This window comes from Athalia rosae, chromosome 4, assembly GCF_917208135.1.
Source record: "Athalia rosae chromosome 4, iyAthRosa1.1, whole genome shotgun sequence".
Classification (NCBI taxonomy): Eukaryota; Metazoa; Arthropoda; class Insecta; order Hymenoptera; family Athaliidae; genus Athalia; species Athalia rosae.
The window spans coordinates 12,121,392-12,193,480 of NC_064029.1; the positions used below are offsets into that span (position 1 = coordinate 12,121,392).

Below are 72,089 nucleotides of genomic sequence, written 5' to 3' on the forward strand. Positions count from 1 at the left end.
GATTTTCTATTGTTTTCGGCATCCTTATAAATTTTACGATTTTCATCGTTCGCACCGATCTCATCGAATCCATCATTGTCTTGGTAACCACATCTTCGTCTAATTGACCTTCTCAATCGTGCTCTCATTTTCGTCAATTTCACAATTGTCGTCAATTTCAGAATTTTGGTCAATTCCAACATTTTAATAATCGACATCATTCTTATTGTAAATCTGATGAGTTTCATTTATTGAACGATGTTCGTCAATTTCGCGATTTCCATCGTTTTCGTCATTTTCGTCGATTTCACGATTTTCATATTTCTCACCATTCCAATCATTTGCATCATTTCCATTGTCAATATCACGATTTTTATTCATTCGACGATATTCGTCAATTTTGGGATTTCTATCGTTTTCGTCATCTCTGTCAATCTTCCAATTTTTGTTGATTTCACATTTTCCGTCAATTACACGATCTTTCATCGTTTCAGTCATTCTCGTCAATTTCACGATTTTCGTCAATTCCACGATTCTGGTCAATTTTTCCACGATCCTTCATCGTTTTTGTCAATTACGTCGATTCCGTTATTTCTATCGTTTTCTTCATTTTCATCAATTTCGCAATTCCCATGATTCCCACTTTTTTCATCGGTTCCATCATTTTCATTGTTAATTTCACGATTTCTATTCATGTGACAAAACCCAGTCTTTTCATCATATTTCTCGATTCCGTGATTTTCATCGTTTTCGACATTTTCGTTAGTTTCTCCATCTTTATTGATTTCGAGATTTTTGTCTTCCCTACCATTCTCATCGTTCTGATTATTTTTATAGCCATTTCCGCGATTTCTATTCATTTCAAAATATTCGACAATTTCGCGATTCTCATCGTATTCGTTTTTTCCGTCAATTCTACAAGTTTTGTTGATTAGTCAATTTCGGTTGATTTCACGATCTTTTTTCGTTTCTGTCATCTCCATGAATCCGACGATTTCCATCATTTGCACAGATCTTATCGTATCCATCATCCTCGTCGTTTCCACAATTGTTATCGTTTTCACCATTTTCGTCTAATTGACCATTGCAAATGTTTCATCATCTATGTTAATTTCACCATTTTCATCGTTCAGATCATTTTAGTCAATCGCGCGATTCTCATGATTCCCACTTTTTTCATCGGTTTCATCATTTTCATTGTGAATATCACGATTTCTATTCATATGACGATACTCAGTCATTTTATTATTTTTGTCGATTTTGTAATTTCCGTCAATTTCACGATCATCATCAATTTTACAATTTCAGTCGAATCTACGATCTTCCATCGTTTCCGTCAATTTCGACAATTTTTCCGTTCTTGTCAAACTGGCGATCTCCATTGTGCCTATCATTTCTGTTAATTTTTTGATATCCGTCAATTCCGCGATTTCCGACATTCATACCACCCTCACTGTTCTGATCATTTTTATTGCTGATTTTACCATTTCCATTTCGTCTACGATATTCGTCGATTTCACGATTTCTACATACCCACCCTTTCCATCGTTTTAATCATCTTTATTATCAATTTTACGATTTTCATTTATCACACGATAATCGTCAATTACTAGATTTCTATCGTTTTTGTCATTTGCGTCAATTTCGCGATTTCCGTTAATTCAACAATATTCGTCAATTCCACGATCTTTCATCATTTTCGTCATTTTCGTAAATTTTACTTCTTCCGTCGAAGCCAGGATTTTCGACGTTTCCGTCATCCACGTCGATTTTGCGATTTTCGGTGATTCCTCTATTTTGATGGATTCCACGATCTTCTAACGTTTTCGTCATTTTCTTTGTATTCGTGATTCGCATTTTTCTTATCATTTTTATCGTTTTCATCATTTTCATTGTAATTTCACGAGTTTTATTAATTCAACGATATTCGTCAATCTCGCGATTTCCATCGTTCTTATCATTCTCATTGTCAATTTCACGAATTTCATCCATTTCATAATATTTGTCGAATCCGGGATTTCCATCGATTTTTTCATTCTCGCCCGTTTCATGATTTTCGTGAATTTCACAATTTCGCTCAAAGCCCAAATCTCTTATCGTTTTCGTCATCTTTATTGATTTCACGATTTTCATCGTCTGCACTGATTCCATCGTTTTCATCATCCTTTTCATTCTCACTATCGTTATCTGTTCCACTATTTTCGTCCAATTGACCATTCCAATCATTTTTTTATCCTCGTCAATTCCACGATTTTTGTCAATTTCACGATTTCAGTCGATTTCACTATGTTCATCGTTGACATTATTCTCATTGTCAATTCTACACTCTCAATTCATATGACAATATTTGTCAATTCCGCGATTTTCATCGCTATTGTCATTCTCGTCAATCTTCCGATTTTCGATAATTTCACAATTTCAGTCAATTTCAAAATTTTTCATTGTTTACGTCATTTTCGTCAATTTTACCATTCCTGTCGATTCTGGGATTTTCAACGTTCTCGTCATCTTCGTCAATTCAACTATTTCCGGCGATTTTGATGGTTCTCCTTGTTTTTATCGGCTCGTCAATTTCTTCATTCCCGTCGATTCCAAGATCCCCATCTTTCCCACCATTCTCATCGTTTTCTTCATTTCCATCGTCAATATCACGATTTCCATTCATATGACGATATTTGTCGATTCCACGATCCTCGTTGATTACACAATTCAGTCAATCCCACGATCTTCTATCGTTTTCGTCATCTTCACTAATTTTACGATTTTTATATTTTGTACCGATTTCATCGTATCCATCATCAGTATCGTTCTCGCCATTGTTATCGTTTCCACTATTTGCGTCCAATTGACCATTTTAATCGTTTTTTCATTTTCGTCAATTTCAGAATTTTCGTCATTTTCACGATTTCATTCGATTTCACCATGTACATCGTTGATATTATTCTCATTGTCAATCTCACACTTTTTATTCATATAACGATATTTGTCAATTCCGCGATCTTCATCGCTATTGTCATTCCCGTCAATTTCATGATTCTTCTTAATTTGACAATTCCAGTCAATTCCACGATCTTTCATCGTTTTCGTCGGTTTCGTCAATTTCCACCATTTTCGTCGATTCCAGAATTCTCATCGGTCCCGTCAGCTCCGTCAATTCCACGATTTTTATTGATCCCACATTTTCGGTCGAATCCACAACCTTTTATCATCTTCGTCATTTTCATTAATTTCATGATTTTCGTCAATTCCACAATTCCGGTCAATTCGACAATCTTTTATCTAACTCGACAGCTTCGTCGATTTCTCCATCCTCGTCGAATTTTGCGATTTTGAATAATTTCACGATATTTGTCAAATCCTTGATTTTCATCGTTTTCGTCATGTAACGAAAGTATGAAATGTATTCAAATAAGACGCGCGTTGTCACGTTGGTCAAATGTGAGCTATAGATTTAGATATGACTCTGGCGGTTTAAGGTAATCCTTGACCGGATAAGGACAAGTGAAGATACTCTGGGGAAGACAATCGATGAGTAAGGACGTAAGTGCGCTTGTTCTCCATTTTATTGAAATATCGTACAACACGAGGCAGTAAATCCAGTGTGATCCATCAAACGGCAGCTGAAATATAAGAGAACAATATAAAAATAACCATACGTGACGATCAGCTGTAAATAATCACATAATATTTTATAAATTAAACGCGGACTCACAACAATTTTCGGAAAGAAAACTTACCACATTGCCAGTACTGAGAACGAGCATCGGCGCCACAGCCTCCATCATGAATCACTCAACGTACCCGCGAATAATGGATGAGCCAATCGAATAAATGGAAATTCCGAGATATCACAATCGTACCTGCCAAGGACGTGGTTTTTCCTTATTTCACGGCTAACTTTAGTCTCACCTGCAAAGAAGAAATCATTGATAAGATGAGTGAAATTTCACCAGAGAAACGATTGACTGAAATTGATCCTACCATGTTAGTCCGATGAATTTCCCCAGAGAACAATTTTACTATAACCATTTTATTTATACAATCATACACCGATTTTCAGATCATTTATACATACATTTAACTTGTTTTATACTCACCTACAACGATTTTACATTATATATATACATGTGTGGATCAGGCGTGAAAGTTTGGGTTTGAATCAATATTGTAGCTTTCAAATCTATCGCAATAAATTGACGTCTTCTGCATCATGAAATCATCACCGGTGTTATGATGATTATTTATCAAAATAATGCCTTTCAAACAATTATTATAATTTTACAGTCATGTCCGTTCATTTCACGATTTTTGTTACTTTTACGATTTCGATCCTTTGCACGATCTCCACCAATCCCATCATTTCCGTCACATTCGCAGTTCTCGTTGTTTGTGTCGTTTTCGTAAATTTCATCATTTTCGTTGATTGAACGATTTTAATAGTTTCCGTTATCTCCGGCTAATTCACGATTTTTGTCAGATTTGCGATCCACATCGTCATCGGCATTTTGCTTGGTTTTCACAATTCTCATCAATCGGACGATTTCCGGTGAACGCACCATTTTTGTCGTACTCGTCATTCGTATCGATTTTATCATCTTTGTCAATGGCGAGAAATTATCAATTTCGCGATTTTCATGATCTACATATATCATTTCCGTTTATTTCATTTAACAATTTTCATCAATTTCACGATTTTTGGTAATCGCCTTATTTTCATCGTGTTCGTTATAATTGTCAATTTCATCATCTTTGTCGATGCCGAGAACTCATCGAATTCGCGATTCTCATGGTCCCCGTCATTTCTGATTCTCCACAATTTTCATCTTCTTTGTCGTTTCGGTTCATATGAACCATTTCCGTCAGTTCCGTGATCTTCACCAATTCGACTATTTCTGTCAAATTCGCATTTCTCATTGTTTCTGTCATTTTCGTCAATTCCATCATTTTTGTAGAATAGTCTATTTCTATGGTGTCCGTAATCTTCGGCTATTTTTCGATCTGTTTCAAATTCGTGATTTTCATCATCATCGTTATTATGCTACGTTGCACAATTTTCATGAGGTTCACGATTTTGAGGTATCTGCCTGATTTTCATCGTGTTGGTCATTCTTGTCGATTTCATCATCTTTGTCGATGCCGAAAATTCATGAATCCTGCGATTTCCATAGTCTCCGTCATTTTCGGTTATCACACTATTTACATTTTCCTTGTCATTCTTATTCGATTACTATTCATGTGAGTACCACGATCCCCACTAATTCCACTTCTCCCGTCAAGTTTGCAGTTTGCATTGTTTTTGTAATTTTTGTCGATTTCATTTTTTTTGTCGATTTTACGATTTTTCTATTTTCCGTGATTCTCGGCTATTCTACAATTTCCGTCGAATTTGCGATTCCCATCGTTATCGGAATTTCTCTCAGTTTCTCAATTTTCATCAATCTCACGAGTTTTGGTGATCGCCTCATGTTCACTGTATTCGTAATTCTGGTCGATTCTATTATCTTTGTCGATGCCTAGGAATTATCAATTCCGCGATTTTCTGGTTTTCGTCGTTTTTGGTAATTGCACTATTTTCATTTCTCTTGTCATTTTCATTCGTTTGACTCTTCACGTGAGTACCACAATCCTCACCAATTTCACTTTTTTCGTCAAGTTCGCAGTTCTCATTGTTTTTGTAATTTTCGTCGATTTTATTATTCTAGTCGATTTTACGATTTTTCTATTTTCCGTAATGCCCGGCTATTCTACAATTTTCGTCAATTTTGCGATTCCTATCGTTGTCAAAATTTCTCTCAGTTTCACAATTTTTATCAATCTCACGAGTTTTGGTGATTGCCTGATTTTTATCGTGTTCGTCATAGTTGTCGATTCTATCATTCTTGTCGTGGCCGAGGATTCATCAATTCCGCGATTTTCATAATTTTCGTCGTTTCCGGTCATTTCACTTTTTCTATTTATCTTGTCATTCGATTTATTGTACCATTTTCATCAGTTCAACGATCTTCACCAATTCGACGTTTTCCGTTGATTCGCAGTTCTCATTGTTTTTGTCATTTTTGTCTATTTCATCATTTTTGTCAATTACATGATATCCCTAGTTCCCATCGTTTCTGGCTATTTTTTAATTTCTGGTTATTTTGCAAACCTCTAACGTTATCGTAATTTTGCTCAGTTCCACAATTTGATTCAATCCCACGGTCTTTGGTAATTGCCTGATTTCCATCGTGTTCGTCATCATTGTCAATTTCATCATCTTTGTCGATGCCGACGAATCATCAATTTCGCAATACGAATGGTCTCCGTCATTTTCGGTTATTTTACTTCTTTCATTTATCTTGTCATTCTCATTCATTTCACCCCTTCCGTCAGTATGACGATCACCACCAATTTCACTCTTCCCGTCGAATTCGCAGTTCACATTGTTTTTTTAATTTTCGTCGATTCCATCATTTTTGTCAATTTCACGACTTTTCTAGTTTCCGTACTTTCAGGCTTTTCCACAATTTTCGTCGATTTCGTGGTCCCCATCGTTATCGTGATTTTGCTCAGATTCACAATTTTCATCCATCTCACGAGTTTTGGTGATCGCCTCATATTCACTGTGTTCGTTATTCTTGTCGATTCTAGCATCTTTGACGATGCCTAGAATTCATCAATTCCGTGATTTTCATAGTCTCCGTCAATTTCGGTTATTTCACTATGTTCATTTCTCTTGTCATCCTCATTCGTTGTACTATTTCTGTTCGTTTTAAGATTTCTACCAATTTTACTATTATCGTCAAATTCGCAGTTTTTATTAATTTTTAATATTTTTGTCAATGTCATCATTTCTATCATTTGTACGATTTTCATATTTCACGTCATTTCCGGCTATTATACAATTTTCGGTTATTTCGCGATCGCTCTCGTTATCAATATTGAGCTAAGTCTCACAATTTTCATTAATCCTAAGATTTCCTGTAATCGCAAAATTTTCATCGTTCTCGTCATTCTTGACGATTTTATCATCGTTGTCGATGCCACTGATTCATTAATTCCGCGATTTTCATGGTCGTCGTCGTTTTCGTTTATTTTACTCTTTCCATTCTATTCGTCATTTTTCAGCATATAGACCATTTTCGTCAGTTTCACGATCTTGACCAATTCTACTTTTTTTTTTGTCGAATTTGCAGTTTTTATTGTTTTTATGACTTCCGTCGATTCTATGATTCTCGTCAATTGGTCTATTTTTATGATTTCCGTAATCTCTGGCTATTCTACGATTTTCGTCTATTTTGCAATTTTATCGTTATTGGTATCGCGCTTAGTTTCACGATTTTCATCAATCTCCCGATTTTCGGTGATTGCGTGATTTATATCGTGTTCGTCATTTTTGTTAATTCTTTATCTTTGTCAATGCCACAAAATCATCAATTTCGCGATTCCAATGGTTTTCGTCATTTTCGTTCATTTTACTATTTCTATTTCCTTTGTTATTTTCATTTATTCAATCATTTCTGTGAGTTTCACGATCTCCACCAATCTGACGATCTTCGTCGAATTCGCAGTTCTCATCATTCTTGTCAATTGGATGATTTTCATCATTTCCAGGAATTCCGGCTATTTTACGATTTTCGTCAATTTTCTCGATTTTCATTGTTATTGATCTTTCGCTTAGTTTCACAATTTTCATCAATCTCACGACTTTTTGTCGTCACTTCATTTTCATCGGTCTTGTCGGTTTTGTTCATTTCTTTATCTTTGTCGATGGCACGAATTTATCAATTACGCGATTTTCATGGTCCCCGTCATTTCTGTTCCTCCACAATTCTAATTTTTTACGTGATTTTTCGACATATGAACTATTTTTGTGAGTTTCACGATCTTCACCAATTTTACTTTCTCCGGTCATTCGATGTTCCCATTGTTTTTCCAAATTTCGTCGATTTTATCATCTTTGTCGAATAGTCTATTCCTATGGTTTTCGTAATCTTCAGCTATTTTTTGATCTGTTTTCAATTCATGATTTTCATCATCATCGTTATTATGCTACGTTGCACAATTTTCATCAGTTTCACGATTTGATGGTATTTGCCTGATTTTTATCGTGTTCGTCATTCTTGTTGATTCTATCATCTTTGTCGATGCCAAGGATTCATCAATTCCGCGATTTTCATGGTCTCCGTCATTTCCGGTTATTTTACTTTCTCCATTCATCTTGTCGTTCCATTTATTGTACCATTTTCGTCAGTTTAACGATCTTCACCAATTCTACAATTTCCGTCGGATTCGCAGTTTTCATTGTTTTCGTAACTTTCGTCAATTTCATCATTTTTGTTAATTCTACGATTTTTGCAGGTCCTGTGATTTCCGGCTATTCTACGATTTCCGTCAGTTTCGCGATTCTTATCGTGATCGTAATTTTGCTCAGTTTCACAATTTTCATCAATCTCACAAGTTTTGGTCATTGCGCGATTTTCGCAGTGTTCGTAATTTTGGTTGATTTCATCATCTTCGTCGATGCCACGGATACATCGAATTTGCGATTTTCATGGTCCCCGTCATTCCTGTGTTTCGGCATTTCTCATCTTTTTCGTCATTTCAGTTCATATGGACCATTCTCGTCAGTTTCACAATCTTCACCAATTCGACTATCTCTGTCAAATCCGCAGTACTCATCGTTTTTGTAATTTTCGTCGATTTCATCATATCTGTCAATTTTATAATTTCTCCAGTTCCCGTCATTTCTGGCTATTTTCCAATTTTTGGTTATTTTGCGATCTCCAACGTTATCGTGATTATGCTCAGTTTCACAATTTTCATCAATCCCACGATTTTTGGTCATTGCCTGATTTTCATCGTGTTCGTCATTTTTGTCAATTTCATCATCTTTGTCGATGCCGACAATCCATCAATTCCGCGATTCTCATAGTCTTTGTCATTTTCGGTTATTTCACTTTTTCATTCATCTCGTCGTTTTCATTTATCAAACCATTTTTGTCAGTTTCACAATCTTCACCAATCCGACTATCTCTGTAGAATTCGCAGTTCTCATTGTTTTTGTGATTTTCGTTGATTTCATGATTTCTGTCAATTTTATAATTTCCCTAGTTCCCGTCATTTTCGGCTATTTTCCAATTATTGGTTGTTTTGCAATCCCTATCGTTATCGTAATTTCGCTTAGTTTGACAATTTTCATCGAACTCACGATTTTTGGTCATTGCCTGATTTTCATCGTGTTCGTCATTTTTGTCAATTTCGTCATCTTTGCGATGCTGAGAATTCATCAATTTCACGATTTTCATGGTCTCCGTCATTTCCGGTTTTTTCACTATTTTCTTTTCTCTTGTTCTTCTCATTCGTTTCACTATTCGCGTGAATACCACGATCCTCACCAATTCCACTTTTTTCGTCGAATCCGCAGTTCTCACTGTTCTTGTGATTTTCGTCGATTTCATTATTCTTGTCAATTTTACGATTCTTTTATTTCCCGTGATCCCTGGCTTTTCCACAATTTTCGTCAATTTCACGATCCCCATTGTTATCGTGAATTTGCTCGGTTCCACAATTCTCATCAATCTCACGATTTTTGGTAATCGCCTGATTTTCATCGTGTTCGTTATTGTTGTCGATTTCATCATCTTCGTCGATGCCACGGATACATCAATTTCGCGGTTTTCATGGTCTCCGTCATCCCTTTGTTCCCATATTTCTCATCTTTTTTGTCGTTTTAGTTCATATAGACCATTTCCGTCAGTTTCACAATCTTTACTTATTCGACTATCTCTGTCGAATTTGCAGATCTCATTGTCTTTGTGATTTTTGTCGATTTCATCATTTGTGTCGAATTCATCATTTCCCTAAATCCCGTCATTTTCGGCTATTTTTTGATAAGTGGTTATCTTGCGATCTCCATCGTTATCGTAATTTCGCTGAGTTTCGAAATTTCCATCAATCTTCCAATTTTCGGTGATTGCTTGATTTTTATCGTGTTCGTTATTCTTGTCAATTTCGTCATCTTTGTCGATGCTGAGAATTCATCAATTTCACGATTCTCATGGTCTCCGTCATTTCCGGTTATTTCACTTTTCTCATTTATCACGTCAGTGTATTCATTGTACTATTCCCGTCAGTCTCACGATCCCCACCAATTTCCCTTCATCCGTCAAATTCGCGGTTCTCATTGTTTTTGTAATTTCCGGCGATTTCATCATTTTCGTCAATTTCACGATTCTTCTAGTGTCCGTGATTTCCGGCTTTCTCACAATTTCCGTCAATTTCGCGATTTCTATCGTTATCGTAATTTCGCTTAGTTTCACAATTTTCATTAATCTCACGCGTCTCGGTTATTGCGCGATTTTCACCGCGTTCGTCATTTTTGTCGATTTCTTCATCTTTGTCGATGCCACGAATTCATCAATTTCGCGATTTTCATAGTCCCCGTCATTTCGGTTCCTCCACAATTTGCATCTTTTTTGTCATTTTAGTTCATATAGACCATTTTTGTCAGTTTCACAATCTCCACCGATTCGACTATCTCTGTCAGATCTGCAGTTCTCATTGTTTTTGTAATTGCCGTCGATTTCATCATTATTGTCAATTCCATAATTCTCCTAGTTCTCGTCATTTTCAGCTGTTTTTCAATTATTGGTTATTTTGCGATCTCCAACGTTATCGCAATTTTTCTTAGTTCCACAATCTTCATCAATCTGACGATTCTTGGTAATTGCCTGATTTTAATCGTGTTCGTTATTCTTGTCAATTTCGTCATCTGTGTCGATGCCAAGAATTTGTAAATTTCGCGATTCGAATGGTCTCCGTCATTTCCAGTTATTCCAGTTTTTTTATTCATCTTGTCATTCCATTCATTGTACCATTACCGTCAGTTTCACGATTCCCACCAATTTCACTTTTCCCGTTAAATTTGCAGTTCTCATTGTTCTTGTTATTTTCGTCGATTTTATTATTCTTGTCAATTCTACGATTTTCCTATTTTTCGTGATTTCCGACTATTCTACAATTTCTGTTAATCTTGCGATCCCCATCGTCATGGAAATTTCTCTCAGTTTCACAATTTTCATGAATTTCACGAGTGTTAGTGATTGCCTGATTTTCATCGTGTTCGTTGCTCTTGTCGATTTCATCATCTTTGTCGATGCTGAAAATTCATGAATCCTGCGATTTCCATAGTCTCCGTCATTTTCGGTTATTACACTATTTTCATTTTCCTTGTCTTTCTTTTCCGTTTCACTATTCACGTGAGTACCACAATCCTCACCAATTTCACTTTTCTCGTCAAGTTCGCAGTTCTCACTGTTCTTGTGATTCTCGTCGAATTTATTATTCTTGTCGATTTTACGATTTTTCTATTTTCCGTAATGCCCAGCTATTCTACAATTTTCGTCAATTTTGCGATTCCTATCGTTGTCAAAATTTCTCTCAGTTTCACAATTTCCATCAATCTCACGAGTTTCGGTGGTTGCCTGATTTTCATCGTGTTCGTCATAGTTGTCGATTCTATCATTCTCGTCGTGTCCGAGGATTCATCAATTCCGCGATTTTCATAATTTTCGTTGTTTCCGGTCATTTCACTTTTTCCATTTATCTCGTCATTCGATTCATTGTACCATTCACGTCAGTTCAACGATCTCCACAAATTCTACGTTTTTCGTTAATTCGCAGTTCTCATTGTTTTTGTCATTTTCGTCCATCTCATCATTTTTGTCAATTTCATGATATCCCTAGTTCCCATTGTTTCTGGCTATTTTCCAATTTCTGGTCATTTTGCGACCTCCAACGTCATTGTAATTTTGCTTAGTTCCACAATTTTCATCAATCCCACGATTTTTGGTAATTGCCTGATTTTCATCGTGTTCGTCATCATTGTCAATTTCATCATCTTTGTCGATGCTGACGAATCATCAATTTCGCGATTCGAATGGTCTCCGTCATTTCCGGTTATTTCACTTTTTCCATTTATCTTGTCATTCTCATTCATTCTACCCTTCTCGTCAGTATGACGATCGCCACCAATTTCACTCTTCCCGTCGAATTCACAGTTCTCATTGTTTTTGTAATTTTCGTCGATTTCATCATTTTCGTCAATTTCACGACTTTTCTAGTTTCCGTTATTCCAGGCTTTTCTACAATTTTCATCAATTTCGCGATTTCCATCGTTATCGTGATTTTGCTCAGTTTCACAATTTTCATCAATCTCACGAGTTTTGGTGATCGCCTCATATTCACTGTGTTCGTAATTCTTGTCGATTCTTGCATCTTTGTCGATGCCTAGAACTCATCAATTTCGTGATTCTCTGGTTTTCGCCGTTTCCGGTTATCTCACTTTTTTCATTCATCTTGTCGTTTCATTTATTGTACCATTTTCGTCAGTTTATTGATCTTCACCGATTTCACGTTTTCCGTCGGATTCGCAGTTCCTATTGTTTTCGTAATTTCCGTCAAATTCATCATTTTTGTCTATTCAACGATTTTGACAGGTCCCGTAATTTCCGGCTATTCTACAATTTCCGTCAATTTTTCGATTTTTGGTTATTGCGTGATTCTTATCGTGTTTGTCATTTTTGTCGATTTCATTATCTTTGTCAACAATACGAAATCATCAATTCCGCGATTCTAATGGTTTTCGTCATTTTCGTTCATTTCACTATTTCCATTTCCTTTGTCCCTTCCATTTATGAAACCATTTTCGTCAGTATCGCGATCTTTACCAATCTGACGTTGTTCTTCGAATTCGCAGTTCTGATCATTCTTGTCAATTAGACGAGTTCCTTCGTTTCCGTTAGTTTCGGCTAATTTACGATTTTTGTCAATCTTGCGATTCGCATCGTTATCGTTATTTTGCTTAGTTTCACAGTTCCACGATTTTTGGTAATCGCCTCATTTTCATCGTGTTCGTTATTATTGTCAATTTTATCATCTTTGTCGTTGCCGAGAACTCATCGAATTCGCGATTCTCATGGTCCCCGTCATTTCTGATTCTCCACAATTTTCATCTTCCTTGTCGTTTCAGTTCATATGGACCATTTTCGTCAGTTCCATGATCTTCACCAATTCGACTATCTCTGTCAAATTTGCATTTCTCATTGTTTTTGTCAGTTTTGTCAATTCCATCATTTTTGTCGAAAAGTCTATTTCTATGGTTTTGGTAATCTCGGGCTATTTTTCGATCTGTTTCCAATTCGTGATTTTCATCAGCATCGTTATTATGCTGCGTTGCACAATTTCCATTGGGTTCACGATTTTATGGTATCTGCCTGATTTTCATCGTGTTTGTCATTCTTGTCGATTTCATTATCTTTGTCGATGCCGAGAATTCATCAATTCCACGATTTTCATAGTCTCCGTCAATTTCGGTTATTTCACTATGTTCATTTCTCTTGTCATCCTCATTCGTTGTACTATTTCTGTTCGTTTTACGATTCCCACTACTCCTATTTTGTCGATTTTACAGTTGTAATTGTTTTTGTAATTTTTGTCGATTTTATCATCTTTGTTCATGCCAAAAACCTATCAAATTCAGCGATTATCAAGGTCTCCGTCATTTTCGTTTATTCCACTATTTCCATCCTTCCTGTCTTTTTCAATTATATGAACCATTTCCGTTAGTTTCACGATCCCCAACAAGTTTACTTTTTCCGTCAAATTCGCAGTTCTTATTGTTCCCGTAATTTCCGTCAACTTTACCATTTTTGTCAATTTTGTCATTCGCTTGGTTTTCGTCATTTTGCGATCCCCATCGTTATTGTCACTTTGTTAGTGTCACGATTTTCATCAATCTCACGATTTTTGATAATTGCGTGATTTTAACCGTGTTCGTCATTCTTGTCGATTTTATCATCTTTGTCGATGCTGAGAATTCATCAATTTCGCGACTTTCATGGTCTCCGTCATTGTCGGTTATTTCACTACTTTCATTCTTTTCGACATTCTCATTCATCGAATCGTTTTCTCCAGTTTTACGATCCCCATCAATTTTACTTTTATCGTAAAATTCACAGTTTTCATTTTATTACAATTATTTCATCGATTTTTCATCGCTGTCATTCAAACGATTTCTATATTTTCCGTAATTTCCGGCCTTTCCACATTTTCCGTGAATTTTGCGATCCCTATCGTTATCAAAATTAAGCTAAGTTTCACTATTCTTTAACAACATCGTTCTTGTTATCCTTGTCGATTTTATTATCTTTGTTAATGCCAAGAATCTATCGAATTTCGCGATTATCAAGGTTTCCGTCATTTTCGCTCATTCCATTCTTTCATCTTATTTGTCATTTCGTTGCAGTGAACCATTTCCGTAAGTTCTACGATGTTCACCAATTTGACTATTTCCGTCAAATTTGCAGTTTCCATTGTCTTCGTCATTTCAGTCGATTTCATCATTTGTGTCGAATGGTCTATTCCTATGGTTTCCGTAATCTCCGGCCATTTTCCCATTTTTGTCAAACTTCCGTTTTCTATCATTATCTTCGGGTCTCCAAACTCCTGAGGGGCGAAGAGCGGGGGCTCGCCAAGCTCCAAAAGGGGCAAGGGGACTCTGAGCCCTGAGCTCCGCAGGGAGGGCGGGGACGCGGTTGAGCACCAACCCAGTACGTCTCCGGGTGGCGGATAGGAGAACGGCCAGGCCGAAACTAGGGATGCGTGGTCTGGGGAACCTGGGTGTCGGAAGGCAACTGGAACGCGGGACAGCAGAACTGTGGATGACCTGGTCAGTCGGTGGCTATAGGAAACCCGGCTGGAGTAGAAACCAGCCAATGGGGGACCAAGGCCCCGGCCGCGGACCAACTCCCCAAGCCAAGGTGGGAGCTATCGTGCCGAGGGCCGAATGGCACTGGGGCACAGTGTCGCAAACGATGCCCTTGAGGTACCAGGCGCCCCTCTATCGTATCTAGCCTCACCCCTACAACGCAGGCTCCGCAGGGGTCGTCCACCCCTTCCTGCTTACTCGTGGGATCAGGTATGGAACCATCAAGTATAACTAAAACTAATAGCTCCAGCAGCGATAGTCTGTTCGCAGATTAGGTTTCGGAGCTACCAAGGACCGAAGAGGCTGCCACACAGGGAGACTCGAGGACCTTGGAGAAAAAAACCGCTGGCGTGGTGGGGGAAATCGAGGCTTGTAAGGGGGTTGGAATTGAGGAACGGAGCAATTTTGTGCAGAATAGGAGGAATCAGGAAAATCCTGACGCTGGGATACAGGGGCAAGCACATCTACATCTGCAGTGAAAGCAGAGCAGCGCTTAGATCGATCGACGCATGCATGGTGAGATCTAAGCTCGTGCAGGAATGCCCAGCTCTGCTGAGGCAACTAGCGCAATCAAACCGCGTGAAACTGCTTTGGGTGCCGGCGCGCAAAAGCATCAAGGGTAACATCATAGCAGACCGACTAGCTAAGAGGGGAGCTTTACGATATGGCCCAGACAGGGGCTGCCAAATCGGGGTCCCTACGGAACATGTCAAAAAACTAGCAAAGAGGATTGCTAGGGATAGGTTCGCAGAGCTTTGGGGCGATGCACCGGGCATGCTACACACGAGGGGCCTGTTTGGAGGACCCTCGAGCGGGCTCGGTGAGAAGCTGATCAAACTAACAATAAGCAGAACCGAACTGAGAAGCGTAACAAGGCTTATCACGGGCCACTGGTACACAGGCAAACACCTCGTCCACCTTGGACTCAGGAAAGAGGCGAGCTGTCCCAGGTGTGGCGAAGAAGCGGAAACACCACAGCACCTCTCAGTGCGGTGTAGGGGTCTAGTGGGCCCCCGTACGGAGGCCTTTGGACCTAACTTCACCGGCGGAGTAAGTATAGAGGGAATGGGAGTTGGTAGGCTTCTGCTCTTTGCCAGGGCTGCCAACCTAACTACCTTCGCCATAGTATAGGTTGCCCGTGAGGGCTCGGGCACAATAGTCCTCGAGGACTGAGCGCCCGAAAATATCTGAATAATAATGATGATAATAATCTATGAGTATCGTTGTCCTGCTCAGTTTTCCGATTTTCATCAATCTTACGATTTTCTGTCATCGCGCTATTTTCATCGTTCTCGTCATTCTTGACGATTTTATCATCTTTGTCGATGCCACCGAATCATCAATTCCGCGATTTTCATGGTCCCCGTTATTTCTGTTTCTTCACAATTCTCATCTTCTTTGTCAATTTCGTCGATTTCATCATTTCTGTAAATTCAACGATTTCTGTAGTTCACGTGATTTCCGGCTATTTCACAATTTTCGTTAATTTTGCGATTCCTATCGTTATCGTAATTTTGCTTAGTTTCACAATTTTCATCAATCTTACGATCTTCGGTGAGTGCCTGATTTTATTCGTGTTCGTCATTCATGTCCATTTCATCATCTTTGTCGATGCCGAAAATTCATCAGTTCCGCAATTTTTATGGTCTTCGTCATTTCCGGTTATTTCACTATTTTCATCTTGCTTGTCATTCTCATTCATCGTGACATTTTCGTTAGTTTCACGATCCCATCCAATTTGTCTTTTGCCGTCAAATTTGCAGTTCTCATTGTTTTTGTAATTTTCGTCGATTTTTTATCAATTTTTTGATTTTTTGAGTTACCGTGATTTCCAGCTTTTCTACAATTCCGTGAATTTTGCGATCCCTATCGTTATCAAAATTGAGCTAAGTTTTACAATTTCCATCAAATTTACGATTTTCGGTTATATCGCGATTTTCATCGTACTTGTTATTCTTGTCGATTTTATCATCTTTGTTAATGCCGAGAATCTATAAAATTTTGCGATCATCAAGGTTTCTGTCATTTCCGCTCATTTCATTCTTTCATCTCATTCGTCATTTTCATCCATTAAACCATTTTCGTCAGTTTCACGATCTTCACCAATTGGACTATTTCTGTCAAATTCGCGGTCTTTATTGTCCTTGTCATTTTCGTCGATTTCATCGTTTTTGTCGAATGGTCTATATTCATTGTTTCCGTAATATCCGGCTATTTTCCGATTTCTGTCAAATTTGCGATTCCTATTTTCATCGTTATTCTGCTCAGTTTCCCAATTTTCATCAATCTCACGATTTTTTGTCATCGCGCAATTGTCATTGTTCTCGTCATTCTTGAAGATTTTATCATCTTTGTCGATGCCACGGATTCATCCATTTCGCGATTCTCATGGTCCTCATCGTTTCCGTTCGCTTCACTATTCCTATTTTTTTTGTCATTCTTATTCATATGAACTATTCACGTCAGTTTTACGATCTTCACTTAATCAATACTTGTTGTCGAATTAGCAGTTCTTATTGTTTTTATCACTTCCGTCGATTTCATGATTTTAAACAATTAGTCTATTTTTATGAATTCCGTAATCTTTGGCTATCCTCCGATTCTCGTCTTATTTGCGATTTTCATCGTTATCGGTATTCTGCTTTGTCAGTTTCACGATTTCCATCAATGTCTCGATATTTGGTAATTGCGTGATTTTCATCGTGTTCGTCATTATTCGTCGATTTCTTCATCTTTGTCAATGCCACGAAATCATCATTTCGCGATTTCGATGGTTTTTGTCATTTTCGTTCGTTTCACTATATCCATTTTTTTTTTCATTCCAATTCATTTAACTATTTTCGTCAGTTTCACGATCTTCACCAATCTGTCAACTTCTTTTCAATTCGCAGTTTTTATCATTTTTGTCAATTGGACGATTTTCATCGTTTTCGTGAATTCCGGCTATTTTACGATTCTTGTCAATTTTGCGATTTTCATCGATCTCGTTATGTTGCTTAGTATCACAATTTTCATCAATTTCTCGACTTTTTGTCATCACTCTATTACCATAGTGTTTGTCCTTTCTGTCGATTTTTTCATCTTTGTCGATGCTACGGATTCATATATTTCGCGATTTTTATGGTCCCTGTCATTTCTGTTCCTCCACAATTCTTATCTTCTTTGTCATTTTTCATCATATGAACCATTTTCGTCAGTTTCACAATCTGCACCAATCTGACTATCCCCGTCAAATTCGCAGTTTTTATTGTTTTTGTCACTTTGGTCAATTTCATCATTTCTGTCAATTGGTCTATTTCTATGGTTCTTCTAATTCCCGGCTATTTTCGGATCTGTTTCGAATTCGCGATTCTCATCATCATCGTTATTATGCTCAGTTGCACAATTTTCATCGATATCACGATTTTTGGTGATTGCCTGAATTTCACCGTAGTTGTCATTCTTGTCGATTCCACTATCTTTGTCGATGCCAAGAATTTATCAATTCCGCGATTTTCATGGTCTCCGTAATTTTCGGTTAGTTCACTACTTTCATCTTTCTTGTCATTTTCATTCATTGTACCATCACCGTCAGTTTCACGCTCTCTGCCCATTTCACTATTTCCGTCGATTTTGCAGTTGTGATTGTTTTTGTAGTTTACGTCGATTTTATTATTTCTGGTAATGCCAAAAATCTATCAAATTTAGCGATTATCAAGGTCTCCGTCATCTCCATTCATTCTACTATTCCCTTCTTTCCTGTCATTTTCAATCATCTGAACCATTTTCGTCAGTTTCACAATCCCTACCAATTTTACTTTACCCGTTAAATTTGCAGTTCTCATTGTTTTTGTAATTTCCGTCGATTTCATCATTTCTGTCAATTTTACGATTTCTGTGATACTCGTAATTTCTGGCTTTTTCACAAAATTCTTCAATTTTGCGATCCCCATCGTTATCGTAATTTTGCTCAGTTTCACAACTTTCAATCATCACACGATTTTTGGTAATTACCTGATTTTCATCGTGTTCGTCATTCTTGTCGATTTCATCATCTTCGTCGATGCCAAAAATTCAACGATTCCGTGATTTTCATGATCTTCGTCATTCTCGGTCATTCCACCATTTTCATTTTTCATGTCATTTCCATTCATCGAACCGTTTTCGTCAGTCTCACGATCTTTACCAATTTGACTTTTTCCGTCGTTCTTGTAAATTCAACGATTTTAGTAGTTTCCGTTATTTCCGGCTATTTCACAATTTTCGTTAATTTTGCGATCCCCATCGTTATCGCCATCTCGGTTAGTTTCACAATTTTTACAATTTTCACGATCTTCGGTAATTCCGCGAATTTTATCGTATCCGTTATTTTTGTCGATTTCATCATTTTTGTCGATGCCAAAAACTCGTCGATTTCGCGATTCTCATGGTCTCCGTCATTCCGGTTATTCCACTGTTTTCATCTTTCTTGTCATTATCATTTATTGTACCATTTTCGTCAGTTTCACGATCTTCACCCATTCCACTTTTCCCGTCGAATTTGCAGTTTTAATTTTTTTTTGAATTTTTCTCGATTTTTTCATTTATGTCAATTCCTCGATTATTGTAGTCTCCGTCATTCACAGCTTTTCAACAATTTTTGGTCATTTTGCGATCCCAATCGTCATCGATATTTTGCTAAGTTTCACGATTTTCATCAATCGCACGATTTATCATAATTGCGCAATTTTATTGTGTTCGTCATTCTTGTCGATATCATCATCTCTGTCGTAGCTGAGAATTCATCAATCCCGCCATTTTTATGGTTTCTGTCATTTTCGGTTATTACACTATTTTCATTTTTTCCGTCATTTTCATTCATTGTACCATTCCCGTCAGTTCCACGTCTTCACCAATTTTACTTTTTTTGTTGAATTCGCAGTTTCGCGGGTGGGTGTTTGCGTTGATTATTTGGGTCATGAGTTGCGTACCTGCTCGAGCAGGTGACTGAGTCCGTTGCAAAGTATATCGGTATGTGGTAAAGGGGAGGAGGAGGAGGAAGGGAACAAGTAGTAAAACTCTTGGTCGACACGTGTTTTTAAAAAACTTACGATTGATATTTTATTCTACTGCGTGGGTTTTGTAAGAAATGAGTACAATACTCCTTGGTGATCATATGTCAAGCTCACGTTCTATCGGGAAAGGGGAAATGACTATGAATTTGTACAACATTGGGTGTTTGGATCAAGTAGAAATAATACCCTTGAATAATGTTATGTGGATTTAACAATGCATTGTATCGTTACGAGATTGTCTTTTTTGCAATTACAAAAGTCTTGATTTCTACTATCATAGTCGCCACCCAAAGGGCTATATTAATCAGCAGAACAACGTAAATAACCCCTACATCCACTACACCCCACCGTAACAAAGTTGTAAGTTGTTCATGTTTCGCGGCGATGATGGCTATTTTTGGGTCAGGCTCCGGTTGTGTTTCAATGGCGTCCTATAGATGCTGGTCAGTCGGAACGGCTAACCGGGAATGTGTTCTATTGTCGGATGATGGAATGATTCGTACGGCGAAGTGCGAAGAGGATGACGATGTCGTCACTAAGGTTAACGAGGCCTTCGTGAATACTGTTCAAGTGGATGTAACGGTGAGTTTCCGTGTTTTGGGAAGAAATTTTTTCCGGCTTCAAGTGGTTTGCTCAATGGACTGCTTGATTTCGGCGATGCGATAAGACGGCAACAATTTGGTCATTTCCAGTAGAGTGATATCGAGATATTGCTCGGCGAATGTTTGCAGCGTTTGAGGTCTGATGCTTGTTGTCGCGGCTTTGAACTCTGTGTTCAGTGCCTGAGCGATACGGAGAAAAGATAGTTTCCTTGGTCCCGTGGATTCTAATCTTGCTGCTACGTGTTGCACGAACAGCAGCTTGCACCGATTAACGTTTTCAGTTATTCTTTCGAGTCTTTGAATCCGTTCCTTTACGCAGACAAACACTGACTCCAGACCGTCGAACGTTGTTTTTTGATTCACAATGGAGGGGCGATAGAGTCTTTGACGCTTCGCATGGGGGTGTGTGGTGTCCGAATCACAGTTGTTCGTGTCTTCTTCATTTTTCAATGTTTCGCATGGCGCGTAGTCTTCTATACCATCCGACACATCGAATCGGACTGCGCGTGTTCCATGAGCTGAGGTGAACTCCACGGTACACTTACCGAGATCAATTCGCTCGTCCGGCCACTGAGCACCCTTGTTACAGTCGAATTTGAAATAATCAGATATCTCATCCAACGAATCAGCGAGTCTCGACCACGTTGATGGTTTGAAGGTGATTCCTGTGGATGATGCATTGCTGATCAATCTGATGAATGGTTCAAATTGTTCGTCTGTTCGCAGTCCGAGCCCGACGTTCACTTTTTTCGTGAAAGAGCTGTTAAGCCCGTTCATAGTCGATAGGAGAGGATTCTTCTCAGATTTCTTCAGTGCTCTGGCGAATGTTTCGAATATCCTACTGGCGTTGCCCATTGGTGAAGTGGATTCAGACGTGGCCATCGCTAGTGGATGATACTTTCAAGACAACTGCAAGACTGAGCTCTGTCGGGGATCCCATGTTGTTTATATGTTGAATATGATGATGATGATCACGATGCGTCTTACTCGTTACCCCGTACTATTGGCTAGTCGTTATATACACCTGCGAGTTTAAACCCACTTACATGCAACCGCGATTGTTACACTTTACCACCCGCGTATACCGCTGCTGTGACGGCTGGTGCCCGTCAATCATGTCAGCTGAATATTTACCAGCTTGCCTAATGGAAGCAATATACGAAATGTGGAAAAATCCGTTACACCCGATCTCACGCCGGCCACGCGGCGTCGTTTCATCTCACTAGTCTCGGCGCTTGGACTTAAGTGCATGGTGACGAATGACATGGGCACCGGCGCATCCAAAGGGTTGTCGGCTTGCAAGTCATAAAAGTTACCGAGAACGCGCCCCTTTGTGTAACGGTCATTTCCTACCACCCGCGGCTTTTATGCACATCATCTGTTGCACAATCAACACGCTCGTTCGTGAACTTGTTTTGGTCAACAACGATTGTTGGACGGACGGACGTACGAAGGAATCGGTCATCCTCTCAATTTATCGTCGAAGTTTTAAACTTTCTAAGAAAGTGTCATGAACGTAACTTAATGGTCTCGGGCACCTGTGCAATTTTAATACAAAACATCGGACAAGAATTGAGGTGCTCCGTAGCGTTTCGATTACGGGTGACGATGACCATCACGAGATTTTCTGTATGCTGCAACAGTCGTGTCGTCAATATATTTGGTAACGATTTTATAAAAACTAACGGCGGCAGATGGTTGGGATAGAGAGGTGCAGTAATAGCAAAGGCTGAAATTTTAAAAAGTCCCTGTAAAAGCCTCTCACGCAATGTTATCAGTTATGGGTTGACGGGTTTACGGCGCACCTCCGGAATCGGCAGCAAAGATGTTTTCCCATCTTATGTCGTTCCCATGAGAAGCTTATGCAGATTTTATTCACATGTGTACGTACCCATCTTAAAACACATTGATGCCCATATGCCAGGCTTTTGGACTACTATGGGAAAATGCGTTAACACCCCCGAATCATCCCTGCTCCTCCTTGGCTCCTAGATCCAGGAATCTCATAAATGGATCGATACGGCGAAGGAACTGTCAGTCTTAGACATTTTGCGTGGCAGTCAACAGCTCTCTGTCTTACAGACTTTTTGAATTTTCTCATCATGTCTGGTATCGTGGAACTGTGCGGAACAGTAGTACTAAAGGTTCTGAGCTCAGCTCATCGTCAAAGTGCTGTAATCGATCGCGAATGCGATCTTCGGTGGCGACGTTCTCTTGTTCGAATGTCTTTAGCGCAATTGTTGCGACAAGTGCGACGGCTTCTGACGGTATGTGGTGAGCGAGTGATAGCGCGAATGCACGCCGCCGGTGTGTTTGGCAATTCAATCAAGTGCTTGGCGATCGTGGTAGACACAGTCAAAAGGCGTGGTACCGCAGACCTTGCTGTCCTGGAACCCTTGATGAGGGAATACGTAGAACGTTCTGGTAAGTACATGTCGTTTGTCAATATTGCAGAAATCACATCACTCTCTCTCTGTATGCCGCTGCAACGGAAAAATTTCAAACAACCTGAATCGCATGTTATTCTCTCTTCTGACAGCGCTGATAGCTATGTTGAACGACGACGAGTCAACGGATGAGTTGCTTGCCCAGGCGGCGTATATTTGCGAAGCGATGAAGTTGAGTAACATCGGGGAAGACCGTCTTAATGACGGTGTCGGAAAAGAAGAAAAAGAAGTAACACCTGAGCAGGCAGACGATCCGAAGAAATGCTTGCTGAACGGGGTGCCGTACGTAGCGGAGAATTACATCAGCGTTACGAGGCTATCCGATTCCCTCATTCTGCTCTCCAGCATAGCAAAGCGCAGCGTTTCACAGCAGAAAGTAATGTCAAAATTCCAGGAGAAGGATGCGGCGTTCATGAAATCTCCCGCTATCAGGAAAACTTGGCGCAAGAAGGGATAGCGCTGATCGTATTCGAAATGAATGAGTTGGGTAGCGGCGATGAGATATTTTACGACGGCTCTATCTCTCTGGTAGATTCGGGGGTCGAAGTTAGTTCCCGCTTTAATTGACTGTACGATCCCGAGGAGAGACATATTAGCCTAATTACGAACGTCACAGCTGCTGCTGCTGGTAAATCCTTTTGCATGCCATGTAACAAGAGTTTTAACAGACCTTTCGAACATCGCTGTCCGAACCGTTGTCCCCAATGTTTCAACAGGCCGCCCTGTGAACTAGACTTGGGTGAGGTCAAGTGTTCGGATTGTGGGCGCGGCTTTCGCGGAGAAAATTATTTTCAAAAGCATCATCGAGTTGGGTCCATTAGCCCACGACGTACCGTGTATGCTTCGTTGCGCATATGTACCGATTGCTCGCGTCTCGTGAATCTCACCACCGGCGGACCACATAGCTTTGATAAACGTTACTGCAGTAGATGTCGCTGTCAACGTTTGAACAATCACTTCTGTTACATGGCACCGTTGAGAAGCGTAGACAAGCCCGGTCGCTTTATATTCATATTCTATGATTTCGAAACGCAGCAGAATGTCCCAATCGTTGGGGACACCTCGACCAATATTCATATTCCGAATCTCTGCGTGGCACAGCAGGTGTGTACGGAGTGTATCGGTGAAGCCGAAGTAACTTCAGGCTGTTCGGCTTGCGTTCTCGTGCGCGAGTTTATTTTCCAAAGAGATCCCGCCAGGAAATTGGTAAAACTGGCGACAAGACCCGTCCAAAATTTTTCCCGAATAATTTGCATCGCGCACAATGCACGCAGGTTCGAAGCGCAGTTTATTCTACGCTATCTCGTTGAAAACAACAAAACTCCTCCGGAAGTAATTCTGAACGTGAGTATAATCGTTATGATAGAAACTGGGCATACGCAATTCCTCGACTCCTTGGCATTTATGCCGATGTCTCTCGGGTCACTGCCAGAGGCTTTCGGGCTTCCGAACGGCACGGTTAAAGGCTTCTTTCCGCATCTTTTCGACACACCGCAGAGTGTGGGCTACGTGGGCGCGCTACCACCCGTCGAAATGTACTCATTGGACACCATGGACAGCGAGACGAGAAAAGAATTCTACGATTAGTACCACGAGGCACAAGAACAGGGTTACAGCTTTGACTTTGACCGGGAGCTTATAGAGTACTGTAGGTCGGATGTAGACATTCTCCGTCGCGCGTGTATCGCATTTCGGAATATATTTTTGGAAAGTGGCAAAGTGTGCCCCTTCACCGAGAGTACAACCATAGCATCCACCTGCTCCGCGGTCTTTCGGGAAAACTTTCTACAGCCGGAGCGTATAGGCATCCTACCGGTGGGAGGATATCGCTTCGCTGATAACCATTCGCAAAAGGCTTAAGACTGGTTAGCATGGGTGGAACACGAGTCGCAGCTAGTCATCCGTCATGCCGGTTATTCGCGCGAGTTCAGAGTACCCGAGACGGGACGTGCGGTGGACGGGTATTGCGTAACACCTGATGGCATGCGGCGAGTTTTTGAATTTCTCGGGTGTATCTGGTACGGCTGCCGTAATTGTTTCAAAATCAATCGCGATCACCGTTCCGTGAGCGAAGTGTCGCTCGACAAGCGTCACGAAGAGACCGTCGCGAAAACTGCCCGGGTGACCGCACTGGGATACCACGTAACCAAAATGTGGGAATGCGTCTTCGATCGTCTCCTGAAGCACAATGCTGAGATGAGGGCGTACATTGCGAGTCACTCGACTAACTCGCGTACCGAGTCTTCAAACTCGCGGGATGCTTTCTATGACGGACGTACAGGTAACACATCGTGTTATCACGAGGTAAAAACGGATGCAGACGGAGTCGCGACCGAGCAGATACGCTATGTCGACGTGTGCTCGCTTTACTCTTACGTCTGTAAGAATAGTCGATACCCGGTGGGACATCCAGTAGTCTACGTGGGTGACGAGTGCCGCATGTTAACGGGGATGGGTGGTACGGACATAGCAAGGGTCGAGGGCCTAGTGAAGTGTACAGTCTTACCGCCTCGAAACCTATACTACCCAGTCTTGCCGGTGCGTATGCACGGGAAATTGATGTTTCCTTCGTGTCGTACGTGCTGCGAGAACCTCAAACAAAACGGCTTTCGGCATAGCAAAGAAAAACAGCGGGAGTTCGAGGGTACGTGAGTATCCGACGAATTGAAAAAAGCCGTAGAGAAGGGCTGCCGGATTTCAAAGATTCTGGAAATCTGGCAGTTTCAGATTACTTCTTTTGATTCTCCCACTCGGTAAGGTGGCCATTTCACGCAGTATATAGACACGTTCCTTAAAATCCAGCAGGAGGCCAGTGGCTGGCCTGCCGATTGCAAGGACGAGGCATCGCGCAATGATTATCTCGACGAGTACGAGAGAGTAGAGGGGATTCGGCTAGACCGTTCCAGAATTTCAAAGAATTCCGGTCTGCGCTCAGTGTCTAAGTTATGCATGAATTCGTTTTGAGGGAGAGATTCCGCCGCCCGAATTCATTCGATACGTTACCTTACGGGTACAAAGACGGAAACGGGGGGTATACAAGTCGTCCTCAGGCACGTGGAATAAGGACCGCATGCTTCGTGAGGCTCTCTTTCACTCGACCTTTTTTTTCACGAATAAAATTTAGGTACATCACGTCAACGATCCAAAACTTCGTTTCTACCCTCCCTGTCGTCAGCTTTATTCAGCTTTTCGTCATATAAGTACAGCGGCCGGGGTGCGACACGATCAGAATCAGATTCACCGGAAACAATCGAGGTCACGCACGCACGACTGAGGAGGAAGAGAAGAAAAAGAAGAAGAAAAAGAAGCAGAAGAATGAGGAGAAATACACGGACAAGCAATCTCAGTTGCATCAAGACTCCGTCAGAGGTTAGACAGAGTTTAATGAACGCTGACAATGTACGTACGTACTGTAACGTGGCGTTTTGAGCCCCGTTACTACGGCACCCAAATCTCCCAGAATTTCCTCCCGTTTTTCGTCAATAATATAGAAAACTGCAGCACACCAATAACGAATCACCAAGGCTAAATCGAAATGAAAGATATTTCGTATAATTAGCTAATTTTCGTTGTTGTTCCAAATATTCTCTTATGTGACCTGGGAAAAAACCGACGAGTTGAGACAAGGACGTCCTACGACGACCTCCCAGGCCCTTTCCTCCAAGGGTACAACTCTGACGTCATCCGTGCCAATCAAAATACCGATGTGCACTCTTCCGCGGTGAACCGGACCACCAGCTGATGACAGCATCGCCAACATCTCCCGCCTCCCGATCTACCGAATCGCTACCAGCGTATAGGACCGCAAGACGACCCGTCTACGATCTCCCGCTAGTCGATAGGTGCGTAAGACGCTCTGCTATCGACGAATGGATGCTACGGAAGGCGGCGTATAGGGTGGCATGAACCGAGTAGTGTCACCTCCCGTCCCGTAACTTACTGGCCAGGAGCCAGACCAAACTAACATCTACCGTTCCGGAACTGATCCCGTCACCGGGTAAAACTTGGTAACCTCTCGAGATGACGTTTCGCCTGGGAGGACATGTAGGGGCCGAGGCACAGGTGTAACCAGGCCTAAATTCCGACTCCCGAGACGACAAAGGATAGAAATGTTGCTCTTGAAGATGAGGACTCCGAGTGCCTGAGTCGACGCAGCCTTAGATGGCCTTCTGAACGCAGACAGCCAGCCGGTCAGTACTCAGAAGCGAGCGCGGCCGATGAGGAAGCATGGATAATGACGTCAGAGGAGAGGAGAGGCGCCGAATAGGCAAATTTAATTGTCACCCAAAGAATTGCGCCCTACACCTGTGGCCTTATTAGGAGAGGGAATCGCCAATCCGGACGATTTCCGAGAAAAAAGATCCTGGACACCGGCGCTCAACTCGTCCTACTCTGCGAGATACCATTGTACCGACAGAACGTTTTTGGCTAGATCTTTCCTCACCAGTTGAGATCTTCCTTTTCCTCCTTCCCAAACCTACCGTCTCTCTACCGTTTTTCACCGAACATCTCCCGCTACCGTTGAATTTAGATTCATTCCCATCCGCCCTTTAGTTCACAGTATATTTGAATCTAGAATCAGTTAGAGTATTTTTTATCAAGTTAGAATCAGTGGGTGCCGAACTCCTTCGAAAAGGTGAGGTTTTCCACCTTCTGAGAGAGGCACGAAGTAGCTACGTGGGGATTGAGAATTGCCTGAATTCTCACGTATTTTTGTTTTATTGTTTTGTAAGTCGGTGGGTACTAGCCCCACCGCAGTTTATTTTTGTGTCAGTCAGTAGGTACAAGGCCCACTGCATCCCGTCATTTTCGTGTGTAAGTCAGTGGAAACGAGCCCCGCTGCATCCCGTATATTTGATAAGTCGGTGGGAACGAGCCCCACCGCAATTTGGTACGGTCCGGTCCGTTACGTATTTCGGTTTTTGGGCAATTCGGCAATTCCTCCCGGCGCACCTCGTGGCCGAATAAAAATTCGTACGTTTTGTATTTTCGTTATCTGAGTATTTGGATTGGTCTTCTACCGTCTCTCCCGTGCATTTGCTGCACGTGGCATCATTTAATACGTTCAGGAATTAAGTAAAATTCAAGTACTACGTTAAGGAAGCCTTGGTGATATTTGGTGATGCTGTATGGTATTCTGCTATGATTTATGTAATATTTTCTCCCGTATAAATTCGTCATTTCTTTGGGTCATTTGTTACCTCTACGGTAAATATTGCGTTCCGTTACGTTCCCGATCAGTTTGGAGAATCTATTGTCTGTTACCGTAGAGTAGCCACGGAAAAGCGCTCCGTGTAAAACCGCGCCTTTCTCCCGTTCGTAATTATCGCACATTCGGATAATTTGTATAAGAATCAGTAAAATCTCGTAGGTCTTTCGAATATCAAAATCATAATTCTGTACTTCCGTAAATGATTTCTCGCTCCCGTTAAACTAATTATATTTTGTTACTCACGACCTATTGTAAATCTACCGATTCTGTATTTCCTGCCGAATTTGTCAAAATACAGTCCCCCGTAATGACGAATTTGGTTTTACGTTATCGTTATTTTATTTGTGCCCGAATCCTTGTTGTGAATCCACGCCACTCTACCATTTATTCCGCTGTTGAACAGCCTGTGCCTAGCCAGCCACTCCGCCGGATCTGCATTCGTTTATTCTGTAAGTTTTCATTTTTTCGTTGAGTGACGCGACACGCGTCTGGCGCCCAACAATCTTTTCGTTCCGTTTTCCGTTTTTCGTTTCGTACAGATCGCGCCGAAGGCACGTGGGTTTTCCCGGGTCCAACCCGCCTGGGGGAAAATAAAAAACCCCAACGTTGCAGTGCACATAACTCGATACGGGGATCGCAATCAGTCTGCAGTCACGCTGTAGCGGAGGGTCGCTTTTAGCTCAGCGTATCAGGGTACGCGCGTACGTACGAGCTTGTAACGTAAGCGCTCCGCGGAGATGAGCTCATCCGTAGACGGGTGCTGGTACGAGCTCATGGCCAGCCCACTCTGCGTGCCGCGCGTGCTGGAGTGAGCTCATGGCCAGCACGCCGCCGCCGCCGCCGCCGCTACCGCGTGCAATACGAGCTAATACAGTCGATAGGACTATGTTTGCAGAAATTTGATTCACCCGTATTCTTTTTACAGCGAAGCGACGCTAGACGATGACTCTGGATACACGTTAAAAGCATCCGTTCTCCGCCATCGTTGCAGGTTCATCGGGCTTATGGAAAGTCCAATTTCGTGAAGACTTTCTTAAAACACTGTATTCGGATGTGCGATGCGAAATTCACTCGCGTCATCTGGTACTACGACGAATGGCAACCGTTGTACGAATCCACCAGTGGTATAGAATACCGTGAGGGTTTACCGCAACACACTGACTACGACGGCGACAAGAGTCCTAAACTGCTGATCATCGACGATCTGATGCGCGAAGCGTCCAACAACGTAGTCGTCGATTTATTCACCAAAGTTTGTCACCACAAAAACCTCAGCGTCTTTTACATCACGCGAAACCTATTTTACCAAGGACTCGGTCAACGCGACATTTCGTTAAACGCGAACTATCTAGTATTTTTCGAAAATCCTCGGGACCGTGGTCAGATACAACATCTCGCGCGTCAGGTCTGTCCAGAGAACCCACGGTTTCTTCAAGAAGCCTATCACGATGCTACGGCCATTCCGCACGGAAATCTGCTACTCGACTTGAAACAAACGACCCCTGAAAACTGTCGCTTTCGGACGAAAATATTTCCTACGGATGAAAAACATTACGTTTACGTTCCGAAAAAGGATGTAAAGTCGGACGGAACGGGTAAAGTCCCAGTCATTCAGCTGTGATGCCGCGAGAAAGTCTTCGGGGAAGCAGTGCCAGCTTTGGCAAGACAAACACCGTCGCTCTGCAGGCTCTGCAAAGACTGAATCCTGCTCAAAAATTGGCTTTGCTCCGTACCGCTGACAAAACGTTGGTAAGAGATATTTGCGAGTGCGTTCTAAATGTCTTACATGGAAACGTGAAACTGTCGCGCGCCTAGAAAACCCGTCTCGTTCAACACAAGAAAACGCTTCGTCAACTGGCCAAAAAGCAAGGTATTTGGAAGAGTTAGAAACAAATTTTGTTTCAACGAGGAAACGGATTTTTGACTCTCTCACTCGCACTGATATTAGGGACTTTGGCTTCTAGTCTGTTTTCGAAGTAGAAAGAAAAATCACAGAGAGAGAGGATGGAGCATGCAAAGACTAGGTTCGACTCAACTTCATCGATGCGATGATCCCAAAATCCCCCAAAATATGTAAGAGGACCCGTGAGACTAAGGGACAGAGACCTATTAGGTATATGAGATGTATGGACGTTGAAATGTGCGTATGGGTATTTAGATTTTGAAGGAAGTAACTTGGGGGAAAAGAGTCGAAGAACTAGCATGAATCGACTATACCCGGTGACCGCGGAGCCGCTGGCGGAGGAGCTGGGACCTGCGACGACAAGTCTGCCCTATGAGTAACTAGCTTAAGCTTGCTTAGCGCCCTGATTGGTTGAGACCCCTGGACCCAAAAGCATTGCAACCGCGTGGAGTAAACATAGTAGTGCAGAGTAAGCAATTTTGAATCCCGGTACCTCTGGACCTCCGACGCATTGCTCAGGGCATTCGTTCGTCAAATCTCAGGGAGTGAGCGTTGCCCGGAATTACTAATTGAGCAGTGGTGATATTGAATCTTGAAGTTTTTGCCGACAAGACTCAGTGTTTCGTTAACCCTCGAAGTCAAATTCAACCTCTCATAAATCAAACTTCAATCAAAGAATTTTATGAAGGGCTGACCTCCACCGATCACTGTAACAATAAATCTCGAGTGCGAACACCACATTGTATTCAGTGCTGCAAAGCCAAAAAACTGTCAAAGAACGACAGACGATAGTTTCTAGTCTCCTCATGTTGTACAAATTCTTAACTTTTTCTCATTCACCATTAGAACGTAAGCTTTAGATTCATAATCACCAAAACTAGAGTACTTATTTCTTACAATGCCATTAGAAAAATTAAACATTACTTTTACCGATAGAACGTAAGCTTTACATATAATCACCAAAAACTATTGTACTCATTTCCTACGAAACCCACGAGGTAGAATGAAATATCAATCGACGCAAAAGACCCGAAAGACCCGACGAAGGGAAAGATGCCCGGAAAAGACCCCGGCGGAGGGGTGGGGGTAGACGCCCAATAACCCCTAGGCGAGGGAATGGCGCCATGGGGAGAAAGGAAGGGGGTTTGTTCTGACGCCCCATACCCGACCCTATCTACTATCGTACTATTTCCGTCAGTTTCACGATCTCTACCAATTCGACTTTTTCCGTCAAATTCGCAGTTCTTATCGTTCTTGTAATTTTCGTCGATTTCATCATTTTTGTCAATTTTACGGATTTTCTAGTTTCCGTGATTTCCGGCTATCTCGCAATTTTCGTTAATTTTGCGATCCCCATCGTTCTCGTTATCTTGGTTAGTTTCACAATTGTCAGCAATTCCACGATTTTTGGTAATTGCGCGATTTTCATCGTCTTCGTCATTCTTGTCGATCTCATCATCTTTGTCGATGCCGGAAACTCGTCGATTTTGCGATTCTCATGGTCCCCGTCATTTCCAGTTATCTCACTATTTTCATCTTTCTTGTCATTTTCATTCATTGTACCATTTCTGTCAGTTTCACGCTCTCTACCCATTTCACTATTTCCGTCGATTTCGCAGTTGTGATTGTTTTTGTAATTTTCGTCGATTTTATCATTCTTGGTCATGCCAAAAATCTATTAAATTCAGCGATTATCATGGTCTCCGTCATCTCCGTTCATTCTACTATCTCTTTTTTTTCTGTCATTCCCAATTATATGAATAATTTTTGTCAGTTCTACGATCTCCACTAATTTCACTTTTCCTTTTTCACTTTTCCTTTTACTTATACTTTTTGCAATTTTTGTCGATTTCATCATTTTTGTCACATCTACGATTCTTCTAGTTTCCGTAATTCCCGGCTATTTTACAATCCCCGTCAATTCTGCGATCTCTATCGTTATCGTGATTTCGCTTAGTTCCACAATCTCCCTCAATCTTACGATTTTTGGTAATTGCCTGATGTTCATCGTGTTCGTCATTCTTGTCAATTTCATCATCTTCATCGATGCCTGAAATCCATCAATTGCCCGATTTTTATGCTCTTCTTTATTCCGGTTATTGCACTTATGTTATTTTTCTTTTTATTCTCACTCATTGAACCATTTGCGTCAGTTTCACGATCTTCACTAATTTTTTTTTCTCTATGAATTCGCAGTTCTTATTGTTTTTGTAATTTCCGTTGATTTCCTCTTTCTTTTTAATTCAACGATTTTTGTAGTTTTCGTCATTTCCGGCTAATTCACAATTTTTGTCAATTTTGCGATCCTCATCGTTATCGTTATTTCACTTAGTTTTACAATTTTCATCGATCTCACGATTTTTGGTGATTGCTTGATTTTTATCGTGTTCGTCATGTTTTACAATTCCATCATCTTTGTCGATGCCGAGGATTCATCAATTCCGCGATTCACATGGTTGCCGTCATTTTCGTCATTTTCGTCAATTTCCCTATTTTCATCTATTATGTCAAATTCATTCAATTGACCGTTTCTGTCAGTTCTTTTATCTCCACCCATTTCACTTCTTCCGTCGATTTCGCAGTTGTGCTTGTTTTCGTCATTCTCGTTGATTTCATTATCTTTGGTAATGCCAAAAATCTATCAAATATCGCGATTCTCCAGGTCTCCCTCATCTCCGTTTATTCCACTAAATCCATCTTTTCTGTCATTTCCAATTATATGAATCATTTTTGTCAGTTTTACGATCTCTACCAATTCTACTTTTTCCGTCGAACTCGCAGTTCTCATTGTTATTGTAATCTTCGTCGATTTTATCATTTCTGTTACGTCGCAATAGCAGCATATATGTATACAATAGCCAGCTTCAGCGCTCTCTCTTAGATTAATCAAACACGACATGAAATTACTATCAAAATCTCATAAACTTTCAACACGTATCATTCTTCAACCATTTCTTAACTATATCACGAATACTTTAGAATAATGTAGTATAAGTAAAACCTAGCAAGTAGTTTGGAAAACCATAAAACCTATGACATAAACACTTCCTAAGCTCCAGCACAGCCTCCCTTGGATTTGAGCATGTGGCCAGGCGGATAGCAAAGCTATGCAGCTGCACGTGCAACCACTCGACATAGAAGTTACGCTAGGATACCAAGAAAAGCTATAGAAATGAACACCGAAAATCCTGAAGAACCATATAACGAAAATCAAGTCCAAAAAAAACGGAAAACACCCACATCCTAGAAAAATCTCGCCAACGTTCGGACTGAAGGGCCTAACCCTCAGCCCTCGCGTTGTTCCAATCACAGCATCCCTAGAGCACGATATCTTGTCTAAAATTGCAGATCCACCAATAATATATTCTCGTGCTCACGCGGGTATCCAAAATTCAACCTCTCCAGAAAACCACCCTAGATCACTCATATAAAAACCCGATTCCAGTAGAACTCACCCGATTATTTTTGCTCAAACTTCAGAACCTACAGAAGTCTTGATATTTTCTGAAATCTCTGTCCCAATTTTAGAATCTCTGAATCTCACAAAATTGAGTAATCATTCTCATTTCACAATTAAGTTTGATTTTGAGTTTATATTTCAACTAAGTGAGAAAAAACCCTAAATTAGTCAACCTGATTAAATATATTTTGCATTATCAATATTTCATAATTGATAATATTTGTGTGTGAAACCAAATGAACACTGTTTAAATAATAACCTTTACCCTGTTACGTCCCGCGGGTACTTCTAAAAATTCAAAATTTCCAATATCCTCTAGATTATAAGTTTTTTAGAATGACCATCCGAACCTGGGATATTGCAGATTTGCCGGTCATAAAACCCCGGCATAATCCAAAACAGATTCCCAATCCACACAGACATTTGCAGCTCAAGACCCTTTTGTTTTGTTTTTTTTTCTTCATATTGTAAACCACTTCGAATTCGAAATATTCCGTAGTTCCATATATTAATTCCAATCTCATAATACAAATCCGTAAAAATCATGACAGAACCTTCGTTCAAAAACGCGAATCAATGATTCGAATTTAATAGGAATTTTCCATTTCGGAGTCGGTAAAAATCCAGTTTTTTCATTGAATAATAGTAACCTTTAAAAAAACGAATAATTTTTCGAAGATGGTCATAAAACTCAAGTGTTTGTACCCCATAAAACTACCCTAAGACAAACAGACCCAAGTGGGAGAAAAACCCAACCAATGGGATATTTTAAACATTTTGGAAAAAATAGATAATCACACACGATTGGAAGAACCCCCAAAAAGAAATTCTAACCAATCGTAGGAATTTACAAAACACCGCTGCCGAAATCTCACTATAAAAACCGCGTCTCTCAGTAGCAGTACTCGAAATAATGTAGTTAATAGTCATAGGAATAGTCAGTAGTAATAGTCAGTAGTCATAGTCATAGTTACATAGTTAGTCTAAATCTTAGTTCAGATATAGAAAAACATTCATGTTCAAAAATCCAGGAAGTTCAGTTCAGTTCGAGAAAAGTTCAAGAAAAGGTTCAGTCAAGTCCAGTCAGTCCCTGACGAGTTCCAAAAAATTCATTGTCAGTTCGTCGATCCAACTCAGTCCAAGCAAGGTCTTGTTATTTTCATACATTCTCGTCTAATTCCAAATTCTTATTTTCCCAATTCACAACACTCCCGATTCTAACTTGAGTTTTCTGATCATCAGTTGGCTAGTATTCTTATATTTATAAATCTTGTATTTTATATTTTATTTCAGAAATATAATCATTTATTCATTCAAATTTCGCCCTTATTTCAATCAACTGATTCTTTAAATTTTGACAATTTCAAAACTCTTAAAAGGAAAAGGTCTGTGAAAGCAAACTCGCTCACCATAGCTGTAGTTATGTTCCTCATTGACTTTTTTCCTTTGATTTATACGACCGTTGAGAAACTCGCGCACCATAGCTGTAATTATCTCAAAGATCAAGTAATTCGTGCGAGTTAGTTATCTCGTAAATGTATAAGACGAGTATATTAGTAATCTCTAATGGAGAGAAGAGCAGGATGCGGGGTCCAGCTTTGTCGCCTCCAAAAACAACTCCAACAATCGGTTTCCATTCCGGAAAGCGAAATCCCACAGTTTATTTTGGACCATTACGTTTATTCAGAAAACTTGTTTTCTTTACCTCATACCCCTGCAACTCCCAACTCTTCTAATTCCTCATCTCCCTCCAACTCTCACCCCCAACCCATACCGATAGAATTCAACCCTCAATATCCTAACTATAAAACTATCGATAAAACTGACCCAAGAAGGTCAGCATACAAAATGAAAGCATTCTTCGAATAAGAAAATCCTTCGCGAATCCAACTCTCCCTAACTTCACCATTATTATTATTAACCACCCCTATTTCCATCCTTTGTACTGGTCTCGAGTCCCAGGTAAAAAGTGCTCGCACTTGGACCCAAAAAATTGAGACAAACTCCTGTTGCGAACGATCCCTTCCAACCAACCACGATCGGACATAACAGAACGATAAATTTTTCGTGGCAGCGGTGGGATTGTTGACGTAACAACCCTTATCATTTATTTTAACTGCGTTTAGCAGTGGCTAGTAAAACCTTGAGTAACTACGGTAACGTGGTGAATCGGAAGTGCGTTGACGTATCGACCAGGCAAATTGACGATCAAAGACTCATTAGGTGAAAGAGGAAAATATCTTTTCCATAATTTCACGTCCGAACTCAGTCGGTAAACCCGGTCACCTTATTAATAACCCTCAAGACGTAACAGCTCTGTCAATAATGAATTTGGTGGCAGCGGTGGGATACCAGCCAGAAATAAAAAAAAAAAAAATAGTGAAAAAACATAAAATAAATCAATTTAATCAGGAAACAAAACTACCGAAAAATTTTTTTTCCGACTTCGAGTGTAAAACGAAAGACTTTGTGATATAAAAAAAAAACAATATCGTGAGACAATCAACCCAAAATCATCGGAAAGATCATCAGCTCCAACAGAATCATCGCAGAACTTCAAGAAACTCAACCTCAACTAACAACGCAGATTCATCCAAAAACATCTCAACACTCGACGGAAACCGATCAGCACGCATCGCAGATATTCAATCACTCCTCGTAGACCACCTACTTTCATATCTTCAACTCTAGAAAATACACCTACAAAGAGTAAGTTTACTCATTAAGTAAATTAATTATGTCAGTGCCAACCGAACCAATGGAAACCTCGCAGATGACAGCCACTGGTTCAAATGATTTGACCGGCTCCACAATTAATTTAACAACCGGAACAATCGGTAGCAATGAATTAGATATTAGAGATTACATTAAGGTAATCCCTGAATTCAGCGGTTCAGAAAGATGTTCCGTTCAGCAATTCGTACATTATTGTACAACATTAAAAGCATTAGTCCCTAAGTATGGACAGGAATTTATAAAATTAATATTGATATCCAAATGCAAAGGCGAGGCTTCAAATCGAATAGTAGAAGCTAACGTCCAGACGGTGGACGAATTAATCGATCTCGTCCAGGAACATTTTAGAACAAAAAAACTAGTAGAAGTATGGATAAACGAATTCAGGGAAATTGAAATTAAACCAGAGGAAAAACTAACAGACTTTAATTTTAGAATAGGACAACATCTAACCCGAACTCTTAGAGAAATCGAATACAGAAACGAACCTCTAGCGGAAGCTCAAAAATTATGGGCATCCCGTGGCCCCAATGGATTGTTTTATTCGAGGCCTCCCAGCCGAGATTGCTATCATGGTAGTAGACAAAAAATTTCCAAATCTAGCAGAATTAGGGAAATTTGCAGTTAAATTGGCAGAAAATACGAGTAAATTTCCTCAATTCAAACAATTTAACAATAACACAAAAAGCTGTTACGTTACACAGACCTACAATGGAAACGCTCCACGACATAACCCTAATCATTCTAAGACTGCTCATTTAAAGCCAAACAATCGAGAAATTAGCCAATCCTACAAATCAATTAACAACACAAGAAAATTTTGCAACTACTGTAAAAAAGATAATCACGTAATAACGGAATGCAGAGCACGACCAAACAACGTACCATCACTAGCAAATTTCGGTACTAACGGATTTTACATTAATCCCTCTCAAGCTAACCCGCACGTTCTTTTAACCTGCAACTATTGTAAAAAGCCAGGACACATTATTCGCGACTGCAGAAAGCGACAATCTAATAACGCTAAAAGAGAAATAGAAAATAACTTACAAGGCGGGAACCGAATCATAAATCAGGCGGGAAACGGGACATTTTCCCCTCGGCAAGGCGTGACGATGGGACAAAATCAGAAAAACACGTCGAAACTCAGAATAAATAATAAAATTCTTACAGCTGAAATTAAACTGACAATGAATTCAGTCCATCCAAATTATAATTTACCGTCAATAATAATAAATTCAAAAGACCTAATTTCAGAACAAACTAAATTACTAATAGACACCGGATCACAACTGAACCTAATTAAAATCGGCGTAATCAAGGATCAAAACTTAATCGATCTATCTATTACATACGAATTAAACGGAATATCGAAGACTGACAGACCAACTACTCTTGAATAAATAATTTCAGACATAAATAACGTAGCTGGACAATTTCACGTAATCACAGACGACTTCCCTATAAAATTTCCAGGTATCTTAGGATTACAATTTATGTATAATAATGGCGGAAGTATCGATTACCCCTCAGGAAGCGTGACACTCAACGGTGAGAAAATAACTTTTTCAGACAAAGAGAGCATTTTGCTCTTGGCCAGGGCCAAATCTCACATGTTCATTAGAGTTACAAATATACTAAAGAAAGGCTATGTACCACGTTTGAATGTACATGAAAACATACTAGCAGGAGAAGCCTTAGTCACTAATAACAACGGCAAAGCGTATTTATATGCAATAAATACGTCGGATGAAGATATTAAAATAGAAGTACCCGTAATTCCTCTGTATCCTTACGATACGAGCGTAGACGAGGACGAAAATCTAATTGATATAAAAATGACAGAGCACAACACAAGTTTTTCACCGCGGGAAAACCGTGCTAATGACGTTATGAATCTTTGAATCATCTTAATACGGAAGAGCGTAAAGCAGTAAACATTCTTATTGAAGAAAACTCTGACCTTTTTCACATTCTAGGCGAACCCTTAAGAGCAACACATACTTCGAAACATAGAATTTTAACATCTGACAACATACCCGTAAACACCAGACAATACAGACATCCTCTCTTTCAAAAAGAAGAAATAGATAAACAAATATCAAACTTGTTAGAACTCAACATTATAGAACCTATAATTCGCCCTATAATTCACCTCTTTGGATAGTACCCAAAAAGGAAGATTCACAAGGCAATAAAAGATGGCGACTAGTTATCGACTACCGTGAATTAAATGATAAAACAATCGGAGATGCAGATCCACTACCTCTAATCACAGATATTCTAGACCAGCTCGGTGGAGCTAAATATTTTTTAATATTTGATTTAGCTTCGGGATTCCACCAAATTAAAATGCACCCGGAGGATAAGCATAAAACAGCTTTTACGACACCACATGGGCACTACGAATTCAATAGAATGCCTTTCGGATTGAAAAATGCACCCGCAACCTTTCAAAGACTAATGGACGTAGTTTTACGAGGCCTACAGGGAAACGAATTATTCGTATACCTGGACGACATCGTCATATATTCCCGTTCATTAGAAGAACACGCAACTAAATTCAAAAAATTAGCCGAACGCTTAAGAACCGCGAATCTAACTTTACAGACCGATAAATGCGAATTCCTCCGAACTGAAGTGAAATACCTAGGTCCCCTGTTTTTGCAGAAGGAGTTGAACCAGATCCAAAAAAAATCGAAGCTGGAGGTAAATTTCCTATTCCGAAGACACAAAAAAATATAAAAGAATTTTTGGGATTAGCCGAATATCGTAGATTCATCAAAGAATTTGCTCGAATTGCAAAACCTTGATCGGACCTAACGTGTGAAAACGTAAGATTCAACTGAACCTCGGAACACCAGGTAGCTTTTGAAACCTTACGCGATAAACTCTGCATAGCACCAATTTTGCAATACCCGGACTTCGCCCAACCTTTTATAGTAACCACAGATGCTTCAGGGTACGTGGTTGGAGCTGTTCTATCGCAAAGAACGATCGGACAAGACGCAGCAATTGCATACGCCTCGAGAGTGTTAAATAAACACGAGAAAAACTATTCCACCATCGGAAAGGAAATGGTAGCCACAGTCTTCGCGTTAAAAACTTTTAGACCATATCTCTATGGTAGGCGATTCACATTAATTACCGATCACACACCGTTAGTATGGGTGAATTCCATGAATGACCCAACATCACGTGTAATGAGATAGAGAGAACGTCTGGAAGAATTCGACTACGACATCCAGTATAAAGCAGGCAAAGCTAATACCAACGCTGATGCGTTATCCCGAAACTCAGTAATATTACCAATCAAATTCAAATGGCGACAAACAGAATCGGACAATCCAAAAGCAGGTATAGCTAGACTTAGATCATCCTCAGACTCAAACCCTAAACAAGACAAAAAGAAAATCAGAACTCAGAAAACGAATTCAGAATCCATAGATAGTGAAGAATCGTTCGAAATAGCGAGTTCAGACGCAGAAAATTTCGTAAAAATCACCAAGAAAAAGAATAACTCCAGAAAAGTTCGTAGACATACTAATTTAGCCTTGGAAGACCGAAAAAATTCTTCTGACTCTGAAACCGAAAATCTAGACGAAATCGAAACCGTAAAAGCGGTAGTTCCACAACACACACCTGAGCGCGCAACAGACTCTCTAGATCTTCGCACTAAAATCAAAAGGTCATTCGAAAAAACAGAAACACCAGACTCGAATAGAAAAAAGAAATGTAGCTCAGCAATAAAGAAAAAAGCAGATAAAATTAGATACACACCATTCAAGATACCCTCGAAGTTAACTTTATCATCATCATCATCAGCTGAAATCATAGATCTTTCTAAGAAAATCAAAGAGCAAACCGAACCTCCTAATTTACAGACAACTCAGACTACACCTCAGAATAAATCACAGACATTATCTCGGAACAATTCAAATCAAGTGGCACAGATCAATAAAAACGCGAATAGGGATGAAAAAGAAATTTCCCCCACCAAAAACCTTAGACCAGAAATCGTAGATCAGCCTCCTAAACCCGAATACATAGACCAAGCCCTTAGACCAGAAATCGTAGACCAACCTCCTAAACCCGAATACATAGACCAAACCCTTAGACCGAAAATTGTAGACCAGCCCCTTAGACCCGAACACATAGACCGAGCCCCTAGACCAGAAATCGTAGACCAACCCCTCAGACCCAAACATATAGACCCAACCCCTAGATCGGAAATCTTAGACCACACCCCTAGAAACGAGAAGCAAACTCTCGAACCTCATTTAATCTCAGGTAACAAGGTGACGGGAAAAACCCAACCCACTAGTAAAAAGAATACATTTCAACGACAATTAGCTAGAGATATGTTAACCAAGCGAAACCCACAAGACGCGGGATTTACGCCTTCACCAGCACAACGAAGAAAACAGAAAATTTGTAGAAACGACTCAATCATAGTACCCGAATTCCACCTCACGGACAATCCTATGGAAATAAGTAACATCGAAGAATATAGTACTATAGTGAATATGAGTACAGCCGACATCACGCAAGAACCTGATAAAATGCAATGGTCCTCAGACGAAAACGTAGATATACCTAGAACGATAACCACCCGAGCTCTCGTACATCAGAATCCCACTAACGTGACAAGTAACTCTCATATATTTCCAAATAACCGAGGACCAAGTAACAAGACACACGAAACCCCAGATGTTCGGAACAATATAGGAAAAACTACCATCGTGTTAGGAGAACCCGAAACACTAATCCTCAATGATTCCTCAAGCGAAACAGAACAAGTCAAAGAAAAAGTCAAAGGCGCACTCACGCAAACAGAAAAAAATTCTGGCCCAAGTCAAGAAATACCAGCCTTTTCACAATTCAAAATTCCTGAAAACAGACCTCCAAGGGTACCAGCTAAAATACCAGTAAGCCCAGTCATAAGAACGTCATCAAGAATACGAACAGTTAAGAACAAATGTCACTGCTGCATAGACACAGACCAACATAACCTTGGTACCATCACTACTAATAAAAAAACTCAGGAAAAAGGAAAAAACCGAACAGCAATAGAAAAGCAGCCTAAGCCCTTACAGACGACAGAAGAGAAATGCGGAAACTCAGAAAACGATATAAACCCTTTCAATGACCCTAACGGAATATTCATCCCAGAAGTAGAAAGCGAACCACCACAACCGACCGCTTTATGTGAACGAAACTCTATAGAAAATATTACTGAAATCGAAAGTAAGGTACATCAACCAGAACCAATAGTAAACAATAAAAGCAACTTATTAGAGACAAGAGACAATTTAGAAATGAAGAAAGATAACTACATTTGTTCTATATTAGCAGATGGAACAGTATCTAACGAGATAGGAAAATGCCTCATTGAATTGAGATTATTAAATAACATTAACCCATTAGATAAATTGAACATAGGTCAGGTAATAACCTCAGGAATTCCAAAGAAAATCGTATTTGCACTAGTAATCCAAGAAAACGATCTAGATACACCCAAAGATCGGAAGGCAGAAGTAATTTAAACTCAGTCGCATGGATCAAAATCAGAAATATCATTCGTTCAATATTTGAAAGTACTTCGATCCGAATAACAATTTGTAAGGACAAGATAGTAATACCCCCATTAGAACAAAGAACGCAAATCATCAAAGAAAACCACGAATCTTGCATCGCAGGACACAAAGGTGTAACAAAAACTCATAACAGAATTAGACAAAGATATTTTTGGGACAATATGAAGAAACAAGTCGAAGATTTTGTAAGAAAGTGCATCAGTTGTCAGAAGAAAAAATTAGTCAGAATTAAAACTAAACAACGAATGGTAATAACAGACACTTCCGCAAACGTTTTCGAAAAAGTAGCTTTAGACATAGTAGGTCCTATCAATAACCCCACAGAGGAAGGTTATCGCTATATATTAACTATGCAAAACAACCTGTCAAAATATTGCCTAGCAGTACCTTTAGTAACCGCAAGAGCACTGGAGATAGCAGACGCATTACTCAAAAATTTGATATGTCAATTTGGATGCCCTAAGACTATTTTAACAGATCAAGGACAAGCTTTTATAGGCCAGGTTATGAAACGACTCGCAAAACATTTCAGAATAAATCAAATCAAAACGACAGCATTTCACCCACAATCAAACGGTTCATTAGAAAGAAGTCACCAGGTACTCGCAGACTATCTCAAACATTACACTAATAAGAAAGATTGGGATAAATGGTTACCACTAGCAATGCTTTCTTATAACACCAGCGTACACGAAGGAACGAAATACACACCTCATAGATTAGTTTTCGGACAAGAAGCCAGACTACCCTCAGAATTCCCAGAACTAGAAAACATCGTAACGTACGACGACTCGATAAAGAATCATTTACTAACATTAATTGAAACAAGAAATGATGCTGGAATACATTTAGAAAATGCCGAAGAAAAATCCAAGGAAAGATACGACAAAAAGATAAACCCAGTACAATTTAAAATCGGACAGAAAATCTACCTAATCAAAAATCAAAAATCCGGAAAACTAGATGACAATTACAAAGGTCCATACATCATAACAGAAGTATTCCCTGAAAAAAGCGATATAGAAATAGAGTTAGCAAAGAATAAAAGAAAAGTTATACATTGCGACAAAGCGAAAAAAGCTCACTAGTATCATAAAAACCGACAAGGGTCCGAATTTTTCAGAAAATCATGGACGTCGCAATGCTCTGGTTCATCTTGATCGAAATTCTCAGCATCTGTGGAAGAAGCGACAGCTTGATCGCATTCGACTGCGGAGCACCGTCAATGAATATAACGACCTTATCAATATTAAACATGAAGAACTGCAAGATACCGATATCGAAGCCAATAGTCGAAGAAACTCAAATACAACTACTACAAAGCGCAGAATTGAGTCAAACCAAAGTATATCAGTGTAAAGTAGAAATTCATAGATCTATCTATCATTGCGGTATGCATTCCCACATCTCAGCGGTATCGTATGGAGACATGCAATACATATCGGAAGTAACATGGGACGAATGCATGAATATGCATCGCCGACGTTCATATCAAGGAACAAGAATGTTATACACAGACTTGAAGCTTAACCAAACTACTGATAGACCCTCGACGCTCGCAGGCACAGTAGACGCAGACGGCAATTGCGAAGGCGACAATTTCTCAGGCCATTACGGAACATGGAACAACGTTATAGTTTTCGGACAGATTTTCTTCACATTACACGACTATCTGGTTGAAGCAAAAGTAGACGGAGACGAAGTAATGTTGAGCTCTCGAGTCCGATGCACTTTTTCGAGAAGCGAGTGCATGGACGTCGAAGGAGCTAACACATTTCACTATTTTTATTTCTTTTGTCATTCTCATCCATTGTACCATTCCCGTCAGTTTCACGATCCCCACCGATCACTTCTCTTCCGTCAAATTCGCAGTTTTCATCGTTTTCGTCATTTCCGTCGATTTCATCATTTTTGTCAATTTTACGACTTTTTGAGTTCCCGTAATTTCCGGCTATTTCACGATTTCCGTTCATTTTGCGATCCCTATCGTTATCGTAATTTTGATTAGATTCACAATTCCCATCAATCCTACGATTTTGAGTATTTGCCTGATTTCCGTCGTGTTCGTCATTCTTGTCGATTTCATCATCTTTGTCGATGCCGAGAATACATCAATTTCGCGATTTTCATGGTCTTCGTCATTTCCGGTTATTTCACTGTTTTCATTTCTTTTGTCATTCTCATCCATTGTACCATTCCCGTCAGTTTTACGATCCCCACCAATCACTTTTTTTCCGTTAAATTCTTATTTCTCATTGTTTTTGTAATATTCGTCGGAATAATCATTCCTGTAGATACTACGATTCTTGTAGTTTCCTCCATTTTCGGCTATTTTACAATCTTCGTTAATTTTGCGATCCCCATCGTTATCGTTATTTTGCTTCGTTCTACAATTTTCATCATTTCCACGAATTCCGGTGATTGCGTGATCTTCATCGTGTTCGTCATTCTTGTCGACTTGATCATCTTCGTCGATGCCGAAAATCCATCAATTTCGCGAATTCCATGGTCTTTGTCATTTCCGGTCATCTCACTATTCTCATTCTTTTTGTCATTCTCATTCATTGCACCATTCCTGTCACTTTAACGGTCCCCAACAATTCGACTTCTTCCGTCAAATTCGCAGTTTTCATTGTTCTCGTTATTTTCCGTGAATTTCATTATTTTCATCGATTTCACGAATTTTCCAGTTCTCGTAACTTCCCGCTTTCTCACAATTTCCGTAAATTTCGCGATTGACATCGTTATCGTCATTTTGCTCAGTTTCACAATTTTGATCAATCTGACGATGTCTAGCAATTGCCTGATTCTCATCGTGTTTGTCATTTTCGTCGATTTGATCATCTTCGTCGATGTCGAAAATTCATCAACTCCGCGATTTTCGTGGTCTCCGTCTTTTTCGGTTATTTCACTATTTTTATTTCTTCTGTCATTCTCATTCATCGTATCATTCCCGTCAGGCTCACGATCTCCACCGATTTTACTTTCCCCGTCAAATTCGCAGTTTTTATCGTTTCTGTCATTTTCGTCGATTTCATCATTTTTTTCGATTTTACAATCTTTCTAGTGTTTGTGATTTTCAGCTATTCCACAATTTTTGTAAATTTTGCGATTTTCATCGTTCTCGTGATCCTGCTCAGTTTCACAATTACCATCAATCTTACGATTCTCTGTAATTGCCTGATTTTCATCGTGTTCGTCATTTCTTTCAATTTCATCATCGTTGTCGATGCCGAGAATTCATGAATTTCGCGATTTTCATGGTCATTGTCATTTCCAGCTATCTCACAATTTTCGTTAATTCTGCAATCCCATCGAAATCGTAATTTTGCTGTGTTTCACAATTTCCATCAACCTAACGATTTCTGGTGATTGCCTGATTTTCATCGTGATCGTCATTTTTGTCGAATCTTTCATCTCTGTTGATGCCGTGTATAGATTAAATTGTTTGATATAATATATAGATTGAGAGTTTATTAATGAATCGTGATGAGAAAAAATATAGAATAATGAATGAATCAACATGAATCATATGACGGTATGAATTAACAATATGAAAATTGACAAAAATAATAAATATGACCTTACTCAAACAATTAAAATTCAGACGATGCCAATAGGGCTTAAAAAAATCGACATGAAAATATCAAAATGAAAGAATGAGTAGGCGTACGAATTTATATCACAAGACAAAGATCAAAATAATCGGTCTAAAAAAGAATAATAAATACATGTGAGTAGTATGGGCGAAGTATAGCGGGTCATAACAAATGACGTCACTGGCGCCGCCAGACGGTCCCCCCTGCCCCCTCAGGCCCCGGCGGTCATTGTCGCGCGTGCTTTCCCCTCCCCTCGGTCGGACGGATTGTCTGAAGCCAAGATGGCGGCTCTTTCCGAAACCCAAGATGGCGCGCGTTTTTCGAAACCCAAGATGGCGCGCGTTTTTCGAAATCAAGATGGCGGCCCTTTCCAAAACACAAGATGGCGCCTGTTTTTCGAATTCAAGATGGCGGCCCTTTCCGGAACCCAAGACGGCGCGCGTTTTTCGAAATCTGATTTGGTTACTAGTTTTGGAATTCTCAATACAAGATGGCGCCGATGTTCGAATTGCATCACGGCTACTCAGCTACCGGCATCCTGGCGGTGACGTACCTATTTGAAAAACTTTTTCGCATCTTACCGACTATAGCCGAAGATCTCCGAGGCCCGCACCGCGGCCACGTGCTGCTAACACAACGTTGCTCTGAAATATGAGTATTCACGGGTGCACGAAAGTGTAAACTCTGCAAATATTTTCAGAACATAACGACTAGAGATTTTTATTCTTAGAACTAAGGTAATACAAAGCGTTCTTGACTGTAGATAACACAAAATAGACCATTTTTTCTTAGCTTAAACTACGAGGCTCATCTTTTTTTAACACATTTTTGAATATATTGCATACAGGGTGCGCAGGAGTTGTTGAGATTTTTATATCTTCTGATGAGACATTTGCAAAACGAGTCGGCGATCGGATCATTGTTCATGTAATCTTCCGAAAATAACGATAAAAACTGATCGAGAGTGTAACCATCGTGCATATAATACAAAAACATAACACAAAACTGACCACACACGTCTGAAAAGGCGCTCTGAAGCTGGTGCGCGTTTTGCCGGTATCGAGGACGGTTTTTCTGTAGGCGGCGAGAATGGTGTTTGACGAGAGGCGGAAGTCCGTAGATGTCGAAGTACACCCCGTGTCCTGAAGCGTCGGTGTAGAAGGCGACCCAGTGGGTACCTGGCTGCGTGTGGTCATCGGTATTGGCAACGATCGCGGCCGGGTGGGCCCACCGTGGAGGAATCTCATCAGCGGGGTAAACACCCAGAGTTCTAGTCGCTATCGGTTGTATCAGCGCCAGTATCTCTCGGCTGTTCATCGGTGATATCCAATCGGTTCAATCTCTGTACGATACGGGCCTCTTGACCGGCTCGTTTCCAGAGCACAAACTGCTTCAGTTGATCCGCACGGTTCAGAGCGCACGCCAATTTTTCGTGACGTTTGTGACAAGCGTGAAACGTGCAATACACATTTGACGGCGGCAACTTCCTGAATGCCGGGGCCTTGTCATCGTCCTCGAGGTTTATAGATTCTCGCCCTATAATCCGCTGCAACGCCTCCTTCTTCACCGCACCGCGCACATAGATCAAACCCGCCACACGAGCCACACTTTGCAATTTTTCCTTCAGCTGTCTCTCCGAAATTTCCCCGTCGAACCATTCGATACCGTGCGCCTTACTCGTCGTGTAATTATTTAAACAGCGTGTTCCTACGGAGAGTTGATGGAATCCGCAAGGCGACAATACCAACCAGTGCCCCACATGTCCTTCGTTTACAGACAGCACGGCTGCCTCTTTCACGATAAACTTGTCGGAACTATCGTAAAACCCTTGAACGTCGATCACGTACTCCATATTGTCACTCGTTGAAGTCTGAACGCGATATACCCGGTAAGCGGGCGAGCGCCCGGAGTCTTCGCACCGTCTTGCGTGAGGGATGCAGCGTCAGCATATCGCTTATCTCAATCCTCTCCGTCTCGCAAACGTGCATTTGTTTTGTCGTCTCCTTCGCCGGTGTCGTACTCTCAGCCACCGAAATCCACGATAACTTGACGACTTGAATCAATTTCCAAAATATTGTCGAATTCTGCGTACACGACGCAGTTTATCGACTTCTCGAGCGCCTCTTCGAAACGTACCTCTATTCGAACGCTGCCGTGTCTGACCAAATTCCTTGATTTCGTAAAGTCCGGTTGCAGGGGTTTCGAGGGTATTTGCTGGCCGTCGACGTACAGAGACAGAAAGTTGGTTTCAAAATGTTGAAAATTGAACGGGTTGCGCGTTCGGTCGCCGTTGAAGGCCTTGTTATCGACGAATCCGATGATTATTCTCTTCGGCAGCTGGCCGAGAAACACGTTGTCCAACGTTTCTCCGTGCACCCCGCCGTGAATCGTCATTGCCTTGACCTCGACCCTGGTGAGCGGATACTTGGCCGTCCCTTTCGCCAGAGCTCTGGCGTGCGCCAACAACACGCCGGGGTGTATCGTGACTCGTCGAACGAGCAGAGTGGCCTCTAGAATGTGCATCGTGTGAGCGTTGGTGGTTTCCATGATGCAGAAGGCGTCCCGCGATCTCACCAGACGCAATCGCAACTCCACGCCGTTTAGAATGAATTTCTCCTGATTGAACACGTCGCAATGAAGGTGTCCCAATAAATCAACGCTGGAGCCGTTCTTGAATAATCGTTCGCGCTCTGCGAAACCCTTATTAACGGCACTCAGTTCGTCCATTCTGCCGGCGGTATCCCCGTACCACAGCGTGGTCGTCAGATGCGAATTTTTGGCCGTATTGTTGTAATTTAACAGAGTCTCCATGTATGCTCTGTACGCGTACGCGTTGTTGGCCGGGGAGACGAGTTTTTGATTGAAGAAGACGTCCACTTGACTGAACAACGAGTGCAACAGGTTGTTCACAGGAGCTGCGATCGCCGCCGCTGTCGGGGTCTTACCGTCCGAGCTCACCAGCTGCACCCCATCCAAAGGCGGCATACTGACTCGCAGACATCGTGTGCGACAGGTCGAGGTACTCGTCGCTCAGCCCCAGAACCATGAATTCGATCGGTGGGTCGTCGGTGAGAGACGACACCGGCTTGTAATGCACCCACTGCCCACCCTCTATCGTCGTCTGCGTAGGCGGTAGAGTGAACAAGTCGAGCTCCGATTTCGAACACTCGCACGAATGAGCGTGTAGGTAGGCCATCTCGGATTATCGCGTACCGAATATGTCAGCCACAGTTCGTTTCTTGCAGCACCCGTCATTCTTCTTCTTTTTTCTCTTCGTTTTGGTCGTTTTCGCTGTTCTGGCTCTTTTTCTCGGGGCTACGTCTTTTCTGCCAGCTGCTTTTCGTTTTCCGGCCAAACGGGTCCGACGGTCCGTCAGAAACTGGCCGTTCGGTACACCGCAACCCACCTTATATCCGTTTCCCGTCATCAGAGTTTGGAGTTTTTCCTCAGCTTTGCGTAGTAGATTGCGACCCGACTCGGCGACTCGTTGTTTCACCGACTCCTTAAACGGCGCGTCCCGACCCACGTCCGAAATTATATTTGCTCCTGTTCGTAGCGCCTCCTTACCGATCGCTCGCGCCCCGCTTTTGAGTAGGGAGAGAACGCTTCGGAACAGCCCCCCTAGAAAGCTTCCGATACCGTGACCTCGCTGATACGGGGACCCCGCGTAAACGCGAGCTATCCCCCCGCCGACTTGGTTCTCGTAATGCTGCACGTAGTGACTCATGGCCACCGTATTAGTGTATTCTCCTGAAGCGCAGCGTTACCGTCAACGTCCCGTGGGTGAATGGCAACGGCCTTCTCAGCTGATCCCTTATATCGATATCGATCGTGCGAAAGTTAGAGTTCAGTAAGGGCAGATAATGCGGCGGAGACAACGTTTTGGTCTCCGAACTCCCGTGGCGAAGATCTTTGCCGTTGGTCTGCACTATGCGTAACAGAGGAGCGTAGACGTCTCCTACGATTCGCGGTTCCGTGATGTCGCAGTAGACGAACATTTGCGCAGGCATACCAGCCGTTACGTTGTAAGGGTGATCCGCCTCCAAAGTCTTGACGATGTTTTGCGTTACTTTGGTGAAACCGAGCTGTTGATACAGACCGGGGGAAAACGACAAGTAGTGGCCGGTGGTACACCCGCAGATGCGAGTAACGGCGATGCGATCCTTCGCGATACCGGCGTAACCGAATTCGAAATGTTTTGCCAGAAGCGAGACGCCACTCAGAGCTCGCACGATCTGTTCGATGCCGGTGTAAACGCCCGGCTGTATGCGTAGCACGTGAGCGGTGACGCGATTGTCCTTGGACTTTGGTATATCGTCGAAGAGATCCGCCGGCTTCGGTGAGATGTGCTGATGCAATCTTACGGTGTTGGACCCAGCGGTCACCGTTTGAAGAGTCGTTGGATATTGAACCTCTACAAGGGCAACCTTCCATTCGCCGGTTAGCTCTATCTGTCGCGGCAATTGCGTGGTGTATTTCGTCGTGGTGTTGTCTCCAAAGTATCGCATCGAGCTGTTACTCGGTAGCGTCAGATAAAACTCATCCTTGTTCATGCTCGGTGTTTCGACAGGCTCTTCGCCGGGATCCAGCTATCAAATTTCGAGGGATACCCACGCCAACTGACAAACAGTTTCTTACTGGCCCCTTTACCACGCGTCCGTATTATTTTATCCACCACGAAATAATTATCCTTTTTGACGCGCTGCAGCTCAGCGTCATAGAACAGACCGTCGATCGTCTCGCCGGCTAAATCCTGCAGCGCGTAAACTACGGGGCTGCGTTCGTAGACTCGTGCGATTTCGAACACTTCGTCCGTCCAATTGGCCTCGTAGCCCTTCCGAAATACTTCCTTGGCCCTGCTGATGCGCACTCGATCGCCCGCGCGAAATCGCGCGTGGCGCGACGACTCCTGCGCTTGACCGCCTCGTGTTTTTTCCATGTTAGCGCGAGCTGTCGCGGCGTTTTCCAGCGTCACTTCGGAGGGGGTCATTTTTATGGTCGAGTGTACGGTGCGGTTGTAGGCCTCGACCAGCTGCGGCAAAACGTCCACGTATCGTCGGGTGTTCGCGTGCGTGAAATATCGCTACATTCGTTCCTTCAGGGTGCGGTTGAAGCGCTCCGCCACGCTTGCTTTCACGTCGGGGTTTCGGGTGACGCGATGCCGCACGTTACGGCCGGCGAGCATCTTTTGGAATTGGGCGCCTACGAACTCCTTTCCCTTGTCGGTCTGCAGATGCATCGGTCGTCGCTCAGTCGATTCCAGCAAATCCTCGAAAACCTTCGCAACCGTACCCGCGGTCTTGCCCTTCAACGCTCGCACCCACGCGAACTTGCTCAACACATCTATGACAACGAGAAGGTAGTTGTACCCGTCGTTGTACTGTTTCAGCGATCTAAGGTCGGCGAGATCGGCCTCCCACAGATCGTCGACGTTTTGTACGCTGTAGTGGGCTCGCGGAAATCTTCTTCGTATCGTTTTGTGCCGCGTGTACGCGTCCTGGGAGGCTAACCAATCGTCGACGGCTGCCAAAGATATTTTCTTTCCTCTAACGGCTCGCTTCAATCCGCGTGCACCCCCGTATCCCGCGGGGTTGGACGAGTCGTAGTACAGCTTCTCCAGAAACTTCATCGTAAGCGCAAGGTGCACCAGCGACCTTTCCCCGTTTGAGCGGGTCTTGCCTTTTTTCGCGAAGTACGAAAGACCTCGTCGTCGTCGCCGTCGTCGAAGTCGTTGTCGTCGTCGTCGTCGTCGTCGTCTAAATCACCGTAGTCGCCTTCGGTCGGTCCGCAGCTATTACCACCACCCCTCTCAGCGATGCTCTTGCTCCGATGCACTCTCAAAGTCGCAGCGTTGTTCGCAGGCCGTCGATACGGTTCTTCCGGTGAAACGTGCGTTCTCAAATATATCGGATTTCCGATAAACTCTTGCGGCGTGTTAACAGCTTCGAGGAGTCGGGCGAAATGATGGCGCCCCGTCGCTCGCACGGATTTTCTTTCTCGCACAACGTCGTTTATCAAGTCGATTATATTCGTGCCCCGTAGCTGATTACCGTCGACAACCACTGTCCCGTGACTGTCCCACTCGATCGCCCCTTTGGCCGTCAGATAGTTCAACAGCAGCTCGGCTTTGCGTCGAAACTTCAGCGGTACGCTGATCAGGATGTCGTGTATGGGTACGGTTCTGCAGCCCGCCGAAGCGTTTTCGCTACCGCTTTCATCGACTTCGTCCACGCCCCTGCAGACACGTCGCGTATACTGAGTTGTAGCGGTTTTCTCGTTTCTCCGGCGAAATACAAATATCGATTCAACACCAGACTGTACAATCGCCATTTCTCGCGATCAGATTTTCCCTTCAATGCAAGAATATCGTCCATCTCGCGGTCTAATCTGCTCACGGTGTTCGCGGTATTTGGTTTTTGCGTTTGTGCTTCTGTTTCCGTCTCTTTCGCTTCATCTTCCCCGTTACGTTGTCGTTGCAACCGCTTCACCGTTTCCTGGGGAACGAGTACCATTTTTTTCGCATGCTCCATGTCTGCCTCGCGTTGCGATTCTATCCTCCGCCCCCGAACAGAGTGGACACCAACCCGCCTACGATGGGCGCCAGTAATAGCGGTAAGAAGCCCCCGTGTTGGACCAGCAATTTTTTCTTACTTCTCTAACTGCCGCGGTTACTGGCCAGTCGACGTAAGATTCTACGATGTCTCCCCAGCCGTGATTTCTGACGATCGCTGAGTTTGACGTTACCCTTCAGAGTGTTGAGGGCGCACTCGCGGATATTTCTCACGAGATTGTCGTCGGCAGCGCGCAGTAGCGCCAAGCGTTGAGGACCGCTCAATTTGCAAAGGACGTATAACACCACGGTGTTGGATGAACCGAACCGCCCTGGTTGACCTGTTCGCGGTGACATTACAGGTGAAATACTGTAGCGGTGTTAAACGTAATACGCGGTAGGTAAACGAAGCGGTGTTCGTCCGTGGGAAATATATCTGTGCGAAATCGGCAGTTTTCGGGCGTCGATTGCTTCGGATCGAGCAGTAAATATCCGTGGGGCCGATTCGTGGCGTCGTTGTAGGCTTCCTGTACGGAGCGCGGATCCTCGGGGTAAACTTGGCGCGCGAGGTGTTGTATTTGCGCCCGGTCGCGGGGGTTCTTAAAGAATATTATATAGTTCGCGTTCAGCAAAATATCCCGCTGACCACGACCTTGATGAAAGAGATTCTGCGTGATGAGAAACACGCTGAGATTCTTGTGGTGACACCCCTTGGTGAAGAGATCGACGACGGCCCCGTTGGACGATTAGCGCATCAAATCGTCGAGAATCAGCAACTTTGGAAGTTTCGCGTCGTCGGAGTCGTAGTCACCCTGCTGGGGTAATCCCTTGCGATACTCGATAACCGGCGAACGATCGGACGTCGCCGTTCCGCCGTACAGCGGTTGCCATTCTGCGTAATACCAGATGATTCGCGCGAACTTTGCGTCGCACATATCACCGATGTGACGCAGAAATGTTTGGACGAAATTAGATTTCCCGCAGCCGGATGGTCCGGCGACGATGGCGGAAAAAGGATGCTTCCAACGCGTGTCCATGGCGAGTACTCCGAACTCCGATCCATCTGTAAGTTATTATATACAGTTATCGACCGTTTCGTTGAAAAATAATTACCGCGGCGGGGGGGCCATCCGCGTTATCGAGCTGATCGAGCGCGCGGCCGCTATTTTGGGGCGCCAGCCTGGACGGATCAGCTTGCAAGCGTCGTGCGGCTCATCAGCTGATTCCGTACGAAAGGGGCCCGCGAAAAAGCTAACGGCGGCGGTCCACACGGCGTGTCTCATCAGCTTGTTTACACGACAGCTAGCCGCCCCGCCGGTATTGTATACTAACCTGGTAATGTGATCGGTTACCGCGTCGTACTGGCGCACGGCTTCTTCGGAGATGCACATGCATGTGTGTGTGTGTGTGTGTGTGCGTGTTTCGCACGTGCCGTGCGAGGATATACATTGAGAGTGAGAGCAACGTCAAGGCGAATTGCTTATTTTCTTCGTTATCGTTAACGGACTCAAATACTTTGCACGCCGTGTACAATCATTCATGTCGCCTTGTAACCAAAGGGTAGCGTGTCGTAGCTGTTTGGACAAAGTCGACGCTTCGCTTGAACCGGGCGACACGTTTTGGAGATCGTGCGCGTTACCACGTGATGCAGGTTGGTGCGCTGGATAGCGCATCGCTTCACCGTGATAGGATCGTGGGCGTCGGTCACCATGCTTAGGACGGACTGAAAATTTATCTTGAGACCTGTCTGATAGTTCAAAGTAACGCCTTTGACCTTGCACACCTCGACCTCATCCCGATCGCCCGGGCGTTTTACTACAAAGGCGTAAAATTTCGGACCCCCCGAGACGAACGATCGTATATAGCTACCGGGGCCGTAAGCCGTCAATTCGTCCGTCAAGTCGCCCAGAAAATTCCCTGTCGGCGGTTTGTATTCGTCGCGGGTGTTCTCGCTCTCCACGTAAATGACAGAGTCGGTGTCGAAATACAATACCCTACGCTGCAATTTTTCCAGATAGCTGTAGAGCTTCAAACGCGCTTGGGCCGTGGTGTAGGCGGCTAAGACGATGTTGGTGATGGGCGACGGTATCGCGCTTTCCCCCGTACGTCCCCATCGCGCGTGAAGAATCCGCTCGTTTACGGGCAAAATATCGTGAACCTCGACGTCCGGATCGGTGAGAAGCTCCAAGAGCCTCTGCCGCTCGTTGATCACCTCTGTACGCGGTAAATTATCGCGCTGCCCGAATTTACCCCAGAACGAAATCAGACAAAGTTTCGCCACCGAACGCAGCCCGGCGTTTTTAGCTATCTTGCACCCGTCCAGGCGGATCCCCTCGACGCGCTCGTATTCCTCTACGTAGCGTTGGCGAGATGTCTCGTCATCGCATTCTGCCGGCCAGCCGCTGGCCTCCTGCTTCAACTTGAGAAACGTGTCTATGTATCCGGCGAACAAACCGCCTTGCTTCGTCGCGGGATCGTACGAAGTGATATCGTAATGCCATATTTCGCTGACATCGACAATTCTGTACCCTAGGGTGATCGCTTTTTTCAATTCGTCCGACACCCATGTACCGCTCAACCAGCGGTCGGCTTCGTTCGCATGCGGGCAATCGTCGGGTGTCGAATTCTCGCAACACGTGCGACACAAGGGAAACATCAATTTGCCGTGCATGCGGACCGGCAGCAACGGGTGGTAGAGATTTTGCGGCGGAAGCGGAAGGAATCCCCCACGTGCACCTTGGGAGGTCCAACGGGGTACCGCCCGTTTTTGCATACCCACGGATACAGGGAGCAAACATCCACATAGCGAATTCGCTCCCCCTCGGCAACCTCGTAGAATTGTCTTGCAGGAAATTCTGCCGAAATAGCACCGAACACGCAGACGCGATGGTGGTGCTTTGCGAGAACGGACAGACACACCCCTGCGTGAGAAAAATATCTCTGAAGGCCGAACAGGCTCTTCGAAGAATGTCAACGTCGCTTCGGCAATAATCGATCAACTCCTTGTCGAACTCAAATACATAGTTATTTTCCACAGCCTCGTTGTACCACGCGTAGAACGCTGTTCGTTCCACGGTCCCCATGCTGTCCGGCGAATAATATTCGGCTGATGGTAGCGGGCCAACGTAGCCGCGATTCGCCGGCGTATTAAATAAATGGGGAAAAAGTCCCTTGCGTGTTTCTACGGGGAGCCCGAAGGCTTTGGGCAGCGCCGCGAGAGCCATAGGCATGTAAGCGAGCGAGTCTAAAAATCGGGTGTGCCCCGTTTCCATGAGTACGATCTTGGTTCCGTTCAGAATTACATGGGGTGGATCCCTGTTATGTTCCACCAGGTAGCGTAGAACAAATTGCGCGTCGAATCCCCGCGCGTTGTGCGCCAGACATAAAATTTTGCGGAATCTGTGTACGGGCCGCGTTGCGAATTCCACAAACTGTTTGCCGGGATCGATGTCGAATACGAATTCGCGTACGGGGCCGCAGATGAAACACGGTGTGCGTTCGGAAGGCCATCCAAGGTTGCGTCGACTCAGGCACTTGGAGTCCTCGTCTTCAAGAACAAAATCTCTATTTTATGTTGTCTCGGGAGTCGGAATTTAGGCCTGGTTTCACCTGTGCCTCGGCCCCTACATGTCCTCCCAGGCAAAACGTCATCTCGAAAGGTTACCAAGTTTTACCCGGTGACCGGATCAGTTCCGGAACGGTAGATGTTGGTTTGGTCTGGCTCCTGGCCAGTAAATTACGGGACGAGAGGTAGCACTACTCGATCCATGCCACCCCATACGCCGTCTCCGTAGCATCCATTCGGCGGTAGCAGAGCGTCTCACGCACCGATCGTCTAGCATGAGATCGTAGATGGGTCGTCTTGCGGTCCTATACGCCGGTAGCGATTCGGGAGATCAGGAGGCGGGAGATGTTGGCGATGCTATCATGAGCTGATTGTCTGGTTCACAGCTGGAGAGTCCACATCGATGTTTTTATTGGCACGGATGACGTCAGAGTTGTATTCTTTTAGGAAAGGGCCCCGGAGGTCGTCGTAGGTCGTCCTTGGCTTAACTCGTCAGTATTTTCCCCAGGTCACATGAGGTCACAAGATTGGATCCGGGAATCCCAGTATAACAATACTTTTATTTATTTGGTAAGGATCGTCGTCGAATTAAGACTTGGTACTCATTGTCAGTCGTACAATTACAAGTGAAGTTCAATATTTATAGATGACAATGAGAAGTATGATCTAAAATAGGAAGATACACGTTAACTTATAGCGATACTCGATTTTGCACGTAATAACGGGTCCTGATGTTCTGACCACGAGCGCGTTGCGTGTAGGCCTTTTAACTGCGTTTAGGAAGTCAGTGCTGTGTATGCAGATTTCCACGTATGGCCAACGCATGAACAGCGTATTGCAATAGTGCGAAGCTTGCACCTTCCATACTTGGGAAATCGAACACCCAATTACAACATCCCTTCCCCCTTGAAGAAGAAGAGCCTTAGGGTTTTTTCCTGAAATCAGACAATTCTGCTGCTTTGCGATGCCTCTTGCATGCTCAGCTGTAACCCGAAGTTATCGTTAGTGGTAACACTTGTTTTATGACCGGTTCACAGTTTTGCATATAATCGTTTCTCTTATGCTATGTTAGTAGAATAGTTAAATTCAGAAGTTATGGAGTCATTCGATGAAATGTTCCAATCGATTAATATGTACCCTAAGGTTTCGCTTCTGTACCCTTATAGTACAATTAACATCTGAGTTTACCTCTAACACGGAGTATGGACCAATCCATTGAGATAGTAATTTCTTTGATCGTCCTCTACGTACCGTTTTGTCATAGAGCAGTTACCTGTCTCCGACCTTGAATGTCGTTAACTTAGTACCTCGATCGTATTCGACTTCCGATCTTTCTTTGGCTCGCTGCAGGTTCTCCTCAGCAATGAGGTTGCTAGCTCGTAACCTCTCCCATAGTTCTTGGGCGTAGTCGTCGTATGTATACGTTGTTTCTGGGTCCTTTTTCAACGATGTTGGTAGTACAGCCGGGTGTCCGTACACCAGCTCAAATGGTGTGAATCTCGTTGCCGTGTGTGGTGTGGTATTATATGCGAACATAGCGTATGGTAGCCATTCGTCCCAGTTACTCTGTTCTTCGTTTATGTAATACCTCAGATACTCTGCTAGCGTTCTGTGTGATCTTTCCAGCGCTCCATTGGATTCAGGGTGATATGCGGTCGTCTGTATTTTGTCGATCTTCAACAGTTTACAAGTATTTTTAAAAATGTTACTAAGAAAGTTCGTACCTAGGTCGGTGAGTACCCTTTGTGGTATCCCGTGTTCACATACGATTTTTGTTGCGAATTCTTTCGCTACGGTGTTGGCTTCTTGATTTGGAATAGGAATTGCCTTGCTGAATTTTGTCAAACAATATTGAAACGTTAGAATATATTTTTTGCCCTGCTTGGTCTCCGTCAGTGGCCCTACTATATCCAATGCGCATTTTTCGAACGGCTGGTTTGGGGTATCGGTGATGATCATTGGTGCTTTCGCTCGCTGGCTAAGCTTATTCTTCCGGCAATTCTCACATCTCGCAATGTGGTCTTCGACGTTTTTCCTCAATCTGGGCCAATCGTGTCTCAGACGAATTCGTTCGACCGTCCTATTCACTCCCTGGTGGGCCCCTACGGGTGTTTCGTGATACTCGTAGATAATCTGGTTTCGTTCCTCCTCCGAATATTCCTGGTTAGGCTCCTTCGTCGCAGATTCTTCTTTCTTTTGGCTTCTGGTTGTTACGTACATACGGCTTAAAGCATCAGCATTAGTGTTTGCTTTACCTGCTTTGTACTCGATCTCGTAGTCGTATTCCTCCAGCTTCAATCACCATCTCATGAGTCGGGATCCTGGATCTTTGACTTCGAACAGCCAAGTGAGTGGTTTGTGATCTGTGACAATTTTGAATTTAGTACCATATACGTACGGTCTGAAGTGATTGACAGCCCAAACTATTGCCAGTAATTCCTTCTCGGTGGTGCTATAGTTTCCCTCAGCGGAGTTCAGAGTTCTACTCGCGTATGCTGATGGTAGGTCGTTACCCACGGTGCCCTGGGATAAGACCGCTCCGATGGCTTTGTCGGAAGCGTCCGTCGTTACGATAAATGGTTTTTCGAAATCGGGATATTGTAAAATGGGCGCAGTTGTCAAAGTTTTCTTCAGCTCCTCAAAAGCTTCTTGTTTCCGTGATGTCCAGGAGAATTTCACTTCTTTCTTCAGCAGGTGTGTTAGCGGTTTTGCCAAGCTCGAGAAATTCTGTATAAATCATCTGTAGTATCCAGCTAGACCTAGGAAACCTTGAAGTTTCCTCACCCCCTTTGGTATCGGGAATTGCTTTACCGCTCGAATCTTCTCCGGGTCTGCTTTTATCCCGTCGCAAGTTATCACGTGTCCCAAGAAGTTGACCTCTTTCCTCAAAAATTCACACTTGTCTGGCTGCAGCTTCAATGAATTGTGCCTCAAACGTTCAAGTACCTCTTCTAGCCGTTTGTTATGTTCTTTTAAGCTGGGAGCGTGTATGACTATATCGTCGAGATAGACATAGCATCTAAGGCCCTGTATTCCGGAAAGTACAGTATTCATTAGTCGTTGAAATGTTGCCGGGGCGTTTTTCAATCCGAAGGGCATTCGGTTGTACTCGTAGTGACCATGTGGGGTGGAAAATGCGGTCTTGCACTCATCCTCCTCTTCCATAGAAATTTGCTGAAATCCCGAAGCTAAATCCAAGGTAGAGAAATACTTGGCCTTACCCAACTGGTCCAATATTTCGGTGATATTAGGCAGTGGGAAAAAGTCTCCTACCGTGATGTCGTTCACCTTACGGAAGTCTACTACGACTCTCATCTTTGTTTTATCTGATGCGTCTACTTTCTTCGGTACCACTAGCAGTGGCGCGTTTTATTGGCTGTTGCTTGGCCCGATTATCCTGTCATCCAGCATCTTATTTATTTGGTCGTTTATCTCCTGCTTATGTTTTTCCGGCAATCTGTAAGGTCTCGAATTTATTGGTGCAATATCCGGATTAGCTGTGATCCTATGTGTAGCTGCATTCGTGTGAACCAAATGGTCTCCTTCGAGATGAAACACATCGCTGAATTTTTCGCATACGTCTAATAAACTCTCCCTCTCCTCCCTATTGAGATGACTGGTACGTAAGTTGTCTCTCATTTGTTGCATCCTGCCTGCGTTGCTCGGTGTAACTGACCGGCAAGCGTGAACTTGACTCTTGTTTGCCTGTTCTTGACCTAGTGCCACGATTTGCACATTCGGTCGCTCCAGTTCTACTGCATAATCGTTCGTATTGAGAATGCTGACTTTGCACTCACCGTCGACGGCGTTGGTGACGCAACTCCCCATATATACTCCTGGATGTAACTCGATTCCTTCGACGACGCCTTCTGCGTCATTGGCTGACTTAGTGCGGATGATCGTTTCACTTCTTGGTTCGACTGAAACGCGAGCTCCCGTAGCTCCAAGAGTCCATGTTGTCCCGTACAACCTGGCATATTTTCCGGATCTCAGCTCGACGTCATGCTTCTCGAGGAAGTCGCCTCCTAGGAGACCGTCGGCTTCTAGTGGAAAATCGTCTCCAACGGCGTGACAAAGGTGCGATATGTGCCTATCGCCAACCCTTATATTTAACCTGACCTTACACAAGGTCGCAACCGGCGTCCCGCTTATTCCCTTCAGCGTGATCACGCCGTCTTCAGCCATCACTTCGCCGTCAATTTTCCCTACTTTTACTAAGCTTACCTCAGCTCCCAAGTCTAATAACATTGTGGCGTGTCCCGTTTTGAATTCGTTCGCCTTGATCGATGCGTGGTTCTTCTGTCCAGCTCCATTGGCTAGGCAATTCACTGGTACGACGCGATACGGTTGCCTGTCCGTCGCGCCTGCTTCTCGTTTCCCGGAATCTCGTTGTCTTGTCCACAAGCATCCCCGGATGGACCCATCTGGTCCTCTGGTTGTCTCGGAAATTCTCTGTCATCTACGTAGTATCTTCTATTCTCGTTAGCCAATCGTGTCCTGCAATCTCTGATAAAATGTCCCGGTTTCTTACAATAGTGACATACGACCTCAATTTTCCTTACGTGTTCACTCGGTGTCGGCAAACGTCGCGCACTTCGTGAATCGGTATTCGGTATCCGACAGTCGCGTGCTACATGTCCTGGCCTCCCGCAGTTGTAGCAGGACCTGGTGCCACCCGCTCCATTGCTACCCGATCGCAGTTGATCCCGGCTAGGGCCCAATTCGCGTTTCTTTTCTATTGCGATGGAAATTGCCTCCCCGAGGGTCTCACATCGCCGATACTTGACCAATATCTTCAGCCGGTCATTCAACCCTCGTATGAAAATAGTGACAGCCTGTTTCCGTACTTGTGGTTCCGACGTTGGTTTCGAATCGTCAGGGGCGGCTTCTCTCATTGTTAATTCGATTACCTGTGCGGTGAGTTGTTCGACTCGTGTCCCGTACGATTTTGCGGCTTCGTTCAGCCGCTGCCCACAGCTGTTGAATTCTACTTGTAACGAAGCTAATGTTCGGGTTTCAACGTACATGGGATTCAATTCTGTCTCCAATATTTCCCAGGCTGTGACTGACTTGTATTCTAGTGCTTGTGCCGCACTCCCCTTGATCCGTGTGCTCAAAACTGCTTTCAACAGCTTCTTAGTTTCCGAAAATAGTATAGTCTCCCATGCATATCTACAAGAGCGAATGAAGTCGCGTACCCTACTTCGATCTCCGCCTTCAAATACCTCGATGTCCTTCAGTACTTGCCGTACGGTAGGGGTGTCCTCCATCATGTTAGGTCGAGGTGCGATTGCTCCTAAGTCGCAACCCTGCCGGGGTGTTGTTTGAGGTGTTCCGTGAGCTGTAGCGTGAGGCTGCCCTCGATTCCTGCTTCTGACAAACTCACGCAGGGCTGCTCGGAGTTGGTCAACCGAATTATCCTCAGTGACGTCCAAATGGTAAGCCTCGCAAACCTCGAGAAGGTGGTCGCGGCGTAATTCCTGGATCCACCAAGTTTTACCCTCCGCAATGTACTCGTTTACGGATTCCCACTTTACTGGCATTTGCTCTACCTGGGACTTCCTCTCGTACGCTTCCTGTGCTGCTGCAGCTAGTGATAAACGCAAAGCGCGTCGTTGGCTGGGAAGTAGTACGCCACTCAACGGTGAATCTTCCCCAAAATTTGATTCGCTTTGCAGGGTAGATGCGGTTAGAGAGTCTACAGATGTCGACCGTTTAACCCCCTTTCTTCCTGACATATGACAGTCGATCCTCCTAATTTCCTAAAGCCACCGTCCTCTGATTCACTTCACTTGACGATTCGACGGATCCCACCGCTGCTACCAATTGTTATGATTGGATTCGGGAATCCCAGTATAACAATACTTTTATTTATTTGGTAAGGATCGTCGTCGAATTAGGACTTGGTACTCAGTCGTACAATTACAAGTAAAGTTTAATATTTATAGATGACGATGAGAAGTATGATCTAAAATAGGAAGATACACGTTAACTTATAGCGATACTCGATTTGGCGATTTGGAAAACTGTTGAAGAAATTACGGAAAGGGTTGGGAACGAGAATGAGCCTTACGCAGCGAACGGTTTTGTTCCACAGGTCCTGGGGAATAGGTTCTCAATAGTGGGCGGAACGCGCAAATATATCCGATGGTTCAAAATAGACGGACGCAAACTGATTGTTAAGACTGAAATACCAAATCCGGAGTTAAACCCCGTAGAGTGGCTGGAAGGTGCCTTTAGAGATTTGCATACTTATGCTACGGGGATATGTCAGGGCAGTAGTTATATGGGAGTCACCTCCAGTGAGAAGAGTTTTAATCAGGGGGCTGCATAGTTATCGTTTCGACCCGTTCGCGACTTCACGTAAACTTCCTGGAAACTGGTTTCCAGTGTGATGCAAAGCGCATCTGAATTCGAAGTGGAAAAATTCTATACGGTGAGTGTGCACTCCGTCAAAGTTCCGGCGGGGTGCGACAATACGGTATGGAATAACAGGGCCCTGACCAACAAAAGGTCAATTATTCATATCAATAAGAATGACGATATGAGTCTATCGCGTGGAATAGTAATCGGTATAGCGCATGCTAAACGGACTGACATTCGCAGCGGAGAATTACATCAGCGTTACGAGGCTATCCGATTCCCTCATTCCGTTCTCCGGCGTAGCGAAGCACAGCGTTTAACAGCGGAAAGTCATGTCAAAATTCCACAAGGAGGATGTAGCGTTTATGAAATCTCCCGCTATCAGGTAAACTTGGTGCAAGAAGGGATAGCGCTGATCGTATTCGAAATGAATGAGTTAGGTAGCGGCGATGAGATATTTTACGACGGCTCTATCTCTATGGTAGATTCGGGGGTCGAAGTTCGTTACCTCGTTGATTTACTTCACGATCCTGAGGAGGGACATGATAGCCTAATTACAAACGTCACAGCTGCTGCTGCTAGTTAATTGTTTTGCATGCCATGTAACAAGAGTTTTAACAGACCTCTCGAACATCGCTGTTCGAACCGTTGTCCCCAATGTTTCAACAGGCCGCTCTGTCGAGTAGGGTTGGGCGAGATCAAGTGTTCTGATTGTGGGCGCGGCTTTCACGGAGGAAATTGTTTTCAAAAGCATCGTCAAGTTGAGTCTATTAGCCCACGACGTACCGTGTGTGCTTCGTTGCGCAAATGTACCGATTGCTCGCGTCTCGTAGATCTCACCACCGGCGGACCACATAGCTGTGATAAACGTTACTGCAGTACATGTCGCAGTTAACGTTAAAACAATCACTTCTGTTACATGGCACCGTTGAAAAGCACGGACAAGCCCAGTCGCTTTATATTCATATTCTATGATTTTGAAACGCAGCAGAATGTCTCAAACGTCCGCGACACCTCGACCAATATCCGTATTCCGAAAATGTGGGTAGCACAGCAGGTGTGTACGGAGTGTATTGGTGAAGCCGAAGTTACCACAGGCTGTTCAGCATGCAACCTCGTGCGCAAGTTTATTTTCCAAAGAGATCCCGTCGGGGAATTGGTAGAACTGGCGACAAGACCCGTCTAAAATTTTTCGCGAATAATTTGCATCGTGCACAATGCACGCGGGTTCGACGCGCAGTTTATTCTACGCTATTTCGTTGAAAACAGCGAAACTCTTCCGAAGGTAATTCTGAGCGGTAGTAAAATCGTTATGATGGAGACTGCGCATACGCGATTTCTCGACTGCTTGGCGTACATGCCGATATCTCTCAGGTCACTGCCAAAGGCTTTCGGGCTTCCGAATGGCACGGTTAGAGGTTTTTTTCCGCATCTTTTCGACACACCGCAAAGTGTGGGCTACGTGGGCGCGCTACCACCCGTCGAAATGTACTCACCGGACACCATGAGCAGCGAAACGAAAAAAGAATCTTACGACTTGGAACACGAGACACAAGAACAGGGTTACAGCTTTGACTTCCACCGAGAGCTGATAAAGGACTGTAGGTCGGATGTGGACATTCTACGTCGCGCGTGTATCGCATTCCAAAATACATTTTTGGAAAGCAGCAAAGTGCGTCCATTCACCGAAAGTACAACTTTAGCGTCCGCGTGCTCCGTGGTGTTTCGGGAAAACTTTTTACAGCCGGAGCGAAGAGGCATCCTACCGGTGGGAGGATATCGCCTCGCTGATGAGCATTCGCAAAAGGTTCTAGACTGAGTAACATGGGTGGAACACGAGTCGCAGCTAGTCTTTCGTCATGCCGGTAATTCGCGCAAGTTCAGAGTACCCGCGACAGGACGTGCGCTGGACGGGTATCGCGTAACACCTGATGGCGTGCGGCGAGTTTTCGAATTTCACGGGTGTATGTGGCACGGCTGCCGTAATTGTTTCATAATCAATCGCAATTGCCGTTCCGTGAGCAGAGTGTCGCTCGACAAGCGTCACGTAAAGACCGTTGCGAAAACTGCCTGGATGACCTCACTGGGATACCACGTTACCGAAATGTGGGAATGCGTCTTCGATCGTCTCCTGAAGATCAGAACAATGCTGAGATGAGGGCGTACATTGCGAGTCACTCGACTAACTCGCGTACTGAGTCTCCAAACCCGCGGAATGCTTTATATGGCGGACGTACAGGTGACACATCGTGTCATCACGAGGTGAAAACGGATGAGGACGGAGTCGCGACCGAGTAGATACATATGTTGACTTGTGCTCGCTTTACCTTTACATTTGTAAGAACGGTCGATACCCGGTGGGTCATCCAGTTGTATACGTGGGTGACAAGTGCCGCATGTTAACGGGGATGGGTGGTACAGACAAAACAAGGATCGAGGGCCTAGTGAAGTGTACAGTCTTACCGCCTCAAAACCTATACCAGCCAGTCTTGTCAGTGCGTATGCATGGAAAATTGATGTTTGCGTTGTGTCGTACGTGCTGCAAGAACCTCGAACGGAACGGCTATCGGCATAGCGAAAAAAAGCAGCGGGAGTTCAAGGGTACGTGGGTATCCGACGAATTGAGAAAAGCCGTGAAGAAGGGCTACCGGATTTTGAAGATTCTGGAAATCTGGCAGTTTCAGATCACTTTTTTTGATTTTTCCACTCAGCAAGGAAGCCATTTCGCGCAGTATATAGACACGTTTCCCAAAATCAAGCAGGAGGCTAGTGGCTGGCCTGCCGATTGCAAGGACGAGGCATCGCGCAATGATTATCTCGACAAGTACGAGAGAGTAGAGGGGATTCGGCTAGACCGTTCCAGAATTTCAAGAAATCCCGGTCTGCGTTTCGTGTCTAAGTTATGCCTGAATTCGTTCTGAAGAAAGTTCAGGTAGCGGAAAAACATAACGGAAAAGGGAATAGTAAATACGCGCCAGCAACTACCATAATAATCACCAACCCCGAAGTCGTGGTATCGGGCATATTGATAGTGAACGATACCGTACTGTACGTTAACTGGTCACACGCCATGCAAAGTGTTGATTTGTCGCCTGTATCCAACGTCATTATCGCCGTGTGTACGACTGCCCAGGTTCGCTCAAAATTGGACGAGTATCTCGAACTACTCGATAGACGCGTACTATATTACGATACGGATTCCGTAATTTACCGTCCGAACATGCTCGATCCGAACGAGTACGAACCGCCAACGGGAAGTTTCCTCGGTGATCCTACGGACGAATTGGAGGCATACGGTAAGGGCCCCTTCATTCACGCGTTTGTTGCGGAGGGTGCGAAATTCTACGCGTTCATGGTACGGCGCTCCGACGGCAGCGACGCAGAAGTTCGTAAAATCGAAGGTATAACGCTGAATCACACAAGCAAAAAACACATTTACTTCTCGGCAATTAGGGGAATGGTGGCGGAATCAGCGGATTCCGTGCGTTTTGAATATCGCGCTATTCGTCGGACTGCTTCACACGATGTTGTCACGCGAACGGAGACGAAAACCTGCAAACCCGTCTTCGTCAAGAGATTCCGCCGCCCGAATTCATTCGATTCGTTACCGTACGAGTACAAAGACGGAAATGAGGGGTATTGAAGTCCTCCTCAGGCACGTGAAATGAGGACCCCATGCTTCGTGAGGCTTGCTCTCGCTCGACTTTTCTCTTTACGAATGAAATTTAGGTACATAGCGACAGGTCAACGATCCAACACTCCGTTTCTACCCTCCCTGTCGTCAGCTTCATTCAGCTTTTGGTCATATAAGTTGTAACGTGGCGTTTTCAGCCCCGTTACTACGGCACCCTAATCTCCCAAAATTTCCTTCCGTTTTTCGTTGATAATATAGAAAACCGCAGCACACCAAAACAAATCACCAAGGCTAAATTAAAATAAGAGATATTCCGTATATGAGGCTAATTTTCGTTGTTGTTCCGAATATTCTCTTATGTGACCTTGGAAAATACCGACGAGTTGAGCCGAAGACGACCTACGAGGACCTCCCGGGCCCTTTCCTCCAAGGGTACAACTCTGACGTCATCCGTGCCAATCAGAATACCGATGTGCACTCTCCCGCGGTGGACCGGACCACCAGCTGATGACAGCATCGCCAACATCTCCCGCCTCCTGAGCTACCGAATCGCTACCGGCGTATAGGACCGCAAGACGACCCGTCTACGATCTCCCGCGAGTTGAAAGGTGCGTAAGACGCTCTGCTACCGCCGAATGGATGCTACGGAGACGGCGTATGGGGTGGCATGGATCGAGTAGTGCTACCTTTCGTCCCGTAACTTACTGGCCAGGAGCCAGACCAAACCAACATCTACCGTTCCGGAACTGATCCCGTCACCGGGTAAAACTTGGTAACCTCCCGAGATGACGTTCTGCCCAGGAATACATGTAGGAGCCGAGGCACAGGTGATTCCAGGCCTAAATTCCAACTCACGGGACGACATAGAATAGAGATGTTGCTCTTGAAGATGAGAACTTCAAGTGCCTGAGTCGACGCAGCCTTGGATGGCCTCCCAAACGCAGACAGCCAGCTGGTCAATATTCAAAAGCGAGCGCGGCCAACGAGGAAGCATGGATGATGACGTCAGAGAAGAGGAGAGGTGTCGAATAGGCAAATTCAATTGTCACCCGAAGAATTGCGCCCTACACCAATGTGGCCTAATTAGGAGAGGAAATCCCTAATCCCGACGAGTTCTGATAAAGAAGATCCCGGACATCGGCGCACAACTTGTCCTACTCTACGACATACCGTTGAACCAACAGGACGTTTTTAGTTAGATCCTCCCGCACCCGTTGAGATCTTCCTCTTCCAATCTTCCGAATCTACCGTGTCTGCACCGTTTTCACCTCAGGTCTACCGCTACCGTTGAATTCAGATTCATTCCCATCCGCCCATTAGCTTTAGAAGTCTATTCGGATCCAGATTTATTAGTTAAACGTTAGTAAGTAAAATCAGTCAAATCAGTGGGTGCCAAACTCCTCCAATAAGGTCAGGTTTCTCACCTTCTGAGAGAGGCGGGACGTGGCCAAGTGAGGATTGAAAATTGCCTTAATGTATTACGTGTTTTTGTTATATTGTTTCATAAGTCGTTGGGTACCAGCCTTACCGCAGTTTATTTTGTGTAAGTCGGTGGGTACGAGCCCCACTGCATCCCGTCATTTTTGTAAGTCGGTGGGTACGAGCCCTACTGCAATTTGGTACGGTCCGGTCCGTTTACGTATTTGGGTTTTAAACAATTCTGTGATCCCTTCCGGCGCACCTCGTGGCCGAATTAGGTTATTGTACGTTTCGAGAATTATATTTATCTGAGTCTTCAGTTTGGTTTTCTACCGTTCCTCCCGTGCATTTTCTGCACGTGGCATCATTTTGTACGTTCCGTATTATTGTAAGTGAAATTCAAGAAATACGTTAGGTAAGCCTTGGTGATATTTGGTGATGCTGTATGGTATTTTGCTGATGATTTACGTAATATGTTCTATCGTATGAATTTGTAATTTCTTTGGGTAATTTGTTACCCCTACGTTAAGATTTCGTTCCGTTACGTTTCCGCTCAGTTTGTGAAATCTATTTGGATGTTACCGTAGGGTAGCCACGGAAAAGCGCTCCGTGTTAAACCGCGCCTTTCTCCCGTTCGTAATTATCACACATTCGGATGATTCGTGGAAAGATCAGTAAACTATCGTAGGCCTTTCGAATATCGAAATTATAATTGTGTACTACCGTAAATGATTTTCCGCTACCGTTAAACGAATCATATTTTGTTACTCTCGACCTGTTGTAGATCTACCGATTCTGTATTCCTTGCCGAATTTTTTAAAATACAGTATCCGGTAATTACGAATTTGGTTTCGCGTTATCGTTATTTTATTTGTGCCCGAATCCTTGTTGTGAATCCACGCCACTCTACCATTTATTTCGCTGTTGAACAGCCCGTGCCTAGCCAGCTATTCCGCTGGATCTGCATTTGTTTATTCTGTAAGTTTTGATACTTCGTTAATCGACGCGACAACGCGTCTGGCGCCCAACAATCTTTTCGTTCCGTTTTCCGTTTTCAGTTTCGTATAGATCGCGCCAAAAGCACGTGGGTGTTTTTCGGGTTCAACCCGCCTGGGGGTGAGTTAATACCCACCGTCGCAAAGTACAGCGGCCGGGGTGCGACACGATCAGATTTAGATTCACCGGAGACAATCGAGGTCACGCACGCACGACCGAGAAGGAGGAGACGAAAAAGGAGAAGAAGAAATTACGGTCAAGCAATCTTGGGTGCATCAAGACTCCGACAAAGGTGCGACATAGTTCAGTGAACACCGACAAAAAACACATAACTCGATACGGGGATCGCAATTAGTCTGTAGTCACACTGTAGCAGGGTGTCGATTTTGGCTCATTATCAGCGTATCAGGGTACGCGCGTACGTACGAGCTCGTGACGTACGCGCTCTAGGGAGATGAGCTCATCCGTAGACGTGTGCCGGTACGAGCTCATGGCCAGCACGCCGCCGCCACCGCCGCATGCAATACAGCGATGTGACGCTAGACGATGACTCTGGATACTCGTTGAAAGCATCCGTTCTCTGCCATCGTTGCAGATCCATCAGGCTGTGGAAAGTCCGATTTAGTGAAGACTCTTGAAACACTGTGAGCGTATGTGCGATGTGAAATTCACTCGCATCATTTGGTACTACGACGAATGGCAACCGTTGTACGAATCCACCAGTGGTATAGAATATCGTGAGGGTTTACCGTATCACACTGACTCCGACGGCGACAAGAGTCCTAAACTGCTGATCATCGACGATCTGATGCGCGAAGCGTCCAACAACGTAGACGTCGATTTATTCACCAAAGTTTGCCACCACAAAAACGTCAGCGTCTTCTACATCACGCAAAACCTATTTCACCAAGGACACGGTCAACGCGACATTCCGTTAAACGCGAACTACATAGTATTTTGCACAAATCCTCGGGACCGTGGTGGGATACAATATCTTGCGCGTCAGGTCTGTCCAAAGAACCCACGGTTTCTCCGAAAAGCCTCTAACGATGCTACGGCCATTCCGCACGGATATCTGCTACTCGACTTGAACCAAACGACCCCTGAAAACTGTCGCTTTCGGACGAAAATATTTCCTACGGACGAGAAACACTACGTATACGTTCCGAAAAAGGATATAAAGTCGAACGGAACGGGTGAAGTCCCAGTCATTCAGCTGTGATGCCGCGAGAAAGTCTTCGGGAAAGCAGTGCCAGCTTTGGCAAGACAAACACCGTCGCTCTGCAGGCTCTGCAAAGACTAAATCCTGCTCAAAAATTGGCTTTGCTCCGTACCGCTGACAAAACGTTGGTGAGGGATATTTGCAAGTGCGCTCTCAATGTCTCGCTGGAAAACGTGGAACTGTCGCGCGCCCAGAAAATCCGTCTCGTTCAACACAAGCAAACGCTCCGTCAACTGGCCAAGAAGCAAGGTAGTTTGAAGAGTGAGAAAAAAATTTTAATTCAACGAGGAAACGGATTCCTGACTCTCTGACTCGCACCGATATGAGGGACTTCGGCTTCTTGTCTGTTTTCGAAGTGGAAAAGAAAAATCAAAGGAAGAGAATAGTGCATGCAAAGAAGATAGTTCTCTTACCGGCGGATACGATTGAGAGATTTCGACGTCACGTCAGCGAGAATACAACTGCGGAAGTTACACCGACGACGACAAATGACGTCGCCGAAAATTCTATCTTAAGACTGGACCAGGAGATGAGAGTTATTTTGAAATTAAAGTCGGAGGACAACGCGGAAAAGTGAAAACTCTACCAGCAAGCGATGCAACGGTATTTTTTTTTTACAAACGAAAATGGAAAGCCATCGGAAGTTCTGATTCGCAACAACGGAGAAAGCAATACGGCGAGTCCATTACCCAACGAAATACCGAGAGCGGTTGTGAAACAGCTGTATCAGAAGATAGTAGACGCTGTTTCGAACAGGTATGCTACGAAACTGGGACTTTTGATGCGATTGCTGACGATAAGCGACGAGACATCTGCGTGTTTTGGATGGGATGTGTCCGGTGTTGTTTCAATCGATGGAGTGATCAGTCCCGGTACAAATATTGTCGATCTGATCAATCACACGATGCGCTCGGAAAAGATATTCAATCCCGCAGGAAGCATACGGTTCGCACGGTTTCTACACGTGATCAATGTGCCGCGAGGGTGTGTGGGAAATAATGAATTTTGGAAAACTATTCGATCGTTTGACGAGACGCGAAAAAGCCTCGTTCCGAGAAAAAGAAGAACCGTCACCACCACCAGCGATAAAACCAATGAGACGGCTAGCCCGCAGCCTCAAGTTCCAGTAACGCGTAATCGTTTAAAAGAGACCAACGTGTCTCCGAGATCCCCCTATTCAAGAGTACGTAATTGGAAAAGACTGCGCTTTTCGAAGTGATGCAAATGCTCGAAAAGATCTATTACGACCCAGCACACCCTGCGGGCGAGAGGGTCTACGAATTCTGGAACGGGCGGCTTGCGGCGAAAAGACTCGAGCGATGGTGAAGAAATAGCTGGCGGCAAAGGATACGTTTACTTTGCACAAATCCGTACAAAGAAACCTTAAAAGAGCAAGTTACGACGTTTCCAACATCGACGACGTGTGGGAGGCTGATTTGGCAGATGTAAGCTCGATAAAAAAAAAGAAAAACCGACATCGCTATTTGCTGGTGGTCATCGACGTTTTAAGCAAATACGCCTGGGTTGCACCCCTAAAGTGTAAAACAGCCAATTCCGTAGCAAAAGAATTACAACACACGCTAACCACAACCCCGCGTAGACCTGTTCTACTGCAGACCGACAAGGGTGAGGAGTTTGTCGGACGAACATTACAAAAGCTTCTTCCTGACAACGGCATACGATATCGTACTACCTTCAATCCCGATATCAAAGCGGCTTTCGTCGAACGCTTCAACTGGACACTCAAGAAGCGACTTTGGCGTTATTTTACGCATGAAAATAATCAGCACTACGTGAACGTTTTACCACTCATCGTTCAAACGTACAACGAGACACGTCACTCAAGTATCAGTATGTCCCCTGCCGAAGTAACGCTAGAGAACGCTGCAAAAGCGCGGGCTTACATGCAGAAGCGGTATCCAGCACGTCGTATCGGCAGACCCCAATTTTGCGAGAAAGATATCGTGCGGATCAGGAAAACCGAAGGAACTTTTCAGAAAGGCTACAAGGCAAACTGGAGCGAAAAATTGTTCAAAATTCGCCGAGTACTCGCTCGCGCACCGATTGTCTATGTATTAGAGGATTTCTCCGGCGAGAAAATTGACGGTTCTCCCTACGAACCTGAGCTTTAGCGTATCAAGGAAAAAGGCCCTGATCGCGATGCCTTCCGAAATTGAAGAAAAAAAGGAATAAAAGACCGGTTCGACGGTGTCGCAATTATTCTGCATACATTGACGCGGAACGTCGCAAGACACGCCAGTGTAATGACAAAAGACCACTTTTACATCACACTTTCGAGCAATAACTCCGTCTCCTTTTTTCCGGAGAATCGCTCCTGCTGCTACATCACGCAGTTACCACGCGCGATCGTGCTGAGTGGCGAATGGGAGGTGGGACTCGCAGAAATTCATTATCCACTAACATATTCACAAGATTTCTACTCAGTTCCTGGTCAGGATATATCGTCAGATTTCCTTTAGCCGAACATCCTGTCGTGTCAAATAATTGTCTACTGCGATCTCGTTGAGTCCCGTATAATCAGTGATGTACACGCTCCGCTTCTACGAGTCGTACACGCCTGCGGAGAACAACACTCAATACGCGGCGAATCTGATACGAGAATTTTCTCGCAGCAACACTACCTACCGCTGCTTTACTCGAACTTCCGCACCATAGAGATTTATATAAAAGATCACACTGGAAGATCCATTCCATTCGATCATGGGACACCAACGGTAACGCTTTACTCACAACGTGTTCGTTGATACGAAAGGGGTAGAAGACGAAGAAACAAACGATATGGTTAACTACGCGGAACATTATGAGAATCAACTCAAAGGTGGTGGTGGTACGGGAACTTTTTATCGCGGTGTGCGACATCAACGAGGTCACGGTATCGGTAGTTTTTTGGGAGGATTATTTCGCAGAGTTTTGCCGTTACTGGAAAGCGGAGCAAAAGCCGTTGGAAAGAAGGCCTCGCGAGCCGGGATGAACGTCATGGCTGATATGAAGAGCGACGTACCCTT

At 43.5% G+C, this 72,089-nt stretch overlaps 2 protein-coding genes across 4 annotated transcripts; both read right to left on the minus strand.

Moving 5' to 3' along the window:
- Positions 1 to 46,031: 46,031 nt before the first annotated feature.
- On the minus strand, positions 46,032 to 56,028 carry LOC125500777 (uncharacterized protein F54H12.2-like). Of its 3 annotated transcripts, none has more exons than XM_048654856.1 (2): positions 53,197 to 56,028; positions 47,574 to 52,927 (listed from the first exon to the last, which is right to left on the minus strand). In XM_048654856.1, exon 2 carries the CDS (start codon positions 49,865 to 49,867, stop codon positions 49,052 to 49,054), a length of 816 nt encoding a protein of 271 aa, XP_048510813.1. In that variant the 5' UTR covers positions 49,868 to 52,927; positions 53,197 to 56,028; the 3' UTR covers positions 47,574 to 49,051. The 3 variants fall into 2 exon arrangements, 2 of the variants coding, with proteins under 2 accessions (XP_048510812.1, XP_048510813.1); XM_048654855.1 differs by having other exon boundaries at positions 46,032 to 52,927.
- Positions 50,398 to 50,943, minus strand: LOC125500592. The gene has a single exon (XM_048653774.1). It carries the CDS (start codon positions 50,941 to 50,943, stop codon positions 50,398 to 50,400), a length of 546 nt encoding a protein of 181 aa, XP_048509731.1.
- Positions 56,029 to 72,089: the final 16,061 nt, after the last annotated feature.

What these genes read in the sequence shown, in the direction of transcription:
- LOC125500777 (XM_048654855.1), bottom strand. Translation starts at nt 48,299, where the DNA reads ATGCCGCCTTTGGATGGGGTGCAGCTGGTGAGCTCGGACGGTAAGACC.
- LOC125500592 (XM_048653774.1), bottom strand. Translation starts at nt 50,943, where the DNA reads ATGAAGTTTCTGGAGAAGCTGTACTACGACTCGTCCAACCCCGCGGGA.